The 71,552-nt window shown below is 44.3% G+C and overlaps 3 protein-coding genes across 3 annotated transcripts; 1 reads left to right on the top strand and 2 right to left on the bottom strand.

Annotated features, from left to right (window-relative positions):
• Positions 1-41,767: 41,767 nt before the first annotated feature.
• LOC126984123 (uncharacterized) lies at positions 41,768-46,432 on the top strand. Its single transcript, XM_050837508.1, has 5 exons — positions 41,768-41,849; positions 41,958-42,121; positions 42,371-42,553; positions 43,093-43,207; positions 46,360-46,432. The coding sequence occupies exons 1-5, from the start codon at positions 41,830-41,832 to the stop codon at positions 46,430-46,432; spliced, it is 555 nt and encodes a 184-aa protein (XP_050693465.1). The 5' UTR covers positions 41,768-41,829.
• Positions 46,433-48,785: 2,353 nt separating this feature from the next.
• On the bottom strand, positions 48,786-57,634 carry LOC126984247 (uncharacterized). Its single transcript, XM_050837822.1, has 6 exons — positions 57,183-57,634; positions 53,740-53,972; positions 51,438-51,573; positions 50,812-50,954; positions 49,307-49,496; positions 48,786-48,908 (listed from the first exon to the last, which is right to left on the bottom strand). Exons 1-6 carry the CDS (start codon positions 57,250-57,252, stop codon positions 48,832-48,834), a joined length of 849 nt encoding a protein of 282 aa, XP_050693779.1. The 5' UTR covers positions 57,253-57,634; the 3' UTR covers positions 48,786-48,831.
• Positions 57,635-61,487: 3,853 nt separating this feature from the next.
• On the bottom strand, positions 61,488-65,128 carry LOC126984246 (arrestin homolog). The gene is made up of 3 exons (XM_050837821.1): positions 64,800-65,128; positions 63,051-63,403; positions 61,488-62,607 (listed from the first exon to the last, which is right to left on the bottom strand). Exons 1-3 carry the CDS (start codon positions 64,840-64,842, stop codon positions 61,852-61,854), a joined length of 1,152 nt encoding a protein of 383 aa, XP_050693778.1. The 5' UTR covers positions 64,843-65,128; the 3' UTR covers positions 61,488-61,851.
• Between the last annotated feature and the right edge of the window lie 6,424 nt (positions 65,129-71,552).

The following is a 71,552-nucleotide window of genomic DNA, read 5'->3' as shown; positions in this document are numbered from 1 at the left end:
GCCCCACACCCCCACCCCTTGTGAAGCTTGCTGTTACACCCCCCAAGCATCTCAGACATTATTCTTCCTCTTCTTCCTTTCCTCACTCCTCCACCCTTCCTTACCGCACGTCACCAACTCTACGACCCCTTCCACCCCCTTATCTAATGTCGCTTACCAGTAACCACTCTCCATCCATTACAACCTCATCTTCTCCCTTCCTCCTCCTTTCCTAGTTATTCCCTACCCAATTACCTCCACCTTGCCCATCCTCTCCTTCTTTTTCTCTCACTTTCTACCAGGGTTGGAAAAAATCATGAATTTTTCTAATAAAAAAAATCGATTTATTAAATTGATTTTTCTGATTTAATTTTTTTTCTCGCATTAATCCTTTTTTGTTTCCACTGATTATTTGTTTGTCTTCTGAGGCCATCTTCTTGTATTAAACTTGGCCAATGTTAAATGAAACCATAGTTTAATGTATAATACCCAAGATGAGTTTTTACATAAAAATCATAAGTTACCAACTTGTCTATTTACATGATGCTAAATTTGGATCATATTAATAAGAAATTAGACATAATCATGTTACTTCGCATTAAAAAAGAATTAAGCTCATTAAACTTCATAATTACATTTATTGCTATTATCACCTAACTCCATCATCCATTCCTCCTTATCCACCCTTAACATCCCCTCGTCCCTTCATCCATCTATCTATTCTTCCTCCCCCCTCATCACCCTTACCACCTTCCCCTCACCTGTAACTCCTCACCCCTTTTCACCCTCCCCTCACTCGCCCATCCATCACCCACTCTTTACACCTCCATGCAATCTTCCTCTCCCTCCTCCTAGTCCGAATGTAAAAGTCCCTCCACCTCTTTTTCCCATCACCCCTAACCATCCCTTTGTTCCTCTTCCCCTTCCCCTCCACCCTCCCCCTCTCATTCATCTTCCCCTTCCCTCACTCTTTTGTACACCTCCCATTCCCCTTAACCCGTGAATAGAACCCCATCACCCCTAACCAGTCCTGTGTTCCCCTCCCTCTTCCACCCCACCCCCCTCTCCTTCGCCTTCCCCCTTCCTTTAATCTTTTGTACCTATAATGTTCCTCCTCCTCCTCCTCCTCCTTCTTTACCAGTGAATAAAAGTCCCTCCTCCCTCCCCTGCCCCTTTCATTCTTCAACACCTTCCCCCCACTCCTTTGTACCGCCTGTGTTCCCCCCATTCCCCTTTACTAGTGAATAATAGCCTCCCCCTTCTCCTCCCCTCTTCCATGAACCCGCCTGGCTCCCGCCCTAATCCCCCGGCCGCCACCAATCCCGCCGTAATTATATCAAGGCTCGTTATCGTAATTAACAGAAAATAACAAAAAGATACACGGCTATACACAAGTTTCCTTTGACACTTGTTTTTTCTAGGTAAAGATTATGATACTTTTTTTTTCCCGTGCATCAAACAAGAACATTAAAGCAGGAGGAGACGGAAAACACTGCTCGATAAAACTAGGGCGTGCATGTTTTTATCCTTCCTTCACATCTTTTTTCTTTTTCTTTTTTAGTTTGCGGAGGTTTATGATATATTTTTTTCGGGGGTTAATGAAGATGGAATATAATAAAGATAGTTAGAGTAATTAAAACACCTTTGCGCGCCGCCGGAAAGTAAAAAAAGGAAAACGTGAACATTCATCTGCTTCTGCCAATAATCCGTTTTTTCAGGGGCCTATAGCTGGTGGTCGGCCCAAGCTCGTCATGGCGTAGGCAACTTTTTATAGTGGCGCCATTTATGCTTGGCTCATGCTGCCCCCCGGAACTCATTTTTTGATCCACTTGGACGGTTTCTTCTAGAGTCCGGGTTGATGGGTGGTCTTCAGGACAGCATGTGGGTAGTCTTAGGCCACTCGGCGGTGACTGAAAAATCCCAGGTGGTAGCGTGGGGATTCGAATCGACGTTGTCCATGGCGTGATGAATGCTGGCCCACCGCGCTAACCACTCAGCCACCGGGGTGTTGGTATAACTACATCTCGTTTTGCGGAGGCTTATGATATATATTTTTTTTTTCGGTGGTTAATGAAGATAGAATATAATAAAGATAATCAGAGGAGTTAAAACATCTTTGCGTGCCGCCGGAGAGTTAAAAAGGAAAACTTAAACATTCATCTGCTTCTGCCAATAATCGCGGTACTACATACATCTCGTTTTGCGGAAAGTTATGATATATATTTTTTTTCGGTGGTTAATCAAGCTAGAATACAATACAGATAGTCAGAGGAATTAAAACACCTTTGCGAGCCGCCGGAGAGTAAAACGAGAAAACACGACCATTTATTTGCTTCCGTCAATCCCGCAATTCTGTGTTACATCTCGTTTGCCAAATTAGTCAAAGTCCCGCCGACCGAGCGCCTGTTTTATTCAGTTACGCGGCCAGTTTTTGATGATTCTATTTCGGTATTTTATTTCGCCATCATTTTATTTCGTCATCATTTTATTTCCCCATCAATTTTATGCACATACACGCATCACACATTTTCCGTACCATTCTTTCCCTCTATTTTTACGCTACGATGAAAAGACTGAAAGCGCATACATATATAAAAATCTCGTTCAGTGGAGCTCCGATTGGCGTCATGAGGAAATAGATAAATCATTTTCATCGAGATTATTATTAATGGATATATCGTATTGTGAGCCCGTCTGTTGAAATGTCGATGTGGATGTGTGTGTGCGGCTGTCTGTCTGTCTCTACCTGTCCGTCCTCCTCTGTTTCTTTCCCTGAGTATGTCAATCACCTGTCTGGCTGTCTATCCCTTGCTCGGTCTCAATTTTTACTTTCTAGATGTCACTCTCGCGTTCTCTCTCTTCCTCTCGCTCTCTCGCGTTCTCTCTCTTTCGTGTTCTCTTTCACATTCTCTCTCTCTCTCTCTCTCTCTCTCTCTCTCTCTCTCTCTCTCTCTCTCTCTCTCTCTCTCTCTCTCTCTCTCTCTCTCTCTCTCTCTCTCTCTCTCTCTCTCTCTCTCTCTCTCTCTCTCTCTCTCTCTCTCCTTTTTCTTTCTTTTTTCTTTCTTTCACACACACACACACACACACACACACACACACACCATCCTCTCCTCCAGCAGCTCTTCAGCCCAATATATCCTCCACTCCAACCCATTCCTCCCTCCCTCTTCCCTCCCTTCCATCCCATCACCCTCCCCTCCCCAACCCCAGCGCTCTGCCCCCCACCCCCCCCCTACACACGGCCCATAATTAGGACGGATCGCTATGAGGTTCGTCCGTCAGGCCAGTGAACGCGGGTGCTGGGGAGGATGACAAGCTGAGGGACCTGACGTGAAAACCTGAGCGATTACGTCCAGGTGCGGCAAACAGGTGTGTGAGATATGTATTAACCGGGGATGGGTGGGAGGGAGATGGGGAGAGGGAGAAAGGAAGAGATAGAGATGGTCAGATAGATAGAGAGACATAATAGATGGAGATACAGACATACACATAGATAGAGAGAGAGAGAGATTTATTGACCACAAATGTACATAAAACCAAAACATCATACATAAATCGGAAGTTATTTAAGAATGTTAATTTCGTTAATATAACATTTCCAATTTGTAGTCCACATTCAGCACTTAAGTAAAATCTTTATGTAGTCACTAAAATATACAGAACTCTGGTGTCGTTACTGGCATAAAAATAGTTATAAAAAAAATTGAAACTTTACAAATTTAGATAATTATATGAAACTACTTATATCAAGAAATTTTAAAAATACACTACGATAAAAGAAAACCTGAAAAGAAAAACACGGACACGAATACAGAGACAGATAGATAAAGTAAATATAAAGACAAATACACATCTAGATAGACAGACAGACAGAAAAAGACAGACAGGAAGAGAGAGAGACATACGGGAATATACAGATACAAACAGATACAGACGAATAGATAGACAGACAGACGGACACACAAACAGGCAAACACAATTAGGGAACCCAACAGCGAAAATTAAACTAAAAAAAAGAAGAAGAAAAAAAGAAAAATATATATTAAAAAAATCCTTCCCTCTCTCTCCTCCACCTTACATATTCACGCCCCAAGAAAGAACAACAACCCAGGCGCCAGACAACAAGGAGGCCACGCTCGCCCTCCTCTAAGCTACATAATTCCAGGACCAAAACAGACGTAGAACAAATATTCTATAGTGACGCGGGAGACGCCGAGAGGGACAATAGCAACCTACCTAATTAACACCCGCCTCAAATTAATTACGGCCTTAGAGGAGGAGGAGGAGGAGGAGGAGGAGGAGGACGAGGAGGGTAGAAGGTAGGTAGTCAGGTATCCATGTAAAGTGATGTGGTGGGAGGGAGATGGGGGGAGAGAGAGAGAGAGAGAGAGAGAGAGAGAGAGAGAGAGAGAGAGAGAGAGAGAGATTAATTAAACGGCGTAATTCAGCGAACAAGCCAAGTCAAGAATAATACAAGAGAAAGAGGGAGAGAACGCCCAGAAAATTTACAAACAGTGAGAAAAAACACAACTGGATGGAAACAAACCCGAAATTGACCTCTCTTTTGGCAGCTCATTATTTTTTGTCTTTGTGGGAACAGCGACTAGCGGGCTTTTTTTTTTTTTTTTACACCTTTTTTTGTTGCCCTTGAGGTGTTTCTTTAGCTGTAGAAAACAAAAAGTGCAAGCATTGAACACAGACATTATTGGCCATTCTGCGCCGATAGTCAACACGAGAGCAAAATAGTCTATTGATGAGCCTAAGTGACACATAGACATGACACACAGCCGGAGAGAAATAGACAGATAGATAAAATAAAGATAGACAAATTCACATATAGATAAAGACACACAGAAAAAGACAGGTAGATGTATAGCCAGGAAAAGACACATATAGAGAGGAAAAGACACATATAGACAGGAAAAGGCACATATAGCCAGGAAAAGACACATATAGACAGGAAAAGACACATATAGACAGGAAAAGACACATATAGCCAGGAAAAGACACATATAGACAGGAAAAGACACATATAGACAGGAAAAGACACATATAGACAGGAAAAGGCACATATAGCCAGGAAAAGACACATATAGACAGGAAAAGACACATATAGACAGGAAAAGACACATAGACAGGAAAAGACACATATAGACAGGAAAAGACACATATAGACAGGAAAAGACACATAGACAGGAAAAGACACATATAGACAGGAAAAGACACATATAGACAGGAAAAGACACATATAGACAGGAAAAGGCACATAGACAGGAAAAGACACATATAGACAGGAAAAGACACATATAGACAGGAAAAGACACATAGACAGGAAAAGACACATATAGACAGGAAAAGACACATATAGACAGGAAAAGGCACATATAGACAGGAAAAGACACATATAGACAGGAAAAGACACATATAGACAGGAAAAGGCACATATAGACAGGAAAAGACACATATAGACAGGAAAAGACACATATAGACAGGAAAAGGCACATATAGACAGGAAAAGACACATATAGACAGGAAAAGGCACATATAGACAGGAAAAGACACATATAGACAGGAAAAGACACATATAGACAGGAAAAGGCACATATAGACAGGAAAAGACACATATAGACAGGAAAAGACACATATAGACAGGAAAAGGCACATATAGACAGGAAAAGACACATATAGACAGGAAAAGACACATATAGACAGGAAAAGGCACATATAGACAGGAAAAGACACATATAGACAGGAAAAGGCACATATAGACAGGAAAAGGCACATATAGACAGGAAAAGACACATATAGACAGGAAAAGACACATATAGACAGGAAAAGGCACATATAGACAGGCAAAGACACATATAGACAGGAAAAGACACATATAGCCAGGAAAAGACACATATAGACAGGAAAAGACACATATAGACAGGAAAAGACACATATAGACAGGAAAAGACACATATAGCCAGGAAAAGACACATATAGACAGGAAAAGACACATATAGCCAGGAAAACACATATAGACAGGAAAAGACACATATAGCCAGGAAAACACATATAGACAGGAAAAGACACATAGACAGGAAAACACATATAGACAGGAAAAGACACATAGACAGGAAAAGAGACAGATATAACCACAGGAAAAGACAGACATATATAGACAGGAAAAGATAGACATATGTAGACGGGAAAAGACACAAACAGGAAGACAGACAAACAGACACAAACAGAGATACAGACAAGTAGATAGACAGTAAGATGGACACAAACAGACACTGATGAGCCTAAAAGTAAAGAAAACGGACGACTTCTAGAACTGGTAATGATGATAATGATGATAATGATAATGATGATGATGATGATAATAAAAAATAATGATAGATCACATCCGAAATTTAAACGAACATGATCTCTCTCTCCCTCTCGTCTCTCTCCCTCTCCCTCTCCCTCTCTCTCTCTCTCTCTCTCTCTCTCTCCACATACAAACAAACACACAAACAAACACTTACGGAGGGGGGGAGGGGGGGAGAATCAGACAGGTGAATATTGTCGAGGGCACCAATTACCTGATGGCCCCCTCTACCCCCCTTCCCCTCCCCCCAAGTGTCACCTGGGGGAAGGGGGGAACCACTGGGGAGCGCCTGGTTAATTAGCGGCGGAGACAGGTAATTTGCAGGTACATAATTTACAGGCAAAAGCCGAAATGTTTAATAAAAGCAACACGGACCGTAATAGAAATTGAAGAGAAAAAAAAAAGACTGCTATTGCATTTTACGGCATAGGGGGTGTAGGGAATGCGTCCAGGGACTCCCACGCAGTACCGAAGATTATTAAATTGATAAAAAATAAACACAATAGTAATATATCTGTTCGTGTTTATAAGAGTGTTTGGTCCAGTGTAATTAACGGAGTGTGACTATAGATGATGATTTTTATCTCCCATTTTTGTGTCATTGATTGGAAAGAAGAGAGCGATGGGAAACAATTGGGAAGGAAACGACGGGTGAGATAAATATGGGAGGGAGAAAAGGTGAGGAACAGAACTGCAAGACGAAAGAATAAACTACTTAGAAGATAGAAGGAAAGGGCAAAAAAAGGAAAGACGATGAAGCAGATAAATAAGGGAGGGAGAAAAGGTGAGGAACAGAACTGCAAGACGAAAGAATAAACTACTTAGAAGATAGAAGGAGAGGGCAAAAAAAGGAAAGACGACGGGTGAGATAAATAAGGGAGGGAGAAAAGGTGAGGAACAGAACTGCAAGACGAAAGAATAAACTGCTTAGAAGATAGAAGGAAAGGTCAAAAAAAGGAAAGACGATGAAGCAGATAAATAAGGGAGGGAGAAAAGGTGAGGAACAGAGCTGCAAGACGAAAGAATAAACTACTTAGAAGATAGAAGGAAAGGTCAAAAAAAGGAAAGACGATGAAGCAAGGGAAAGAAGGAACCCCAAGATGTACCGAAGATATTAAATTGATATAAAAAAAAACGAACAATGGGAGGTATTTGTGATTGTTTATAAGAGTTTTTTTGTCCAGTGTAATTAACGAGGTGTGGCTACGGGAGGTGATTTTAGGTGATTTTACTTCCGTTTCTGTGTGTTGTTCATTGCAAAGAAGAGAAAGGTGAAGGGGGGGAAAAGGAAACGATGAAAGATATAAATGAGGAAATGAGAAAAAGTTAAGACAGAACTGAGACGAATGAAAAAATACTTAGAAGATGGAAGGAAAGGGCAAAAAGAGAGAAATTAAGACGGTGAAGAAAGCGAGAGAACCGAGATAAATACGTAAATAACAGACGAGATAAACAGCTAATGATCGCTATTTCGGTGAAGATAATGAGGTGGAGGCGAGGAAGGACGGAGAAGCAAGATAAAAAGGGTTAGCAAAGAGACACATAATTCACACAAAATTTAATAACGAGCGAATTCAAGGCAAAATAAAATGGTGAAAGAAGAATGATGAAACTAAGAAGCACTTTAATGGTTACCGCATCCAGCATGAAGAACAACAACCTTATCATACTTAACACACCTCTCAATAAGAAGAAGAACAAGAACAAGAAGAACAAGAACAAGAACAACAACAATAATAATAATAATAATAATAATAATAATAATAATAATAATAATAATAATAATAATAATAATAATAATAATAATAATAATAATAATAATAATAATATACATACATTCATACTGAAGATAGTACTATTTTTTTTTTTTTTTTTTTTTTTTACAACAAAGGAAGCTGTTCAAGGGCAAAAATAAATGACAACAAAAAAGGCCGCCAATCATCGCTCCTGTAAATGCAAGTACAGACGAGCGGGCAAAAGAGAGGTCAATTTTGGGTGGAGGTGTCGTGAGGTGTCTTGATACTCCACGCTTGAAGGAGGTCAAGTCGTAGGCAGGAGGAAATACAACCATGGTGCTGCTCCAGCCGCCACCGCTACCAGAACTAATAATAATAATGATGATAATAAAAATAATAATACCGTAGTTCAAATCCACATTTTTAAACGAGCAAGTTCGTCATTATACACGAATAAATGTTTCTTCCCGACTCCAAATCACGCCTGAAAACACACCGCCATAATTAAGACTCAAAGAAACACTCGCCTCTTTATTACCTCGCTCTCCTGCTGTCTTGCCTTTTACTTTATTGTTTTCGTGTCGGCCTATTTCGTGGCCTACAATAGTGGCGCCATCTTGCTTGACTCAGGACAGCATGTGGGTAGTCTTTGGCCACTCGGCGGTGACTGAAAAATCCCAGCAGTGGCGGCGGGCAGGACTCGAACCCCCGTCCTCCTGTAGGCGGCACCGGTCCACTAACCACTCAGCCACTACCTCTGGATATTGCCAGCTTTACCCTTCACCTTCCTTTCATTTCTTTTCACTTAAACTCTCTTCCCTGATTGCTTTTCCTCGTTTGCTACGCGTTCTTCCTTCATGCATTTTTGTAAGTCCGTTTTTTTCTCCCTTTTCCATTCAATTCTTCTTTCCGATCTCTTATGTTCTCTCAAACATTTTTCTTACCTTTATGACGTCACTAATTCCCTAATCACTTTGCAAATTTTGAGCTGCTTCTTTAATCTTCGCTTCCTTACGTGTTACATTCTATCCGGCCGTAAATATTTCCCTGATTCTCTTTTCTTACTCACATTCACCCTGTATTTAGTCTGACCTTCCGACCGTTTCTGACTCGTTTCCAGATAAGAGAGTAATTTGTGAGCCGTTTACTTAACTTTTTACTTATTTCCTTACGTGCTGTTTTCTCTCCACGAATACACTATTAACAAACTTGACTTTCTCCTTCTACTAACTTGCATAATTTCTTTGTCTTTAACCAAGTCTTACAACCTTATTTCCTGTCTTTATAGCAAGCTGTGAGCCGTTTCTTCTGTCTAGATTTCCGTATATTTTGTTTTCCTTACCAAGATTAATTTATAAACCGAATTTTATTTTCTTCTATCTTCAACCCATTCTTCTGTCGTCCGTCAAACTTCAAACACTTTCGATCAGACTCCTTTCCTATTCTGCTATATTGTAACCTTCCTCGTCTTCCGTCTAACCTCATTTTCTATTCTATTAAATCTGAAAACTTTCCTTCTCCCTTCCGTCAAACCTCAAACATTTTCAATCAGTCTCCTTTCCTATTCTGCTATATTGTAACCTTCCTCGTCTTCCGTCTAGCCTCATTTTCTATTCTATTAAATCTGAAAACTTTCCTTCTCCCTTCCGTCCACCTTCAAACACACTTTCCATTAACGTATTCTCTATTCTACTAAAACTTAACCTTCCTTTTCCCTGCACACTTTTGAAGAACCTCTCTGATTAACCTACTTTTCCATTCTACTAAATATCAACCTTCCTCCTCCCTTCCTTATAACCTTACACATTCTAACCTCATTTTCTATTCTAATCTGCATCAACCTTCCTTCCATCTAACCTCAAACACTTCCCATTAATCTCATATTCTATTCTACAAAATCCTAAATTTCTTTCTTCTTTTCGTCTAACTTCTGACACACATATTCGCTTAACTTTATTTTCTATTCTAACTTTCATCATTTTCTGCCTTCCGTACATCTTAAAACACTCAATTAACTTCATTTACTATTAAACTAAAAATTAACCTTCCTTCTGCACTCCGTCAAACCTCACAAACACATTCCCCTCAACCTTATTTTCTATTCTAACTTTCACCATTTCTTCTCCCTTCAATTCATCTTAAAACACTCGATTAACTTCATTTACTATTAAACTAAAAATTAAACTTCCTTCTGCCTTCCGTCAAACCTCACAAGCACATTCCGTTCAACCTCATTTTTCAACTTCCACCATTCCTTCTCCTTTTCGTATGACGCCAAGCACTTTCGATTTAACTACTGCACTAATACCTTTCAACCTTCCTTCCTTTTGCCTTCCGTCTAACCTCACACAAGCTCTCGATTAGGCCTCACGCAGCACCGCCCGAGTCCCTCCTCCTCTGACCTCTGTTGCAGCGGGAGCCAGGTGGGTCAGGTGGGCGGGCGGGCCAATTACCTGAGCGTAAATTGCAGGGAGGAACCTCTTATGATTTCACTTCTCCTGCATATTTTTGTTTACACGTAGAATTCACGCTTTGCAGACCGACTAACAAGATGCGGGAGTCTTTGAGTGTCACTGTGTCCGTCATAATTACTGTACTGCAGGTGTGTGTGTGTGTGTGTGTGTGTGTGTGTGTGTGTGTGTGTGTGTGTGTGTGTGTGTGTGTGTGTGTGTGTGTGTGTGTGTGTGTGTGTGTGTGTGTAAAACGTGACACTGAAAATAATGATACCGGGACAAAAAAAAAACATAGACAAACTTGCAAAAGGAAGAAAAAAAGCGAAAAGAAAACAGGAAAATAAAAAAATACAGCGAATAAATATGAAATAAAACACACATGAATGGCAATAAAAGAAAGCGATAGATAGATACAGATAGATGGATAGATAGAAAGAAATAAAAAAAATCACACATGTTCGTTTTCTCCTTCTCTCAATCTTCCAAGCGATTAATCTTCTCTCCCTCCATCCACTCCATTCTACCTCCTCCAATTTCGCCGTCAACTTCCCTTCTTCCTCATCACCTCCACCCTTCCTCCTTTCACACATTCAACCTTGCCTTTCACTCTTATTCTAGGGTATCTCTCTCTCTCTCTCTCTCTCTCTCTCTCTCTCTCTCTCTCTCTCTCTCTCTCTCTCTCTCTCTCTCTCTCTCTTGCTTTGCTTTGCTTTCTTTCCTTCCCTCCTCCTCCTCCTCCTCCTCCACCTCCTCCTCCTCCTCCTCCTCCTCCTCCTATTTTATCACTTCCTCCTCCTCTCCCGTTGTCACCCTATCTCCGTTTCCCCTAGTTCCCTTTCATATATTCCTCCTCCTCCTCCTCCTCCTCCTCCTCCTCCTCCTCCTCCTCTACGGCTTGATTTCCCGTGATAGTGACACACCACTGATCATATGCCAGGTCTAGTAGTTCGTCTGACTATTCAAGTGTCTGTCTGTCTGAACGTAGGTATGTTTATCTGTGTGTGTGTGTGTGTGTGTGTGTGTGTGTGTGTGTGTGTGTGTGTGTGTGTGTGTTTGCTTGAGTGAGTGAGTGACTGGTTGGCAATTTATCAAACCCTTCTCCCCTCTCTCTCTCTCTCTTTCCCAGTGTTTGTCTGACTTTCCGTCTCTCTGTCTTTCCATTCGCCAATTTATTTCTCTCTCTGCATTTCTGTCTGTCTATCTGTCTGTCTGTCTGCCTGTCTGTCTGTCTGTCTGTCTGCCCGTCTGTCTGTCTTTCTAATTACATATGTACTTCAATTTGTCTTTTTATCTGTATTTACTTATGCAGATTAGCAACATATATCAAAATGCGTCTGTCAGTATATCTATCTTGATCTATCTATTTACCTTCTCTCCCTCTCTCTCCCCCTTTCCCTCTCCCTTTCCACCCCCCCCCCCCCGTGCCCCCGTCCGCCGGCGTTCTCTAGGGGGCCGAGTTCATCTCTCCTCGTGATGGAAGCCAATTCCACCACTCCCTGCAGTCTGACCCGCGAGGAAACCAACCCTTGCACCCTCACCCTGTTACTCCCTCACCCTTTTAGCTCAACACTCCCTTAACCGTTTCGCTCATCACTCCCTTACTCCCTTGCCTATTTACTCCCTCACTCCCTTATTTCCTCACTCCTTTATTCCGCTTCAACTCCTTACTCCCTTCGTTCCTTACTCAGATATTCCTTTATTTCCTCTCTCCTTTAAAAAAAAAAGGTGACCTAACCTACCCTAACCTAACCTAACCTAACCTAGCCTAACCTAACCTAACCTAGCCCCCTCACCCCCTAAACTCCTCAGTCTCTTGTCTTCTCTCCCCCTTACTCCCTTACGTCCTTACTCCCTCGCACAACAATTTCCTCACTCCGTTTTCCTTACTCCTTTCGTTCCAAACTCCCTCACTTCCCCATTCTCTTATTTATTCACTCACTCATTCCCTTATTTCCAAACTCCCTTACTTTCTCAATCCCTTGCCTCCTTTCACCTTTTTTTATCATCTTTTACTCCCTCTTTTCCTAGTTTACTCTCTCTCTCTCTCTCTCTCTCTCTCTCTCTCTCTCTCTCTCTCTCTCTCTCTCTCTCTCTCTCTCTCTCTCTCTCTCTCTCTCTCTCTCTCTCTCTCTCTCTCTCTCTATCCCTTGCCTCCTTTCACCCTTTTCCATCTTTTACTCCCTCTTTTCCTAGTTTACTCTCTCTCTCTCTCCAGATCAAAGAACGTAACACATTTTAGAGATTTAATTATAACCCTTTGCATATGTTTCCCCTCGTCATGACACATCCTCCCTTTTAAAACAACTCCCTGGGTGAAATATCGGGTGACACTTTAAAAAAAATGTTTGTTCCTTAACTTGAAAAAAATACTCCTGCACATCGTTGAAAAAAAATACACAAGCAGAGAAACAAAAATAAAACTGATACATGGCAACATTCGGATATAACTACATACACAAACACACACACACACACACACACACACACACACACACACACACACACACAAAAAAAAAAAAAAAGATATGTGCAACAGTCAACTCAGACATCTAAACACACACACACACACACACACACACACACACACACACACACACACACACACACACACACATACACACACACTAACTCACAACAAAAAGCCTTATGGGTGAAGAAGGGAAAAGAAGGTAAGGGAAGATAAAGGGAAGAGAAGGGTAAGGGAAGAGAAGGGTAAGGGAAGGGAAGGGAAGGTAGGAGGAAACAGAGAAAGGAAAGAGAAAGGGAAGGGAAGGACGTGGAAGGAAGGTGTGGAGGGGGGGGGGGGGGGGGGTGACAGGGCGGACGTGCGGGCTGGCTGCTAATGGAGGGAGATTGGTCGATTACAAGCGGCTGTTAAGAGAGATTTCCAGCCATCGCTCAATCGCTGCCTTGCATAATCCCCCCCAACCCCCCCTCACCCCCCGGGAAGACCCACTGGCAGGAGGCGCCCCACGACCTGACCCAATCACCCTGACCCACTTCCTATTAAGGTCAATCCCCCGGTGTGCTTTCTTTCTTTTTTTTTTTCCTCATGTGGGTGAGTTTCCTTTTTTTTCTCATTTTCGTTGGGTGGAATTTTTGCTTTCTTTTCGCTATTTTTTTTTTTATATTCTCGTATTTGATTTTTTTTATTATATCTATTTTGCTTAACTAGTTTTTTTTCATGTATTTTTTTTCACCTCCTTCAATATTTCTACTTACTTATATTTTACGTTTTTCATATATTTGTTTTCACTTCCTTCATGCATACAACATTTCCCTCTCTTGAATATGCAGAGGAAGTTATTCTTTTTAATAGAGATGTGTACATGACTGTGTGTGTGTGTGTGTGTGTGTGTGTGTGTGTGTGTGTGTGTGTGTGTGTGTGTGTGTGTGTGTGTGTGTGTGTGTGTTGCTTTTGTTGTTGTTGTTCTCAGTGGTCGCAGCAACACAAACGCTTGTCTCATTTTCGCTCAACACTAAAAAAAAATCGCTTTGAGATGAAATTCCACGTCATGTGCAAAGGGACAGCTGGTGTGTGTGTGTGTGTGTGTGTGTGTGTGTGTGTGTGTGTGTGTGTTAGAGAGACACGAGACAAGCTAGACAGACAAACAACACCTCCACCAACAACACTCACTACCATCACCAACACCACAACACAACCACCAACACTATCACTACCATCACCACCACCACCATCACTACCACTACACTAACAACACCACCATCACCACCAACACAACCACCACACCACAACAACCACAAACACCATCACTACCAACACCACCATCACCACCAACACCACACCATCACCAACACAACCACCACCACCACCACACTAACAACACCAACACACAAACAGGACCAGCAGAGGCAACACCCACCAGATCAAAGTTTGCCTCCGTAAGCTAAGCGGCTCATGAGCTTTGACCAACTCCTTGTCTTGTGTTTGCCTGCCTGGAGCTCGCCGTGTTCCCTCCTCGAGCACCCACGTAAGTAATACTGGTGGAGGTGTAATGCATGTCTCCTATATATGTGTCTAGTAATTGTGTGTATTCGAGTTTAGTATCGAAGTAACGTGTGTGTGTGTGTGTGTGTGTGTGTGTGAAATTTTCGTCGTCTAATACTTGAAGAAATTTTAGTAATAGTAGTAGTAGTAGTAGTGGTAGTAGTAGTAGTAGTAGTAGTAGTAGCAGTAGTAGTAGTAGTAGTAGAAGTAATAGTAGTAGTAGTAGTAGTAGTAGTAGTAGTAGTAAAGGTAGTGACAGACGTTGTAGCAGTAAAAAAAAAGTGACAGCAATAATTATAATCAGCAACATCAACATCAACATCACACACACACACACACACACACACACACACACACACACATACATACACCTACAAAGTTACATTAGCGATCTGAGAAAAAATCGTAATGAGACAAACGTTAAAAAAGTGGACCAAATCACACTTTCTTTCGCTCAAACTCACACACACAAAAAAGAGAAGAAATAAAACCAGAACAATAAAAAAGAAAAAAGAGAGGCGGCGATGACGTAAATACATGATGACTTAAACAAACATGGCGGCGGGAAACCAAAAAAAAAAAAGAAAAAAAAAAGTAAACAATCAAACACGCAATCAAGTTAAAAAAAAGCATATGATGATGATGGGGGTAATATTGATAGTGATGAAGTGATGAAGAGATATTTAGTGGTGGTGGTGGTGATGGTTGTGGTGGTGCTGGTGGAGGTGCAAGAGGAAGGAATGGTAATGAAAGTGGTGGTGGTGGTATAGCTATGATGAAGTAGTAGTAGTGGTGAGGTTAGTGGTGAGTGAGAGAGGGGGTAGAGGGATGCTGGTACTGATAATGATGAATATGGTGATGGTGGTGGTGGTGGTGATGGTGGAGGAAATAGTGGTGAGGTTAGTGGTGAGTGAGAGGGTAGGAATGCTGGTAATGATGGTGATGGTGATGATGGTGGAGGAAGTGATGGTGATGATGGTGGAGGAAATAGTGGTGAGGTTAGTGGTGAGTGAGAGGGTAGGAATGCTGGTAATGATGGTGATGGTGATGATGGTGGAGGAAGTAGTGGTGAGGTTAGTGGTGAGTGAGAGAGGATAGGGATGCAGGTAGATGATGATGGTGATGATTATGGTGGCGGTGGTGGTGATGATGATGATTATGGTGGTGATGGTGGTGATGGTGGTGATACATCTTGACACGAGCAAAACACGACACAAACACGACAGATACAGGACGAAAACTTTGATCTCTCCTCTCCCTCTCCCTCCTTCCCTCCCTCTCGGCACAAGTCTCAGGCAGGAGAGAAACAACCCAGCAACTTGTCCTCGAGGCACTAAACAACAAAATTACAAGCAGGAGAGAGAGAGAGAGAGAGAGAGAGAGAGAGAGAGAGAGAGAGAGAGTAAATAGATAGATCAAGATAGATATACTGATAGACGCATTTTGATATATGTTGCTAATCTGCATAAGTAAATAAAGATAAAGAGACAAACTGAAGTACATATGTAATTAGAAAGACACACACACACACACACACACACACACACACACACACACACACACACACAAACGATATGATGAAGTTGCTAACCCCGTACACACACACATACACACACACACACACACACACACACACACACACACACGAAACACGCAACACGGTCCTTTCCCTAAGCTCTAACAATTATTACATCAGCCGGTGCAGGCGTAGAGCAGTGAGTGTACATTCTAAGTTAATTAAGAGTCTGTCACCTTGGCACATCTCAGGCACACAGAGAAATGCGAAGCGTATTCCTCCAGTTCAACTATTTCATTTGTGTTCGTACGTGCACATCCATTTCTTAATAGTGGGGGGCGGAGGATAGGGAGCGGAGGGGACTTCTCTAGTACTCATGCATCCCTGTAAAGCCAATCATTCGAAAGCCCTTAAGTTTTTTTCTATTATTGTTTCCTTTTTTTTGTGCCCTTGAGCTGTCTCCTTTGTTGTAAAAAATAAAAATAAATAAAAAGTCCGTATTCTCACACGCTTTCGTCTCTCACAACAAATACTTCCAAATGCCACAAAGGAAATTAGTCGGATTATCGTGAGTATTTTCCACGTTCATGGTGTAGAAGCCTTGTCAAACTACCACTAGGCTCATGACACTACGCATGGAAATACCCACAACCTCTGGGAAAGCCTTATTAACAAAGATTTTCAAAGACCACAGATATGATTAGTCGGGTTCTCGTGAGTCTTTTTACGTTCATGGTGTACAAACCTTGTCAAACTACCACTAGGCTCATGACACTACGCATGGAAATACCCACAACCTCTGCAAAATCCTTATTAACAAATATTTTCAAAGACCACAGATATAATTAGTCGGGTTCTCGTGAGTGTATTTTCACATTCAGGGAGCAGAAGACTTCTCAGACTACCACAAGGCTCATGACACTACCCATGGAAATACCCACAACCTCTGCGAAATCCTTATTAACAAAGATTTTCAAAGACCACAGATATGATTAATCGGGTTAGCATGATTTTCACGTTCAGACTTGTCAAACTACCACTGGGCTCATGACACTACCAATGAAAATACCCACAACCTCTAGGAAAGCCTTGTCAAATGAGGGTGTAAAAGCCCCCAAATGTTAGAGAATATAAGCGTAGTAGTTAACGCGAGCTTCGTCACAGATAGACAGTTATTATAATTATCAAACAGACTGAGAGGAAAACATTCATAGAGCTAAAAATAAAGGAAACAGTAACAAAACATAAAAAAACACCATTCTCTCTCTCTCTCTCTCTCTCTCTCTCTCTCTCTCTCTCTCTCTCTCTCTCTCTCTCTCTCTCTCTCTCTCTCTCAATGGGCAGAAATTTCCTCTATCAAAACTTTAGCGATTTGGCAGCGAAGAAAATCACAAAAGCGTCTAATTAGCCTTGACCACTATTACCACTTTCCTCCTCCTCCTCCTCCTCCTCTTACTTTTCCTAATTATCATCACACCAACATTCCTTAGTACTTTATCCTTTCCTCCTCCCTTTCCCCAACTCTTTCAGTCGCTGTTGTTGTTGTTGCTGCTGCTGTTTCCCACCTCCTTTACCTAACAATGCCTCAATCCTATACACTCCTCAGTTCCTCCTCACCTCGCCCCCTTTTCCTAGCTCTGTTACCTTTGCTGCTGTTACCGATGCGACACACAACACTGCTTCGTTCCCTTTTGTCCTATCCAAGAGAGGAAACATAACGTAACCTCTTCAACCTTTCCAGTTCGAGAAAGCTAACCTAACCTAACCTCTATCATTTCCAGTTCAAGAAAGCTAACACCCTGACCTCCCCGTGTCCACTTCAATCTAACTTAACTAACCGTTCCACCCTTCCAGTTCAAGAAAGATAAGCTAACCATTTCCGAATCAAGAAAGCTACCCTAACCTAACCTAACCTCTATCATTTCCAGTTCAAGAAAGCTAACATCCTGACCTCGCCACGTCCACTTCAAACTAACTTAACCTAACCGTTCCACCCTTCCAGTTCAAGAAAGATAAGCTAACCATTTCCAGTTCAAGAAAGCTAACTAACCTAACCTAACCTAACCTCTATCATTTCCAGTTCAAGAAAGCTAACACCCTGACCTCGCCGTGTCCACTTCAATCTAACTTAACTAACCGTTCCATCCTTCCAGTTCAAGAAAGATAAGCTAACAATTTCCGGATCAAGAAAGCTACCCTAACCTAACCTAACCTCTATCATTTCCAGTTCAAGAAAGCTAACACCCTGACCTCCCCGTGTCCACTTCAATCTAACTTAACTAACCGTTCCACCCTTCCAGTTCAAGAAAGATAAGCTAACCATTTCCAGTTCAAGAAAGCTACCCTAACCTAACCTAACCTCTTTATCATTTCCATTTAAAGAAAGCTAACACCCTGACCTCGCCGTGTCCACTTCAAACTAACTTAACCTAACCGTTCCACCCTTCCAGTTCAAGAAAGATAAGCTAACCATTTCCAGTTCAAGAAAGCTAACTAACCTAACCTAACCTCTTCGTCATTTCCATTTAAAGAAAGCAAACACCCTGACCTCGCCGTGTCCACTTCAAACTTACTTAACCTAACCGCTCCACCCGTTCCAGCTGAAGATGGCCCCCCTAACCCACTGACGGGAACAAGCAGCAGAAGGCATCACGCCGCGCCTCCAGAAACAGGTTACAGCGGTTGCCTGCTGTTCGTCATCGTCCCCGTCGCCGCCTCTTGTCTAATGAAGCGACGGTCTCCTCACCTCCTGAATATTCATGTAATTAATCCAGGAGACCAAGTGGCAGGTCTCCGAGGGCTGCACGAGGAGGAGGAGGAGGAGGAGGAGGAATGGATGGGTTGTGATTGTATCCTTGGTGTTGATGATTGTGATGACAGTGTTGGCGGTGGTGCTGAAGTTGGTTTGTGTGTGTGTGTGTGTGTGTGTGTGTGTGTGTGTGTGTGTGTGTGTGTGTGTGTGTGTGTGTGTGTGTGTGTGTGTGTGTGTGAAATCCTTGTTATTAATGAAGAAAATTATAACATGAAAATCCTCCTCCTCCTCCTCTTTCTCCTCCTCCTATTCCTCCTCCCCCTCCTCCTCCTCCTCCTCCTCCTCCCCACCGTCTCTTCCGCAGATTACAAGCGTCACCAAAGCACCTCCACATTATGATCACCTTTTCCTTTTTCTTATTCTTTCTTCCCATAATTTTTCCCTCTCACTCCTTTCCTCTCTCACTCTTTATCTTCCCCTCGTGAGCACGGAGCCCACGGAGGCGGAAAGGGTGATGTGAGGGGTGAGAGAGGCGGGAAAAGGGAGAGGAAGAAGGGAGGAAGAGGGAAGGAAGAGGGGAATGGCCTAATGGTCAATAATCGAGAGGGAGGAAAGGGAGAGAGAGAAAGGAGAAGTACAAGGAGCCTAAGAGGTGGTGTGTGTGTGTGTGTGTGTGTGTGTGTGTGTGTGTGTGTGTGTGTGTGTGTGTGTGTGTGTGTGTGTGTGTGTGTGTGTGTGTGTTCATTGCCTACGCCCTACAAACCCAAAAAATTCCCATCTTCCTTCTTCTTTCCAGCCCTCCTCCTCCTCCTCCGCTCCGAAACTTGCCATATGACGAGCGTTTAGAGCGTTTAGATATGTTTTCCCTAAAAAAGCGAAGGATAAGAGGGGACTTAACTGAAGTGTTCAAAATCCTAAATGGATTCGACAACATTAACCCAGATAGTCTATTTCAGAGAGACACCAACACAATAACACGCAGCAATGGTATGAAGTTAAAGGGAAACCGATGTAACACATTGGTGCGCAAAAGTTTTTTCAATAATAGAGTCGTCGATCACTGGAATAGACTCCCACCGTCAGTAGTTAGCGCACAGAGTATCAATAGCTTCAAGTCTTCATTGGATAAGTACTTCAGGGATATAAGATTATACTGACCCTTCTTCGCATGTTTTCAGACAGATTGCAGCAAGATGTCAACCTAAATTCATATTATTCTCCCCCACAACCTAGATTGCAAGTAGCGTAAGTTAACAATAGAGTAAAGCAACAGTTAATGTCCGCATGACAGGTGGAGTGAGGTGTGGGTGCAGTAAGGTGACAGGTTACTGGTGCCGTGCCTAGTACCGCCGGTAAAACGAGGATCAAGCCTCCCCTGTGCCCCTGAAACTACACCTCACCCATCTTGGGTATTAGGGGGGATCCTGAGGCTGCCCTGTGCAGGCCACTCGTCCTCTTCCATTCTCCTTGTGTTTCTGTGTTCTTATGTTCTTATGTAATGAAGTCATTTTCCCCCACAGCTTAGGTTACCAGTAGTGTAAGTTAAGGGTAGTAATTTCCTCTTATTTCTCTCTTTACTGTAAAATTTCCATGTCCCTTTCTTCCTTAAAGGTACATGGTGTTCTCTTCTAACTATTTCCTGCCGGCACGTTGCCGGAGGGAGAGGTGGGTGGGGAGGAGCCTTCATCTTTTCTGTCCTGTCCTGCCACACGTAGATTACTAGTAGTAGCGGTAGTAAACAGACACCCTCGTCATAGATCGATAGGTCTTCTGGTGTCTGTTCTTCCTATGTATTCCTATGTATTCCTCCTCCTCCTCGAACCAATTCTAGTTGAAGTCCTACGCCACCCATGACAAGCTAGCTGACCAAAAAGGGAGGAGGAGGAGGAGGAAAGGGAAGAGGTGCGGCGAAGGAGGTGGCAGAGGTGATGTTGATTGTTGTTGTCATTGTTGTTGGTGTTGGCGGTGATGATGATGATGTAAAATGAAGAGGAGGAGGAGGAGGAGGAACGAGATAGAAAAATAAGAGTTGAAGACTTGGTATGAAATCGGATCGAAGAAAAGACAGACAGCCAGTGAGGGGAACGGATGTGTGTGTGTGTGTGTGTGTGTGTGTGTGTGTGTCCCTGGGCATCCTCACCTCCTAACACACTCACATCTCTCTCTCTCTCTCTCTCAGCAGGGCGTCGCACATGGAGGTCACAGGACAGTCGGGGCAGGGGCGGGTGTTTGTCAGTTAGGGAGGACCACACTCCTCAAGGAAGCAGACTTTTGGCTCTTTAAGCTTAATTGAAAAAGTTGCAATCCACCGACGTGTTGAGCGATGCAAAGTGTGAAGGAAGTGGAAAATATGGACGAAAAACAAGACGAAAATGAAGACAAGCGAAGTTGGATTCCAGCGTTGATTAGTGTGCACCATATCGAATTAATCTACCTTCATTCTGTTATTCATCCTAAGCAAGCTGATAAAAAAAGGTGGTATATCTCTTACTGTTCCTGAGAATTATTGCAATACTGATAATGACAACAAAAATTATAATACATCAAAAAGAAAGTGAAAATTACTTACTTCAATAGAACTTTTCAACAATCCATTAAAAATTCATAATCCAGAAAAAGTCCGCTTGGAAAGTCTGAGGCTGATAAACTTGAGCCCGGTGGTATCAGCGGGGATCATGTTTCTTAATGGTCCCTCCAAGCGAGAAAAATGAGAAAAAATCACCCCTCACACAAACCATTTCATAATATAAATCAAAGTATTTGTGATCAGATTATGTATCATCTATTTTGAGGGGGTTTATATCATGGCACAAATTTGGCCCGTAGCTGCTACACTGTAAAGCCACAAATTTGGCTCGTCGCTGCTACACGGTAAAGCCACAAATTTGCCCCGTCGCTGCTACACGGTAAAACCACAAATTTGGCCCGTCGCTGCTACACGGTAAAACCACAAATTTGGCCCGTCGCTGCTACACGGTAAAGCCACAAATTTGGCCCGTCGCTGCTACACGGTAAAGCCACAAATTTGGCCCGTCGCTGCTACACGGTAAAACCACAAATTTGGCCCGTCGCTGCTACACGGTAAAGCCACAAATTTGGCCCGTCGCTGCTACCGGGTGAAGCAAGATTTGTACAGTGCCGGCCGACGAGTGGCGGGACTAACAACGCTCCTGCCCCTGGTGTCCGTGACTACCCCGCCGATGCTCCGCCAGGAAGCCCTTGGATCGCCTAGTTTGGACGTCTTTTGTACCCGATTGAACAACGTACACTGGGTCTGGCTTGGCAACTTTTTAGACACCATCAGCGGCAGCCCCAAGGTTATCCAGAGAAGAGGAGGAGGAGGAGATGGAGGAGGAGAAAAAGGAGGTGGGGTGGAAAAGGAGGAGGACGAATAACGTGGAAATCTCAAACTCCATATTCCCAGGTCGCCCTGATAAAGCTTTTGAAAGAATACGTCAAAGTGAGGTGAAAACGGAACCATCAAAGTTCTCTCTCTCTCTCTCTCTCTCTCTCTCTCTCTCTCTCTCTCTCTCTCTCTCTCTCTCTCTCTCTCTCTCTCTCTCTCTCTGAAGGAAAGGAATAAGTGTGTGTGTGGGAGAGAATGAAAGAGCTTGAGGAAAAGGATGAACAACAAGGAGTGAAAGAAAACAACAGACATATTGTATGGTAATGTCAAAGCTTCAGAGAGAGAGAGAGAGAGAGAGAGAGAGAGAGAGAGAGAGAGAGAGAGAGAGAGAGAGAGAGAGAGAGAGAGAGAGAGAGAGAGAGAGAGAGAGAGAGAGAGAGAGAGAGAGAGAGAGAGAGAGAGAGAGAGAGAGAGTATACATTATCGAGTTCGTGATTCGTCGAGAGAAAAAGAATGAATGAGCGAGCGAGCGAGAGAGAGAGAGAGAGAGAGAGAGAGAGAGAGAGAGAGAGAGAGAGAGAGAGAGAGAGAGAGAGAGAGAGAGAGAGAGAGAGAGAGAGAGAGAGAGAGAGAGAGAGAGAGAGAGAGAGAGAGAGAGAGAGACCGATCCCCCACCTTCCCTTAAAACATTCAGTACCTCTACTAGGAACGGGACAAAAAGAGGAGTGGAAGGTGCGCCAGCGTTTAATTTCCAGGTGAAACAAAGGTAAATTTAGGTGACATTTTTACTCAATTTGGGAGGGCGAGGAAAAACGGTGAGATTAAGTTTCCCTCCCTCTCTCTCTCTCTCTCTCCCTCTCCTTCTCTCTCCCCCTCTCTCTTTTCCTCCGTCTACCTCTCTCCCCCTATCGTTTCTTAGGGGAATGAAGAGGGAGTAAGGTTCTTCAAGTCTCCGCTGTTTATCTTCCATCACTTATTTGAGGTACCAAAGAGTCTAGATTTGCATGTCAAAGAGAGCGAGAGAGAGAGAGAGAGAGAGAGAGAGAGAGAGAGAGAGAGAGAGAGAGAGAGAGAGAGAGAGAGAGAATAATAAAACTCTTCACGTATTTGCGGAGAGCGGATTGGCATGGAAGGTGAAAAGCGTGATGATGGAATTGATTTCGACTCGTTCTTTAACCTTCATATCGCTCCTGCATGTGCTAAGATTACAACTCAACCTTTCCCCTGTCACCTCCCTTGCCCTCAAACCAACTTTCCTTCCCTTTCCTTTTACCTTCAGACCCAGCAACCCTTCACCTCTTCCTCGAAATTGGAAAAGGAGGAGGCATGTTTGAGAGGGAGACAAAAAGGGGCAAGGAAGGGGAGGAGACTAGAATACAAGAATAAAGGAGGGAAGGATGGAATGGGTTATTGTATACAAGGATGGAGAGGAGGAGGAACAAGGAAAGAAAGAGGGAAAGGAAGAAGATACACGTCAATCCCTCTATCTCCCCTCAAACCTTTTTTAACTCTCCTTCCCCTCACTTTCACTAACCCAGCACCCTTCACCTTTTCCTCGACTCGCTTCTAACCCTCAATTCGTATCTCAACCTCCATATCGTTCCTTGATGTACTAAGCTTACACATCAATCCTTTTCCCTTTCACCTCCCCTCAAACTTTTTAACTTTTCTTCCCCTCACTTCCAGACCCCCAGCACCCTTCACCTCTATCTCGACTCGCTTCTTCCCCTCGATTCGTACCTCAACCACCATATCAAACCTTTCCCTTTTCACCTCCCCTCAAACTTTTTAACTTTCCTTCCCCTCACTTCCACACCCCCAGCACCTTTCCCCCCTCACCTCATCCGCAGCTTCCCCTCACTCACACCCAAACCTTCCATCTCGTTATTTCTCATCTTATCTTCCCTCTTTTCATCCTTTTTCTTTCTCATTCTTCATCCTTCATCCCCTCAACTCACCCAGCCTCCCCTCACTCACACTCACGGCTCCCCTTATTCGTCGCTTCCCATTCTCCTGTCACCCCTCAACCGCTCTTCCACCGGTCCCCTCAATCCTTACCCTCATCCGTCTCTTGCCTCTACTCACCCAAACCTTCCCTCACTCGCCACTTCCCATCTTGCTGCCACCCCTCAGACACCCATCCACCAGTTCCCTCAGTCCTTCCCCTCACCCGCCTCTCCACGCCTCCCCTCTGCCGTACAGTCTTCCCCTAACTCCAGTGGGAATCAAAGTGAGTTTGATGTGCAAACAGAAACTAAACTTTTCATCGGCGACTTCCTGAACGCCTGGAAACGAGGAACGCTGGAGGAAGAGGTGAGGGAGGAGGAGAACGAGGACGAGGACGAAGACGAGGACGAGGAGAAAGGAACAAAAAGGGATGAAAAGAAGGAAAATGAGGAAAACAGAGATGAAGACAAAATGGACAAAGATGAGGATGAGGACGAGGAAGAAGGACGAAGAGAGAGGGATGAAAATGAAGGTAAGGAAGAGAAAGACGAAGCATACGAATAGGAAAAAGGAGGAAAACAAAAACGACAACAAGATGGACAAAAATGAAAATGTCGACCAGGAATAAGAGAAAGAATGTGAGGAAAAGAAGAAAGAGAAGACGAGGCAAAGGGAGAGGAGGGACAAAAACAAGTTGAACAAATATAAAAACAAAGGCGAGAAAGAAAAGGAAAATTAGGAAAAAGAAGACAAAGCAGGAGAAGGAAAGAGGAGGAAAAGAAAGACGAAGAGAATGAGGAAAACAAAGGCAAGGACAAGAAGAAAGAGAACAAGAAGGAAATGATGGCAAGAAAGAAAACAAAAGTGAAAATAAGAATAAGTAGTAAGGTGATAAAAATGAAACCTAAACCACGGAGAATGAAGAATGAATGAATGAATGAAGAATAAAGAAAGAAGAGTAGGAAAAGTGAGACGGGAAATAAATTAAAAAATGAAATGTTTAAAAAAGTAACCAAAAACATCCATGAAAATTAAGCAACTGAAGAGAAAATTAAAGAAAGAAAAAACTATATCGATTACAGCAATGAAGAAATTAATAAAACAAAAAAAAATAGATGAACCTTCAAATATAAAAATGCTAATGATAAAAAACTTCAAACGAGAATTTAATTAGTTATTTGAGAGAGAGAGAGAGAGAGAGAGAGAGAGAAAAAAAAAATGTGGAAAATCAGGGCATTAATAGCGGGAAAAAAGTTTAGATAGAGAACAAAAAGGAGGGAAGGCTGAGGAGGGGAGAAGGGGAGGAAAAAAGGGGAAAAATGAGAAAGGAATATGCGATGAAGATGGCGGGGAAAAAGTGGGAGAAGAGAAAAAGAACGAAACTGAGATGGGGTGACAGAATAAAGAGGAAGGGAAGACAAAATAATAAAAGATGAAAATTTATAAAAACGCATACGAGGGGATACGAATAAGAAATAAGGGAAGGGTCATAATAATAAAAAAGAAGAAACAGAAGAATTAAAGTGGAGATCCAGACAAGAAGATAAAAAAAAAAACAAGAATGGGGACGAATAAGAAATAAAGGAAGAGTGATCATAATAGAAAAAAAGAAACAAGAATTAAAGTGGAAATCTAAACGAGAAAAGATTAAAAAAAATCAGGAAAGGGAATGAATAAGAAATAAAGGAAGAGTGATCATAACAGAAAAAAGAGAAACAGAAGAATTAAAGTGGAAATCTAAACGAGAAAAGATGAAAAAAAATCAGGAAAGGGGCCGAATAAGAAATAAAGGAAGGGTGATCATAACAGAAAAAGGGACGGAGGAGGAGGGCGGACAGCGTGATTCAAGGTCAACAACATTTCCTCAAGAAGTTGGCTGCGTGTAAACACTCATCAAGGAAGAGTGATCATAACGAATAAAAGAATTGTAGGTGTGTGTGTGAAAATGAAAATGTAAGTGTGTATATAAATTTAAACAACATTATCATAACAGATTTGTCAAAAGAGAAACAGAAGAATTAAAGTGGAAATCTAAACGAGAAAAGAAAAAAAAAACAGGAAAGGGAATGAGAATGAAGAAAAAAAAAGGGGGGTTAAAGGGATAAGGCGGAGTAGGGGACGGAGGAGGAGGGGCGTGGACAGCGTGATTCAAGGTCAACAACATTTCCTCAAGAAGTTGGCTGCGTGTAAACACTCATCAGGCCCCGACGTGTGCGGCTCCGAATAAAAGAATTGTAGGTGTGTGTGTGTGTGTATGTGTGTGTATATAAATTTAAACAACATTATTTTTTCCGGAGATTTGTTTCATAATATTACTCTCATTTCTCTATAGCATTTTTGTGTAGTTGCTTTACTTCATATTTTTAACATTTCCATCTTCAAATCTTATAAGTCTCCTCTATAAATTTAAACATTATTTTTTCCGGAGATTTGTTTCATAATATTACTCTCATTTCTCTATACCATTTTTGTGTAGCTGCTTTACTTCATATTTTTAAACATTTCCATCTTCAAATCTTATAAGTCTCCCCTATAAATTTAAACATTATTTTTTCCGGAGATTTGTTTCATAATATTACATTCGCTTCTCTATAACATTTTTGTAAAGCTGCTTTATTTCATATTTTTAAACATTTCCATCTTCAAATCTTATAAGTCTCCCCTATAAATTTAAACATTATTTTTTCCGGAGATTTGTTTCATAATATTACATTCGCTTCTCTATAACATTTTTGTGAAGCTGCTTTATTTCATATTTTTAAACATTTCCAGCTTCAAATCTTTCTCGTATAACAGTCTCCCCATTACGCCCACGAGCTCGTCTTCATGTGGTGATACACTTGCATGTTTTCCCTTTCTTCCCCGCTCCCTCAGCCTCGCCCCAGACCTGCATCCATTGTGAAGCCTTGGCCAAGCTGCTTCTGACGTCATACTTGCGACAGTCCCCACAACGCGCCGACCGACCGTGCCCGCAAGAACCAAACACGTGAAAACAACAAACGGTATAACGCAGAGCCGAGCAGTGAACTTACCCAGCCAAGGAGGTCCTCACGCCCCTGCTACATGGTGGGAATGACCTCTCATCACTTACCTGGAAAGAAAGGAGAAAAGAAAACTTGAGAAACTTGGATGTACACGACTCTGGTTCAAGGGAAAATGCGTGTTAAGCTGCAAATTAAGTTCCTGCATCTAAGTTTATAAAATGAGGGATACTTTATTTGTTTTCCTGAGAGAGAGAGAGAGAGAGAGAGAGAGAGAGAGAGAGAGAGAGAGAGAGAGAGAGAGAGAGAGAGAGAGAGAGAGAGAGAGAGAGAGAGAGAGAGAGAGAGAGAGAGAGAGAGAGAGAGAGAGAGAGAGATTAAACAGAATGAAAATGGAACGAAAACTAATCCTGGCACGCCCAAGACCAGTGATTTTCTACCGTCCATTAAATTATTCCTTAAAAGACCGCAACATCATAGAGCACGAAATGAGGAGGAGGAGGAGGAGGAGGAGCACAAAGGAACACAAAGGATGAACAAACAACAGCAAACATGATGGTCCTTACGAGGCTGTTTGTGACAAGCTACACTAACTATCTAATCAAAGGTGGAAGATGAAGGACAGCAAGAAGAGGAGGAGGAGGAGGAGGAGGAGGAGAAAGAGTAAGAGGAGGAAAATAACCCAAAAAGAAAGTGATTGAAGGAAAAGCAGGAGTAGGAGGAATTATACGAAAACAAGAAAGAGGAGAAATAAGAGAAATTGGATAAGGAGGAGGAGACATGTTAGAGGAGAAGGACAAGAAGGAATAAGAGAGAGGAATACAAGAAGAGAGGAAAGATGAAACCGGTCAAGGTAGATGAAGATGGAGAAAGAAGGAGGAAGAAGAAAATGAAAAAGAAGTGAAAGACAAGGAAGAAGAGGAGAAGGCGTTAAGAAATATACAAAAATGGAGAGAGGAGAGAGTAAAGAAGAAGGAAGAGAGGAGAAAGGTGTAGGTTAAGGTAGACAAAGATGGAGAAAACAGGAAGAAGAAAATGAAAAAGCAGTGAAAGACAAGGAAGAAGAGGAGAAGGCGTTGGGAAATATACAAAGATGGAGAGAGAGAGGAGAGAGTAAAGAAGAAAAAGAGAAGGAGAAGGAGAAGGGTGCTAAGATATATGAAACAAAGGAAGCGAAAGAAAAAAGAGAGAGGAAGAAGAGAAGGAGGAGAAGGGGGTTAAGAAAGAAGATACATACGAAAGGAAAACGAAGATGGAAAGGAGGTGAAGAGGAGACAGAATCAAGAAGAAAAAGAAACAGAAGAGATAGAAGAGAAAAAGAGAAGAAAGGAGGAGGAGGAGAAGAGCGTTAAGAAATATGATACAGACGAAGAAATACAAGAACGGGGAAGTGGGGAGGAGACAGAAACAAGAAGAAGAGAAAAAAAAGAGAAAGAGGAAAAGGCAGAAGAGATGGAGGAGGAGGAGGTCATTAAAAAACATAATTCAGTCGAAGGAAAACAAGGTGAGGAGGAGACGAGAGAAAGAAGAAAGGAGAGAAGGAGGAGGTGGAGAAGGAGAAGGAGACAAAGAAACTGTCGAAGGAAAACAAGGTGAGGAGGAGACGAGAGAAAGGAGACAGGAGAGAAGGAGGAGGTGGAGGAGGAGGAGAAGGAGAAAAATAAAGTCGAAGGAAAACAAAGGTAAGGAGATGAGGAAACAGAAACAAGAATAAAGAAAGGAGAAAGAGGAAGAGAAAAAGACAAGTGCGTAAATAATTATAACACAGACGAAGGAATACAAGACTGAGGAGGACATAGGAAGGAGGCAAGGAAGCAAGGAGACAGAAGAGTTCCAGGAAGCGTGGAGGAAGAGAATCAGGCGACACACCTCCCTTTTGGAATGGTAATTATGTCAAATCCTCGGAGCTGTAATTACCTGCATTCACCGACGCCTCCAACAGCCCGTCACGCAGCGCCGGGGCAGGAAAATGTTATAATTGAGTCCTATTGAGAGGCACTACTCCTTCCCTCCCTCCTCCTACCCTTCCTTCCCCCTCCACTACCACCACCCCACCCTTCCCTCCCTCCCGAACACCCTCACCTTATATTTAATTCTTCCTCTTGCTGTTTATGTTATCTATTTCCTATCTATTATTATATCTCCTCCTCCTCCTCCTGATTATCGTTTCCTATCTCTTCCTCCTCCTCATCTTCATCCTTTACCTCTTTCTACGTCTATTCCTTCTCCTCTTCCTCCTCCTTCATCCACTAATGCGTCCTCCATCGCCTCTATGCCCCCGCCTTTCTGAGTCTCAAGGTGGTGGTGGTGGTGGTGGTGACACGGTACAATTACAGAATTAATGGCATGTCTCACCTACGAATATGAAGGTTTCCCGTTTATCCTTAGCGCCAGTGTGTTATTACGTAGTTATTATTTATCTATTTCTTTCGTTCGATGTGATAATAATTGTTTCTTTTATTTTACGGTAGAGGACACAGCTCAAGGACAATAAACAAAGAAAGAAAACGCAAATTCGCTGTTCCTACAAAGAAAAAAAGAATTGGTGGTCACAGACGTATTCTCCAGACAGTGAACGCGAAGTCTTGGGTACGAGAACAGTATTGTGAAAACCAGGCAAATGGAAACCCTCATTCGCTGACTTATTCCTCTCCTTTATTAGGGAAATGAGAGACCCCGGATATTAATGGACGTGCAGGTCATATTCAGAGGTAGGAAACATAATACCGATAACATCCGCGATCCGTGGGCGTCCCCTTGGCCTCGGGGTCGGCTTCTGGGTAGCGTGCCACGTGCGCGTAAAGCCGGAGTTGGCGCTGACGAACCATGCAGGTAGTATATGTAGAATCAGTCTCACGGAGTAGTCGTCGGCTCGACACAAAGTCATTCCAGCGATATCCCATGATTCTGCGTAGACATTAATTACCAAAGGCATCAATCGGCCTCTCCAAGTCCCCGTTTAGTGTCCATGTCTCACAGCCATAGAGTAAGACAGGGAGCACAAGCGACTTGAAGATCCGGGTCTTTGTCCTTCTACACAGGTATCGACAACGCCATATACTTGTGCCAAGCAAGTCCATAACACCGTGGGCCAAGCCAATCCGCCGTAAGACTTCCTGGCCAGACTCACCGTTGTTCTGAACTACGCTACCAAAGTATGTGAAATTTTCCGAGATCTCAATGTCCTCACCACACGCATGCACAGACTGTACTGTTTCATCTAGCAAGCCTTCAAACACCTGTACCTTGGTCTTGGCCCAGGAGACCTCAAGTCCCAAGGGCTTCGCCTCCTCGTGAAGTGCCTCGAGAGCCCTCACCAAAATGAACAAGGGCTGCATTCATACACCTGTTACCCTTCAACACACATTTTCTTTGGAGGAAGCGTTCGGCAGCAGCGAGTATTTCAGGGGAGACACCTCTCCTTTACAACACCTCAAGCAAACTTTATAATAATCACAAATCATTGCCAACTCTTGTGATCAAACTACTAATATCGCCACAGTCTCAAGGGATAATGCGTCGGAGATGAGTTCCGAGGCCACGCGCAGCTATTGTGTACGCTCCCATTAAAAAAAAAGTTATTTAATTTAATTTGTATACCGTCCTTAACATTACTAGGCTATATATCCATGTGAAAATTCTCTCTCTCTCTCTCTCTCTCTCTCTCTCTCTCTCCAAAGGCTTCCGTCTAGGGTACAAAGATCACGTCCATCTCGATGCTTATATCCTACTGGACTTGGCATATTCGTAACCGTGATTTCTTGCCTAGCATCGTCAAAACATCCCACGTAAGCCTCAGTATCTCCAGTATCATCCTCTCCTCTATCCTCTTAGAGCTCTCTGTATGGCCTCCGCGGCTAGACTGTCCCGCAGGATTATAAATGTCCTGAACCGTGGCAGCAGGAAAGGCAACATGTTCGTCTCTGATACATTTAGCGGTGAAAAAAAAAAGCGTATTGTCCCAAGACGCAGATTTTTTTTCCTTCACACCAGTCCCAACATATCCTTTTTTTCGTGTTATTAAAATATCTTACATGCTTCCCCACTAAAGACCTTCACTAACACAAACACTAACGACAAGAAAAAAAATTGTCTGTAGCCAACACATGAAATACCAAAATAGTACACTCAATGCCCCTCTGATGAGTAAGGAAATAAAAAGATAGCAAGAGATGAGTTGGAATGAAAAGGAAAAAAAATAAGAAAAAGAGAACCGGATCACAGAAAGTCGGTGTCGCTTGGTGAAGGCTGCAAATGAAGGGACGTAATTCAATCAGGCGGGAAGCATTTATAATAAGCGTGAAGAAGGCGGGAGGGCCGACACGCGACGAATACGCGACGCTGGGATTGACAGGCGGGAGGGAGGGAGAGGAGAGAGGAGGGATGGAGGAGGAAGGAAGGGAAAGAGACGGTCAGTGGAGCACCAATTATTAAACTTTCACAAACAAGTTAGGAAGAGGGAGGAAATGGCTGAAAACAAACTGAGTGAGGCTGGCAGATGACTGGAGAGAGAGAGAGAGAGAGAGAGAGAGAGAGAGACTGGGCTGTGTGCCAGAGCAGAGGGGAGGAAAGGACCCGCGGAACCAAACGCCCAAACGGACTATTTGAAATGGTTATAGTGGTGTGATATGCTTGCGAAATCTCGAAGTTGGTTTGTGTCCATTTAGTATGTAGAAAAATATATTAGTATTTACGAAACAGTTCTACCTCGTCAATAAGTGTACGGTAATAAAACAAAAAAACACAGGAGGGTAGCCAGGGCGTGACGTCAGAGACACTGCGCAGCCCGGGATGCGCGAAGTCCAATAGCCTCTCTCTCTCTCTCTCTCTCTCTCTCTCTCTCTCTCTCTCTCACACAAATAAATGACAAAGAACATACACACCTCGTGGTTTGCAGCAGTCCGTGTTATGCAGAGGCGGGTGTTGGTCCCTGCTTTGGTGTTGAAACGAGCACGAGACAACGAAACACCATTTAAGTCACTGGTATACCTCCACAATTAATCTTGGTCCTTTACATTGGAGTTTAGAGTCAGCGCAACACTTACACTAATTCGCAGTAACAGAAACTCAAGGATGAATGACAGACACCTTCACGTCACCAGCCAACAGACACACATCCTGTCAACTTGAGGGGTGCCCGCGCAATGGGCAGAGAGGGTTACCAACTTGAAACAGCATTACCAGACTCTCCTACTCAGCACTTGTATTTTTCGGTTTCTGACCCACAGCTACTGCAAAATAGTATCCACCATGGTGACCAGGATCAAAAGGAGATCCTTAATTTTGATCCTGTCGGTGACAACCATAATAACAACTTGAAGGCGCCTGAGTCGGTACTGTTGGTATGTCGGAGCAGCGAGATATGACATGTAAACATTGCATCAGCTGAATACTTTTGCCAGACTTCGGGGGAGCTAGCGGGCATTATATTTTGTTCAAGAGGTGGGGAAGCGAGCGAAACGAGCACGCGGAGGTAGTGGAATGTTTTTGAAAAATAAGCCCTATTAGGGGGCTGTAGGCCCCCCTAGCCCCCAGAAAATACGGCCCTGTCTGTGGAGGATAAATGTGAAAAATAAACGTAAAAAATAAATAGCTGAGTTCAATGGGCGAGATTCCATTAACAGGTCAGTTGGGGTTGAGGAAATTTCAGATTATGGTAGAAATTCGATAGCTTCCCACTTTAATAATTTACTAACCTTAAGTTATCTATAATAATGAGTGGAAAGTCATGAATTTGTGATTTTTCATGAAAATACATTTTCTCTGCCTATTAGTAATAATTTCCAATGACAGCGGGAGGAAGAAGAGGAAGAGGGTTTTGATGGGAGAAGAGAAAGAGAGAGAGGCTTGTAAAGGAATTTGCAACTTAACAATGCTCCTTCCAATGGGAATATAATAATTATCTATAAATTACTATTGCAATAAAATTATATTTCAGGGATTACATGATTTAACATAATACTGTAAATATACAAAGGCCCTCCAAGACATTATTCTTCACCGTCCCCGTATCATCATCATCATCATCATCATCATCATCATCATCAACAACAACCAGGGTTGGAAAAATCATGACTTTTTTTTAAAAATCGATTTATTTGATTTAAATCGAAATTTTGTCCAATTCATTTTTTTTTTTTTTGCATTAATCCTTGTTTATTTCCACTGATTATTTGTTTCAGTCTAATGATGCCATTTTCTTGTATTAAACTTGGCTAATGTTAAATGAAACCATAGTTTAATATACATTACGCACGATGGTTTTTCACATAAAAATCATAAGTAGCCATAAAAACCACAAGTTGCCAACATGTCAATTTATATGTAGCCAAATTTGGATCATATTAATAAGAAATTAGACTTAATCATGTTACTTTGCATTAAATAGAATTAAGGTCATTAAACCTCATAATTACATTTATTGTTCTTATCAACAAAAAGACCTTACTTTCTTTTTTTATGCTTTTGAATATTTTTCTTGTAAGAGACGGCAATGATTCACTGGTACCTGACTTGCTACAGGACCACTACAGGACCACTACAGGACAAGCAGACTTGATACTTTTCCTCTGCAACTGGTACATCATCATTATCAGACTTTATACCAATTCATTTTTTCTTGTAGATACAACTGGTCATTCCTTTCCTGGTTTGTATTGTAATCACAAAATTACGGCAAATACCGCCTGACATGAGCCACTTGGAGTGTACCGAGCATTGCGAGAAGAGTCTTTGATGCAAACCTATTTGCCGGCCTTGTTTTCATGAGATTTATGCAAGAAAATCCTCTTTAACTGTTGCACTCGAGGGAGGAGAGAGAGAGAGAGAGAGAGAGAGAGAGAGAGAGAGAGAGAGAGAGATTTAAAAGGCAAACCCGTAATACAGAGAAATTCACAAACTATTCTATAACGAGAGAGGGATTTTACACCATCGATTCCAGAGCGGCCAAAGCGACCGACCAAAATTTTACCTATCAGACTAGACTAAACTACTCCTACGGAAGGAGGAATTTATAAATATTCTTCAGTAGTAGTAGTAATAGTTGTAGTAGTAATAGTTGTAGTAGTAGTAGTAGTAGTAGTTGACTTTTTTTACAGTAAAGGAAACAGCTCAAAGGCAATAAACAAAGAAATAAAAAAAATAAAAAACGTTACGCACTACTACTTAATAGGCAAACAGAAAAAGTGAATAGATGTTAAAAGTAAAAAAAAAAAAAAAATAAAAAAATAAACTGTAGTAGAAATAATATAAAACAAAAACAAAATCTGTATGAAGAAGAAGAAGAAGAAGAAGAAGAAGAAGAAGAAGAAGAAGAAAAAGAAGAAAGAAGAAGAAGGAGAAGAATAGTAGTAATAATAATAATAATAATAATAATAATAATAATAATAATACGTACACCTTTAGATCAAGTCAAAAATGTCCTAAAATGATCCCCACCCCACACCCGGCCAGGTCGAGCAACACACACACACATACACACACACGCGCGCGCGCAATATATATAGTTTAATATATTCCCCGGCGTGCTTAAAAAGTCTACAACGAGATACCATTAATTCAAGTTTCATGGGCTTCCGAAACTCATCACCACAAATTACCCCCGGAATCCATGGGCTCAGAACCGCTATAACAATTACCGTAAAACTTCCTCTCTGACACTCTCCCTCCATGCCCCCTTCCCTCCCCTTGCTTCCCCTTCCCTTATCCTCTCTCTCCCTGCCCGTCCGCCCACCCGTCACCTTCCCTCGCCGACCATCACTCATCCAAACGTCACCATTTAACAACTCCACCGATGGAACGGGGAATAAAAAGAGACAAAAAAGAGGGAGAGTTGGTGTGAGTTGTGTTGCGAGGGAAGACGACGGAGGCGTTTTGTTTTATTTAAGAAGCGCTGGTGAGGGAATCAGAAAATTAAACGGAGGGAGAGAAGAGATAAGGGAAAGAGAAGATAAGAGAAAGCGGAAAGAAGGTGAAAAATTAGTCTCACAAAAGGAAACAATAAAAAAACACCTGTACAATAGGGAGAGGTGTTGGAAGTTATGACGATTGTGTTTTGTTTCCATAAGCGTTGTCAGGAGGAGAAGACAGAGGAGGAAGGAAAGAGGTAAGAGAAAGAGGGAAGAAAACAAGTGAAAATAGCCAAGAAAGGGAACATAATAAAAAAGTGTAAGATAAGGAAAGGTGTGGATAGTTATGACAATTGAATTTTGTTCTCATAAGCATCGGTAGGAGGAGGGGCAGACAAAGGAGGAAGGAAAGAGGTAAGAGAAAGAGGGAGGAGAACTAGTAAAAATGGCCCACAAAAGGAACATAATAAAAAAAAAATAAGATAAGGAGAGATGTGAAAAGTTATGACAATTGTATTTTGTTCTCATAAGCATCGGCAGGAGGAGGGGCAGACAGGGGAGGAAGGAAAGAGGTAAGAGGAGGAGGGAAGGAGGGAGGGAGAGGAGAGAGAAAAAGGCCAAGCGAAGCATAGCATTCTAAAATTGAAATTAATCTGCACCGTAAGTGGCAAACTTGGTAGCCACACCTGGGCTCCCGGACAAGTTGTTCGCCCCAGAGGCAGCAGCAGCAGCCTAAATTAAGCCGCGCGTTCGAATCCCTCAACTTGGCTCTGGACTTGGCTTACTTTCCCCGGTGATGAGGCTGCACGCGCACAGGTGGCATCTCCGGGGATAATAAGCTGGCGGGGAAGCAGGTAACCCCGTCCACTCATCAAGGACAGGTAGACAGTAATGTGTAGTTTGCAGCTCGTAAATAGCATGCAGGCTACGCAGGAGGGATAAAGAATGTCCTATTGCTGCCCCCTTGCCCTGAACACCCCGAGAGATAGTGGACATTTAACTAGGCCCTCTCCACCCTTCCCGCGGCTCTCCTCAGCTTCCCTTTCCCGTCTCCATCCGTCCTTAGCATCCCTCTCTCCTCTCCACCCTTCCCGCACCTCTCTTCAGCTTCTCTCTCCTTCCCCCTCCCCTCTCCACCCTTCCCGCGGCTCTCCTCAGCTTACCTTTCCCCTCTCCATCCGTCCTCAGCATCCCCCTCCCCTCCCGTACCTCTTCAGTTTCCCTCCCCTTTCCCTTCCCCTCTCCTCCTTTCTCTATCATCCAAGGAGAGGAGTGAGCGGCTCGTAATTCCTGTGTTTCCTTGCTACCTTTTCCCTCCTCTCGCCGTCATCTCTCTCTCCCTCACACTTGAAACTGCACCTGAGAGAGAGAGAGAGAGAGAGAGAGAGAGAGAGAGAGAGAGAGAGAGAGAGAGATTATACTAGAAGAGACCAACATTCATTCCTGTCGTGTACGCGTATTAGGACGGTGCGTTTTCCGTTTCTCAGAGCATCATGCAAAGTTTTCGGGTTCAAGCATAAATAAGAAAGAAATGAAAAAGAATTTGTCGTTTGCCGTAAAGGAGAATTAAACTGCTGAAGACTGGAACACCTGAGGCCATTTTGTAGCTACTTGAGAGTCATGATGTTATTGTTTACTTCATTGCTTGTTTGTTTGTTTGTTTGTTTGTTTATTTATTGTTTGTGAGTTTAGAGGTGGGAGAAAAAGACTTAGAAGCTATTAATGTGTCACTCCAAAGACTATTTTTTTAGGTCATGCAAACACACACACACACACACACACACACACACACACACACACACACACACACACATACCAGTCTATCCACCCCAACAAACCCCACATACCACATATCACCCCACATACCCATTACACCTATCCACCTATCCCCCGCCCATACACCCATCATCCACCATCTACCATATCCACCCATCCACCCTTCTATCCTCCTCAACTCACATAACCACCCACCCGTCTCCTCACTACCCTATCCACCCACTTCTATACCCATCCACTCGCACCCCGCCTCAAAGAACAACCCATGCCCGCCCATACCAAACCCATCCCCACAGCTGTTGAACCACCTATCCACCTGTTATCGAGTGAAGAGCCTGTCTACACGTTCCTTCGCCAGCCAAGGGACGCAGCAGGAAGGGCGGAGGAGGAGAGACAGAAGGAGAGGAGGATTAACATATTGGAAACGGATACTCGGATTACCAAGTGCCCCTGACCTTCTATGACCTATTCTTTTTCCTCTTCTCTCACCTTTCTCCTCGATTTTGTTTTGTTCCTTTTTGGTCGCCTTTCCCTCTTCTCTCCTTCACGCCCTCTTCCTTAACCGTTTCCTCCCCTTTCGTCTATCCATACCCCATCGGCCAGTTTTACGTGGAAATACTATAGCGGCAATAACAGCCATTGGTAACGATCAAAACCTCTTGGGCTCTCACTACGATTGTTTCCCAAGGCCACAGAGAAGATTAGCCGGCTTTTCAAGGGTGATTTTTCCGTACGAGATGTAGGAGTCGTGTAAAACTATACCAAGGAACACTAAGCAGGCCATGAAAATCCCAGCTACTTCTACGAGAGGCTTTTCAAACAGTCATCCTGAGGTGCCGACACGCTTGTTAACAATACGAGGTTATGTTCCTTCCTCTATCCACCTCTTCCCTCTTATCGACACACACACACACACACACACACACACACACACACACACACTTGTTGCCGCTTGGGAATGCACTAAGACGCAGCATTTCCAGACCAGGACTTCCCAATGCTGGCTTTCACCTTGGCCCCTCATAACAACAACAACAACAACAACAACAACAACAAATGCCAATGATAGTGATAGCATGGAGTTCAATCCTTAGCAGCTACGGAGATTTATTTTCAATTTTATTTTGTGTAGCGTCATTACGACTATCAATAACACCCGTAACAACAGTAGTAGCAGTAGTAGCAGTAGTAGTAGTCGTAGTAGTAGTAGTAGTAGTAGTAGTAGTAGTAGTAGTAGTAGTAGTAGTAGTAGTAGTAGTAGCAGTAGTAGTAGTAGTATATAGTAGTAGTTGTAGTAGTATATAGTAGTAGTAGTAGTAGTAGTAGTAGTAGTAGTAGCAGTAGTAGTTTAAATAAGACTAAATATTATGATGAAAAAAGAATGATGACAATAATGATAATAATAATAATGATGATGATAGAAGTAAAAATTAACACTAAATATTCATGGTAAATCTTAATATATAAATTATAGCCCTTCATTACTCCTCCTTTACCTCCCTTAAGTAGCAGTTGTAGTAGTAGTAGTAGTAGCAGTAGGCGCAAAATTAGTGATTATTTGTATTATTTGATTTGATGTGGTTTTTATTTCCTTTGTGGGTAATTTTAAGTTGTTATCGGCGGTGCCATTAATCTTGGTGAGGCGGTGCTGGTGCGTGACTCCATCCATCTTTGGCGGGCAATAAGCCGCTCCACTCAGCAGGCACCCGCTTCACCACCCCCTACGACCCCTCTTACCACCACTAGCTGCCCCTCCTCCCCCCTCCTTCCTCCACCTGCTACCCCCCTACCACCCCCTTTTCTTTTACAACAGAGGAGACAGCTCAAGGGCACAAAAAAGGAAACAAAATAAAAAAAAAGCCCGCAACTTGCTGCTCCTAAAAAAAAAAAGAATCAAAAGAGGTAGCCAAAAGAGAGATCAATTTCGGGAGGAGAGGTGTCCTGATACCCTTGCTACCCCCCTACTTGCTGACTCACCTCACCCACCTACCTCTGCAGCCAACACCTTGCCTTCCCTCTCAGTATCACTATTAAGCTATCCACACTCGTCTTTTCCCCGCCACCTGCTATCCTTCCTACTCCCCCTGGCTACCCCCCTACTTGCTGACTCACCTCACCCACCTACCTCTGCAGCCAACACCTTCCCTTCCATACTCACTAACACAACTAGGTTATCCACAGTCATCCTTTACCCGCCACCTCCCACCTGGAACTAACCATTACCGCAACCACTATACGGAACATCTACTGTCACCCCCTACCATCACCAACGCCACTACCAATTCCGCCTTTACAATAACCATCACTGCCACCCCAATCATTGCCACTACTATCACGACCACCAGCCTCCTGCCTCCACCGCTCATCTCCACCCCAACGAAAATAACAATCAGCGGTGAGAGATGTGGAAAGAGAGAGAGAGAGAGAGAGAGAGAGAGAGAGAGAGAGAGAGAGAGAGAGAGAGAGAGAGAGAGAGAGAAGGGGAAAAATAAAATATATCCGTGATGAAAAAGTAAAAGGGAAAGGAGGAAAGGAAAAAAAAGGCAGAGAAGGGCCAAAAAAAAATAAAGTGAAAGGGAAGGAGAGAAATAAAAGCTGTCCGAGCGACGCGTCATCAAACTTTAGACTGACCTAATTAACTGATCAGAAGCAGGTGGTGTTGTGTACCTGAGCAGGGGAGGAGGAGGCGAAGAAAATGATGATGATGATGATGATGATGGTATCCTACAGCAGCAGTTAAGTAATTATTAGTTTCATATTCTTACGCACAATGTCAATCTTCCTCCCGAAATTGACCTCTCTTTTGGCCACTTCTCTCAACTCTTTTTATAGGACCAGTGATTTGAGGGCTTTTTTTCATTACTGTTTTCTTTTTTTTTTCTTGAGCTGTTTACTTAACCTGGTAGCTGCAGGGATCATGTTTCTTAAAGGCCCCTCTAAGACAGAAAAATGAGAAAAAAATCATCACACGCAAACCATTTCATAATATATATCAACGCATTTGTGATCAGTTTATGCATCATCTAGTTTGGGGGGTTTATATCATGACAAAAATGTGGCCCGTCGCTGGTACACGGTAAAGCCACAAATTTGGCCCGTCGCTGCTACCGGGTTAAGGAAAAAATAAATCAATGGGGACATACTCCGAAGGGGGGGAGGGGGGGGGGGGGCGTCTCGTGAACCAATGCCAACAGTCCTAAACAGAAATTTGATACGAACTGACTCACATCATTTTTTCCTTCACCTGACTAAGACAAAACACCGCCCCAGCCACACCTTTCGTACCCGGAATAATACAATACTGCTGTACTCTACCTGTGTGTTCGTTCCCGGGAGAGCTAATCAAGTCTCTCGCTCTCAGGTCTTAATATAAACATTCCAGCGCGGAGGTCCTCGTTCACCTGTGCCAAGACTCCCAGGAACCTGAACTCACCTGAATATGTAATTAGATACCTTTTGTCCCATGTAGGTGTTATTTCGAGGGTCATAAGATGGTAAGATTTAGACCCAAGTGGCTGAGAACAAAAACTTAGACGCCTGATTTCTTAAACTTCGCATCAGCCTTTATCAAGTATACTGTGGATGATCTGTCCTTTTTGTCCCGTTTCTCAAGGCGTGGTTGGTTGGTTTGTTGATTTTTTTTTATTACTTGAGGCGTTTTTAAGGTAGTAAGGGTATCAGGACACCTCTCTTCCCGAAACTGATATCTCTTTTTGGTCACTCTACTCTATTTAGGAACAGTAAGTAGCGGGCTTTTTTTATAATTATTGTTTCTTTCTTTTAAGCCCTTGCACTGTCTCCTCTGCTGTAAAAAAGATAAAAATAAATAAATAAAGTTTGTCAAGGGGCGAGTGGACTAAATAAGTACACGATGAATATTAATAGAAAAGTGAATGGTTAAACTCAAGAAAGGTAATTAATAGTAAAGATGGCTCATAAATAGGGTCCTTAGGTGGGTGATTAAAGTCAATATTCTTAAACGTAGCGGGGTCCTATTATTATTATTATTATTATTATTATTATTATTATTATTATTATTACTATTATTATTATTATTATTTCCCAAGGCTATAGCGAAGATTTACCGGGTTTTTATTGCTATTTTTCCCGTTCAGGATGTAGATACCGTGTTAGACTACCACCTACATCACAAAGCAGCTCATGAAAACCCCAACAAATTCTAGGAGACGCTTTTCGAACAAGCTTACAGAGGCGCCGATACGTTTTCAATACGGTTCTAAGGCTGGTAGTACAAGACACTTTCGCTTCTCACATCAACTATTTCTAAAGGTCAAAGAGGCGATCAATCGGGGTCTAATGAGTGTTTCTTTAGGTTCACGGTACAGAAGAAGGGTCAAACTACCACCAAGGTCATAAAACTACTCATGGAAATGTCCAAAACTCATACGAAAGCCTTGACAAATGTGTGTACTTGGGTGAGGAAATGTTTGGTAATACGGTTTTAAGAATCTGGTGGTTAGTTTTTTATACAAGATCATTTGTTTTGGGGGGCAAGTGGATGCAGTAAGCACATCATAAATAGTTAGGTAAAGGAGTGTCAGGGTCCCAGGTGAGCCAGGCAGGTGGGCAGGACACTAATGAGACCTTCGCGTGATTCTTCAAAAACTTCTGCTCCTCTTCGTGTTTTCTCTCGCGTCTCTTATCTCCTCTTCTCTCTTCCTTGCCTTACTCCTCTTCCTTTTCCGTTGCCTCACTCCTCTCCCCTCTTCCTTGCCTCACTCCTCTCCCGTCTTCCTTACCTCTGCTACCTGAAACATCTATCCTTCCTCTCTCTTCCCTCCAATCATCTCCGTTCTTCCCTTTATTATCTAACCTTCAAAACCTCCCCGTCTTCTCCCTCAGTCCCCGTTCCACCTTGTCCCTCTCTTACCCTTTCCTTTCTTTTCCCTTCTTCTTTCCTTAATCTTCATACTCTTATCCTCCTTCCTTTCTCCCTTAGTTCTCTCTCTTCTTCCGTCCCCTTTCCCTCCCCTTTCCTCCTTCCCGTCCTCCCCTCGGTCATGGCACCTCGCTTAGAGCTGCCCCTCACCTGCCCTCACCTGTCTGTCAGTCACTACTAAGCCGCGGTGGTGTTGGCGTCTAACCAGTGATCTTTCTCCTTAACGTTCATGTATAAGGTATTTCGTTGGTAAGATATCGCGGTTTTGTATTGCTGCGTGGGTTGTTATAATGATCAGAGCAATTGTGACCCCTAGTTATCTCTTTATTAAGACGAGCCATTGTTACTTTTATTCAGGGGCGTGTGTTGGTATCCTGCCATGGGTGGAGGGCGTCTAGTGGAGCGGCATGGGTGTGAGGACAAACAACCCACGCCACATGTCACTTCCAGCCCACGCCCCAGCCCACACCCACGCCAGTTCTCACCCCTCACCCTCCTCCTCGCCATGGCCGCCGCGTGGGGTGGGTAAATTAATAAGTAAATAAATGAATATATAAAAATAAGAATGAATAAACAAACAAAAAAATAAAGAAAAATAAAATAATTTGAAATCAACCAATCAATCACTCTCTATCTATCTACCATTTATCTATCTATCTGTGTATCTATCTATATATTTATCTACCTGTCCGTGGTATACCTGCTCACCTGTCATTCTCCTCCACCGTAACCCCTAATCTCTCCTCCCTCCCCCTCCCTCGTGGCCCCAGTGGGTGTGGAGGGGCTGGACTGCTTCAAGTGTGGCTCCGTCAACGGCTCGGATCCCTGGTGCGGCGACCCCTTCCACCACAACCACAGCGCCGCCTACCTCGCCTCGCCCTGCCTCGCCGGCTGGAAGAACCGACAGGGCGTCTTCCCCGCCTCCCACTGCGTCAAACTCTCGGGATACTTCTGTGAGCTGACGTGTGGGGTGGATGGGGGAGAGGGGGGTTGGTGTGTGTGTGTGTGTGTGTGTGTGTGTGTGTGTGTGTGTGTGTGTGTGTTTATCTATTTTTTTGTGTTCTCCATCTTTGACTCTACTTTTTTTCTTTGATCCCACCTAAAAAAGCCTTCCCCATTACCCCCTTCACCCTCCCTTCCCCCACCGTAACTTTTTCCCCTTTCTACCCTCCTTCAATACGTTCTTCTTACCCCCAACCATCATACTCCCTCCCCAATAAAAGTCTCCACAACTACCATTTCCACAGTTTTCCCTTAACATTCCCTTCAACTAAATAGAAAAAGCATCCCTCCAGCACCCTTTTCCAATAACCCTTTCTTATCAGAGCCATAGAATAGGAGACTTTGGCCCACCTCATTACAGGCGCCGTATCGTATCAGCATCAATCTGAGTTCGCGAGGTTCTTCTGGCGCCTGTGATGAAGCTGGCCAGACTCTTCTATTCTATGGCTCTCTTTCTTATCCCGTCACTTTCCTCCCCCTGGCCCTACAGACGAGACATCGGAGACCATGTATGTGAGGGGCTGCACCACTGACTCGGGGACACTCACGGTGGACACGGAGCTGGGCAGACAAAGCCACTGTGGGGTGTTCCGCTACGACGGCAGGTGAGGAGGGGAGAGGTGAAGCGAGGGGGTGAGGAAGGGACAGGTGAAGTGAAGGTGAGAGGAAAGGGCTGTTGGTAAGTGAAGAAATGAGGGAGGAATGAAGGGATGTAGGAATGGTCGGTGGGTGTGACTGAAAAATGGGAGGAAGTGAAAATATCCTTTGAACATCCTAGAAAAAATCATTATATAGAAGACGAATGGAAAGATGAAGGATAAAAGAATGAAGGGAAGTGAAGAAAGGAGGAAGGGATGAACAGATAAAGGAACAGATGGTGGGTGTGAATGGAGAACAGGAGGAAGTGAACAAAAAAATCGTTTGAAGATCCTAGAAACTAAAACATCTCACAGAAAATGAAAATAAAGGTAAGATATTAATGGGCTGGATAAAATAATGCAAGGAGGAGGAGAAAGAAGGAAGGGATGGACGGATTTAGGAATAGCTGGTTGGCGTGAATGAAAAATGAGAGAAAAAAGTCGCATCAATATCCAAGAAACTAAAACATCTTACAGAAAACGAAAATAAAGGTAAGATATTATTAGGCTGGATAAAAGAGTGCAGGCGAGAGGAGAAAGGAGGAAGGGATGGACGAATTTAGGAATAGCTGGTTGGTGTGAATGAAAAATGAGTGAAAAAAAGTCGCATCAATACGCAAGAAACTAAAACATCTTAAAGAAAACAAATGTAAGATAAGATACTAACACACAGCATCCACGAATTATAACCTTCTTACCCCTTTCCATTTTTCCACCTCCCTCACTTTCCTTACCTATCCCTACCTGAACTTTCACATTCCCTTTCACTTTTCCCTCCCTCTCCTCCCTCCCTCACAGGCTGGTGGTCGGCTGCGTGGAGGCGTGTAATGAATTCGATGGGTGCAACGCCTCCTCTCGCCTCTCTACCTCTCCTTACCTCCACCTCCTCCTCCTGCTCCTCCTCCTGCTGCATCTCTCCCTTCTCCTCCTGACGGTGCGAGATGACGGTGGCGCGGGTCTGTGAAGAGGGGAAAGTTCAACCCAAAGAATATATGAATGCAAAAAGTAAAAGTTGAGAAAAAAGTAACGACAGACTTTAAATAATGCCGAAAGACAAGGTAGATTCGTAGTTATAATGTTGAAAATTTAATGTAGGTTTCAATACGTGTTTCATTTAGCTATTTGTGTTTGTCAAGATCGTAGAGAAACAATTTAAATGTATGAAATATCTGAGTTCATTTTTTTTTTATATATATATTAATGTCTCTTAAATACAGTGATATGATATGCCAAACTTTTTTTTCGTATAATGGAGCGCTATATTTTTGTTCTTTTCATTATTATTTCTTTCTCTTGTTCTGGTTCTTGTCCTCGGCTTTTGGGGCTTTTTGTGAACGCTGATCAGCATTCCCGACGGCCCAGCGGCGAGGGGAAGGTGTTGCAGGAAGCGCTGACTCGGAGCACCTGGCCGCTAAATTACCGCTATCACTGTGTAGTCGATCCGCCGCTGCTTCCCTCTGCCGCCCGTCCCTGCCGCGATGAAAGGAGGAGGAGGAGGGCGATCTCTTGGCCTTACCAGACTCACTCACTCACTCACTCACTCACACACACTCACACTCTCTCTCTCTCTCTCTCTCTCTCTCTCTCTCTCTCTCTCTCTCTCTCTCTCTCTCTCTCTCTCTCTCTCTCTCTCTCTCTCTCTCTCGATACTTTTTTTTTCGTTCATGTTTGGTTGGAATGATGGTGAGGATGGTGGTAGTGGTGATAGTACGAGTTAGTAATGGTAGTGGTAGTAGTAGTGGTGGTGGTGGTGGTAGGATAGTGATGACAGCAGTGATCGTGGTGGTGGTGGTGGAGTTGATCATTTATTGCATATCAGTCTAAGAGGGCAGCTATAAGTAGATCTCGCTGCCTTTACATCGCTCCCTCCATAAGCATGTAGATGAGTCGCGGCCGACCATACTCTGCTTCCCTTCCTTGGCTTATGAGAGTCTGAGAATATGTGTGCACCGTAGCGTAAGGAGGCGACGAATTGATGATATATATTCGACTAACGATGATTTTTTTTGTTTGTTTTTGTTTTTTTGTTAGAAAGTCGTATGCTATTATTATCAGAAATTTCTCTTAACCCGGTAGCTGCAGGGATCATGTTTCTTAAAGGCCCCTCTAAGCGAGAAAAATGAGAAAAAAACATCACTCACACAAACCATTTCATAATATATATCAACGCATTTGTGATCAGTTTATGCATCATCTATTTTAGGGGGTTTATATCATGGCAAAAATTTGGCCCGTCGCTGCTACCGGGTTAACTTACCTGTGCACCATCCAACACTTATTCTGACTGCAGGAGAACCTACTAAAATTTGTTTCATATGTCAAAAAGTGATAGATAAGTAATTGTTGATAATACCTCCAAGTAAAAACAAATACAAGGCAGTTTATTAATTGCAAACCTCGGCCACTTTTTTGGATTATTTTTAGGAGCAGCGAGTAGCGGGCTTTTTTTTTTTATTATTGTTTCCTTTTTGTGTGTGCCCTTGAGCTGTCTCCTTTTCTGTAAAAAAGGTGGTTTAGCATTTCATATATACTTACAGGGACTAATGTTAATGAGACTATTGAAATACAAGTCCTGGAAGGGTAAAGTAAATAAGACGAGAGATAGGATAGTTATGCTCCACCCAGTCAGGCGCTCTCGTTGTCAGTCAGTCAGTCAGTCAGTCAGTCAGTCAGTCAGTCAGTCAGTCAGTTAGTCAGTTTCTCCAGTCTTAGCATCAGTCTCCAATATCATATCCAGAACAGCATTTTCATACGAGAGAAAGGGAGAGGAGGAAAGGGAGGGAGAGAGAGGGAGGGAAGGAAGGAGAATGAGGGAAGCAGGATGAGGGAGGGAAAGGGAGGGATGGAGGGGGAGTGGAGGAAGTTCTCTCTATATTGCTTACATTATCACACAGCAGACTCGACCTTGGTTCACGCTTTGCCGCCTCGGTGAAGACGCCACACACACACCGGACACCCACACCCACACCCACCTACAGACACATCCACTCAACACATGACACGCGCAAACCCACCCACCACATCCATAACCACCAACGTGACACCCACCACCCACACCCAACCACGTGCCACCCGCCTGCAGACACATCCACCAGACAATCACACCTACCCGCTTGCAGACACATCCACCCGCCTGCAGACACATCCACCTGCGTACCACTTCTCTCACCCAAATTACATCCACCTCACTAAGCTTTATATCCACACACACCCGTCACATGTTCATCCACGAGCTTTTATTTCCATCCACTACATCCACTGCATCCACCCACGGGCATTTATTGCAATCCGGATCACTCCCACCACCCATACAGGATCATCGCAGCCTCTATATTGATCCTGCTCCCACCCAATTGCATGTTACTGTATACATAGTTACGCATACGCTATCTATACACCCAGAGGAATTTACTCTCGTCTATGTCCATGCATCCCCCTTTTTTTTTCGTTCATAATGCACATAATACAGCAATGATCAAGTCTGCCATTAAAGCTGAAGACGAAACTTTTATTTTTTGCAGTAAATGAAGCACCTCAAGGGCAGAAATAAAATAATGAGAAAAAACACGCTGAATGCTGCTCCTGTAAAAAAGAGTTTAGGAGAGTGGGCGAAAGAGAGGTCAATTTCGAAGCATCTGCAGCATACCAAACATGAGATTCTCCCCACGAGAAATATTCTGGTTCAAAAAGTCTCCGATTGATTAGACTTCTTCATTCCTTCATTTCACTTTTTTCCATTCACGAAGCTTCACAAATATAAATGATCCTCGTTCCATAAAGTCAACTATTTACACTATTCTTTCACTATTTGTTCTATTTATATTGCTCTATTTATATCTCCACTATTTATATTTACAGTACTGATACAGCGCTTAACAGCCTCTCAAATCAAGTGTGTCAGGTCTTTTAAACGAACACAAAGGAACGTACAAAATCCCTTTAAAACATTCGCAACTTGCAGAGACGAATAAATGCCAGAAAGAAACAAACAGGTGAATGAAAATACCAATGTCATACAGAAGTTGATATATTTACACAGATGAGGATAACACACACACACACACACACACACACACACACACACACACCTTGGAGGACATGCTAGTACAGAGAAACACATGCGGACCAAACAGCGGCACACCAATAGAAGGTCGCTATAGATTGAGACAAAAGTTGTATTCTCTCCACCGCTAAACAGCTTAAGGGGCAGGTGAGGTACAGAAGGTTACAGCAATGCCTCAGAAGCTTCATCAGTCATACGGCCTTCGACAGCAGCGTGAGTGAAAACCGTGTGTCAACCTGTACCATACAAGTCGGAAATTTCCCTTACCGGACTAGGCAGTATAAGGTAGCCTATTTACGAGCCCTGCCAGGATACAAGAATGCCACTCTATATTACAAGTGGCAACCGGTGGACGATGAAAGAGACCCTAAAGAGAAATGAGTAACAGTATCGTAGTTCCACTCAACCACTTAAGAATATTCGAGTAAGGGAATCAGACGCACATTTGGAAGATGATGAGGTACACAGCTTTAGAAGATTTAGAAGATTTAGAAGTTGAGAATATTCGAGTAAGGGGATCAGGCCTACATGTGAAGATGATGAGGTACACAGCATAAGGAGAGAGCTTTAGAAGATTTAGGAGATTTAGAAGTTCAGAATATTCGAGTAAGGGGATCACGCCTACATGTGAAGATGATGAGCTACACAGCATAAGGAGAGAGCTTTAGAAGATTTAGGAGATTTAGAAGTTCAGAATATTCATGTGATGATGATGAGGTACACAGCATAAGGAGAGAGCTTTAGAAGATTTATAAGATTTAGAAGTTGAGAATATTCGAGTAAGGGGATCAGGCCTCCATGTGATGATGATGAGCTACACAGCATAAGGAGAGAGCTTTAGAAGATTTAGAAGATTTAGAAGTTGAGAATATTCGAGTAAGGGGATCAGGCCTACATGTGAAGATGATGAGGTACACAGCATAAGGAGAGAGCTTTAGAAGATTTATAAGATTTAGAAGTTCAGAAGATTCGAGTAAGGGGATCAGGCCTACATGTGAAGATGATGAGGTACACAGCATAAGGAGAGAGCTTTAGAAGATTTAGGAGATTTAGAAGTTCAGAATATTCGAGTAAGGGGATCAGGCCTACATGTGAAGATGATGAGGTACACAGCATAAGGAGAGAGCTAAAATGAGTGTTATTTGAGTACAGACCTGGACAAAGTTGCCAGATTGTCTTACTCAGCCTCTTATATTTACCGACTTCCGACCCAAAACTGTCTCGTGGACCCCAATAAGGAGATTCACTTAAAATTATCGTTAAAATAGTTAATTCCTGCTGTTTCTTGGCAAGAGTTAGGCGTCAGAAACCGGTAAATACTATTCTCTGAGTACGGCAATCTGGCAACGGTGACAGACCATGAAAATAAGTCGTTGGAAACCAGAGGAATAAGAATAACAAAAAGTTGGAAGCTCCTGTTATGTAGTTATCGAAGGTACTGTGTTGGGATGTACAAAACCGTAGAGTTATATGAGTCTGAGCTAAATGTTTCAACGACTCTATAGATATGCCACGAAAATGTCGTATATTAGTGTGTTTTTAGAAGGGTCATAACAGCGACCGCCACCACCACAGCACACGGCCACCCTCTCCACCTCGACGCATCTGGAAGGACAGGGCAGGGAACACGAGTTAGAGATTGAAGATATTGTGAAAAGAATCTATGTCACACCAGAGTAGAATTGTGTAATAACTGCATTATAGGGATGCCTCTGTTAAGGAAATATATCAGGACACCTCTCCTCCCGAAATTGACCTCTCCTTTTGGCCACTCCTTTGACTTCTATTCAGGAGCAATAAGTAGCGGGCTATTTTTTTTTTTTTCTTTACGCCCTTTGCTGTAAAAAAAAAAGTGGAGACTATGAATGGAAAAAATCTACGTACATGTTAAGAGACAAATGAAGACTGATTATATAATTATTTACACAGCCGTACTACTCTTGCAGTTTGCCCCCCCCCCCCCACCCACCCCACCCCACACACACACACACACACACACACACCTGCACCACTGGCCGCCCCCGCCTGGACCCGCGCGCCCCGGCCAAACAGCGTGACATTTGCAGCCCGGAGGTGCGTGCTGCCGAGGGTGGCGACGCAGGACACGGTCACCACCCCGCCGCGAAGCAGGCCGCGGCTCAGGGGAAGGTGCAGGCCGAGGCTCTTCCCGTCAGCGTGTTCCAGGAGGTGACGCTGGGGGAGGGGGGGAGGGAGGAGGATGGACAGGGCGTGAGAGGTAAGAGAAGCAGAAGGAGAATGAGGATTATGGACAGAGAGGAGGCAAGGGGAGGGAGAAGGATGGTTTGAGAGTGAGAGAAAATGAGGCAGAAGAAAAACGAGGAAGGGGAATATTGACAGCGTGGAGGCAAGAGGAGTGGGAGGAAAGGGACGCAGAGGGAGAATGAGAGAGAGGATTATGGACAGAGAGGAGGCAAGAGGAGGAGAAGGACGGTTAGAGTGAGAGAAAAAGGGGGAAGAAGAAGAACAAGGAAGAGGAATATGGAGAGCGTGGAGGCAAGAGGAGGAGGAGGATGGGCAGAGTGGGAGGAAAGGGAGGCAGAAAAAGAAAAAAAGGAGAGGCAAAGTGTGAGGGGAAGAAGAGGTGAGGGGAAAGGGCGGGGGTAAAAGGAAAAAAAAAAAAAGACGGAAAGGAATATGGAGAGAATGGAGGCAAGGTGCAGGAGGAGGAGGAGGGGAAGGAGGATGGACGGAGAGTGAGATGGAAACCAGTATTATATCAATATTCATTTACGAGCTTTGCAACAGAGCGTAAATGCAGACTTGTGTAGCTAAAACGCTTTGGGCAGAAGGGGTGCAGGGCAGGGCAGGGGAGGAAGGCCAAGGAGAAGAGTATGGAGTGAGTAAGAGGAAAATTATTGTGACTTAATATCTAGTGACATCTATCTTTGCACCTGCAGATAGCAAACTAATACTTGGTGTAGGTAAGCCCTTTATATTTGGCATTACTCATTATTTATTAAGGAACTATTACGAAACATGAAGACCTTTAGTAACGGATTCAAGAAAATTACACGATTCCAATCATAATATATCACAAGTCTACGCAGTTTAGAAGAATATAAAGTGAAAAGTTAAGTTATGAAAGGCGACCCACCATTAAAATATATATAATTACATGTTATGGCAGCTTTAGTCTAGCAGGCTCTTCCGAACATACATTTATATTTTCTTGTATGTATAGGAGCAGCGTTTAGCGGACTTTATTTTATTTTATTAATTTATCTCTCTCTCTATCTCTCTATCTATCTATCTATCTATTTATTTATTTATTTTATTTTATTTTATTTTATTTATTTATTTATTTATTTATTTTATTTTTATTTTTTTTTATTTTTTTTTGCCAATGAGCTGCTTCCTTTAGTGTAAAATTTCACGTATACATTTAAGCTTCGAAACTTTATCGTAAGAGAAGGGGAACACGATCAAGTCTACCCAGTATATCATCAACGGTGGGCAGAGGTCAAATTAGTACACCTGAGCGGCCTACCTGGTCAGCTGCACGGCCGTTGATGGTCCAGGTGAGGGCGGGGGTGTACTGGGTGTTGCCGGAGGAGCAGTTGAGGAACACCTCGTCCCCGGGGGTGTAGTGCTGCTTCAACCCCTCCACCCGGGGCTCCCTCAGGGCCTCCGCTTGGGGAAGGAGACGGTAATGGCGTGAGAGAACATAAGAACATAAGAACGTAAGGAGTTTGCAAGAGGATGGAGGATGAGATGGAGTGAGGATGAAGGAGTGGCAGTGAATTGTAAATGAGGGAAGGGTGGAGGCGAGGGCGAGATGGAGTGAGGTGGAAAGTGTTAGCTTGCTGGTATACTTTTACTAATAATCAAGAATACAGTTTACATATATGCCATACAGAATAGACAGATTACCTCCCTGTTTGCCTACTTCTCCCTCCCTCCTTGTCTATCTCTCCCTTCTTTCTTTCCCTGTCTGCCTACAAATCCCTCCCTTCTTCCCTCCCTCCCTGTCTATCTCTCCCTTCTTCCCTCCCTATCTGCCTACAACTCCTTCCCTTCTTCCCTCCCTCCCTGTCTATCTCTCCCTTCTCCCCTCCCTATCTGCCTACATCTCCCTCCTTCCCTCCCTCCCTCCCCGCCGCGAAGTCCACTCACAGAAGACGGTGAGGTGGCCCTGCCTCGCCTCCCGGTGGAACGTCGGGTGCTCGCCGATCACCTCGCACGCGTAGAGCCCCGAGGAGCGCCGCGTCACGCCCGTCAGCACCACCTCGCGCTCCGACGACTGCCAGCACTGCCACGCCGCGGGGGGAGGGGGGGGGGAGGGAGAGAAGGAAGGTAAGCATGTGGGAAAGGGAAAGGAGGAAGGGAGTGGGGAGAATGGGGAGAAGGAAGGAAGGAAAGTGGAAGAGGGGGGAAAGAAGGAAGGAAGGAAGGAAAGAAGAAAGACACGAGGAAAACAAAGGAAGGAAGGAAGGAAGGAAAGAAGGAAGACAGACACGAGGAAAACGAAGGAAGGAAGGAAGGAAAGAAGGAAAGAAGACAGACACGAGGAAAACAAGAGAATGGAGTGTGAGAAGGGAAAAGTGGAGGAGGAGGAGGAGGAGGAGGAGGAGGAGTGGAGGAGTGCCATCAGGAGGGAACATGAGAGGAGGAGGGTGGAAGAAAGGTGCCAGAGGAAGGTTTAAAGCGTAAGGGAGGGATGGGAGGAGGGAAGGGGAGAAGGGAGAGGGAGGGAGCAGATAGTAGGAGCGTGGAAGTAGAGGACGAAAGAAGGAGGTGCCAGCAGTAGGGGAGGGAAGGGAGGAAGGGAGGAGGAGGGAAGGGTAGGAGAGAAGAAGGAGGAGGAGGAAGGGTAGGAAAGGAGGAGAAAGGAGGGTAGGAGAGAAGGAGGAGGAGGAGGGAGGGAAAAAAAGGAGGAAGGAGGGTTGGAGAGAAGCAGGAGGAAGGGTAGGAAATGAGGAGGAGGAGGAGGGAGGGAAAGAAAAGAGGAGGAAGAAGGAGGAGGAGGAGGGTAAGAAAGAGGAGGGAGAGGGGGAAGAAGGAACAGCTTAATCTTTCCACGAGGCAGTGAAATGAAATACAAGGAAATTTACAACACCACTTTGAAGCAAATCGAAAAAAAGGAGAAAAAAAACACGAGGTAAACACTTATGGAAAGAATTAAAGTGAAACAATGTAATTAAGCTCGTGATGGGCGTGAATGTTTTGTTGACGGCCGGTAATTAACACCAGGCTGCCAGCGTTGCCAGATTATCGTATTCACCACATCGTCTTTATTACTTTTAAGCCTCAAACTCTCGTACCTACACAAATAACGTTAAAAAATTGAAGTTAGCTTTAAAACATCTATTTATTGATGTTTGTTTGTTTGTTTTTGCATTCGTTATTGGTCAGAAACTACGAAAATGCGATGAGTACGATAATTTAGCAACGCTGCACCCGGCCCCACACGGTCCCCCCTTTGAGGCATTAACAACAGGTGCTCGCGATGCTCACCTGTTGTACGGATGCAGGTTAACACTAAACAGGTAAATTCAAGACACCTCTCCACCCGAAACTGACCTCCCTTCTAGCCTCTATTCTTTTCTTTTGACGGAGCAGGGACAGGAGGAAAGGAGGAGGAGTATAGGAAGGAAGGAAAGCGTGTGGAAAAGATGGAGAGAGGATGGAAAGGTAGGGAAGGATGCCGAGAAGGAGGAAGGGATAGGTAGAGGGAGAAGGAAGGAGAGCATGTGGAAAGGGACGGGAGGAAAGGAGGAAAAGGAGTAGGAAGGAAGGAAAACGTGTGGAAAAGGGAAAGAGGTCGAGCTGATGGAGAGAGGATGGGAAGGTAGGGAAGGAGGCGGGAAAAGAGGAAGGGATGGGAAGAGGAAGAAGGAAGGAGAGCATAGGAAGGGACGGGAGGAATAAAGGAAAGCGTGTAGGAAGGAAAAGAAGGTCAAGAGAGAAAAAGAATGGAGAGATAAGAAAGTAGGGGAAAAGAAGGAAGGGATAGGTAGAGGGAGAAGGAAGGAGAGAACGTGGGAAGGGACGGGAGGAAAGGAGGAAAAGGAGTAGGAAGGAAGGAAAGCGTGTAGGAAGGAAAACAGGGAAGGGAGGACGGAGAACAAGGATGAAGAGGTAAAGAAGGAGGCGAGAAACTAGGCAGAAAAGGAGGGAGAAGAAAGGTAAGCATGGATGGGACGGGAGGAAGGAAGGAAAGCGTTTAGGAAGGAAAATAAGGAAGGGAGGATGAAGAGGTAAGGAAGGAGGCGAGAAAGTAAGCGGAAAAGGAAGAGGGAGAAGAAAGGAAAGCATGGACACACACACACACACACACACACACACACACACACACACACACTAACAAACAAACACACACACACACACTTGTTTAACCAGTCCTAACCGTCCCATAACCCTGCCATGGCCACCCCTCCTTCATCGCCTAATCTCAACACACTTCACTTCAACTCACGTCCACGGCGACTCCCTCCACCTGTCGGACGTTAGCGCTGGGGCAGTGGTGGTCGTCGGGGCGCGAGAGGCCGGGCTGGTGGCGGTAAAACTCGAGGCCGTCCTTGTACCACTTGAGGGTGTAGAGCGAGGAGCCAGACGCGTCCTCGTAGTCGCAGTGGAGACGCAGCATGTCCCCCTCCAAGGCTACGGACGGGACCCTCACCTCCTTGATCCGTACCTTCACGTCGCCCCCTGCGGTAAGGTGTGGTAAGGAGGATGTTGTATGTACCTACCCCTCTCCCTCGCTCCCTCCCTCTGTCTCCCTCTGTACGGCATGCAGGATAGTGAGGTAAGGCATACACGGTCGGTATTATAAGACACTTTCGCTCCTCACATCAGCTATTTCTAAAGGCCATAGAGGGGGTCAGTCGGGTTCTAATGAGTGTTTCTTTAGGTTCATGGTACAGAAGAAGGGTTAAACTACCACCAGAGTCATAAAACTACTACTGGAAATGCCCACAACTACCATGAAAGCCTTGTCAAATACGTGTTCTTGGGCAGCGAAATGTCTTATAATACGGCCCTGTGTTGGCTAATGAGGAGCTTTAGTCTTGTTATTGTGCTGCTCACGAGAGAAGCGAATCGGAGAGGCAGAGAAACATACACTAAGGTTTTCATGCTATGTTGTGTGCGTCAGAAGTAACATCTAACAACTGCGACATTTAACTGCTGGGACAAGAATCACACACTCAAAACACACACACACACACACACACACACACACACACACACACACACACACACACACACACACACACTATAAAGGGGACGAAATGGAAAACAAAAACAAATTATAAACAAGAGAGAAACGTGAACAAGACAAGAAAGAAGAAACTGGTATATAGGATAAGCATAATTTATACACGCTAAATAAATAGATAAAAATATATACAGCCCTGAAGTGGAAAAAAAAACTTATAATCCACACAGAGATTTCGCACTTTTCGCCTTTCATATCCCTCGTAATGGAGCTTCGTCATTCCCTTGATCCGCCGGCGTCTAGTTATGATCCGAGTCACAGCTTCGCCCGGAGATCGCGAGGACAAAGTTAAGGAAGTTGGCGAGAAAGTTAGCAAACGAATCTCGAGGCATCTTCCAGCTTTAATTAATCAGCATGCGACGCGCGCGACACCCTGACCGTGAGAGGGAGACGTGACGCTAAAGGAGAAAGTAAAAGTAAAGGTCGTGAGGAAAAAGAGTTAGTGTGTTTTAAGATAATATAGTCGCGAGGAAAAAGACAGCGGCTAAAAGTTCCTTAGGCGCCGGAGTTAAGAAATCTGCATTCATTTCCGACACGGCCATGCAGGAGCAGACTATTAAGACGAAATTAATAAGAAAAAAGAATAACAAAAATAAATAATCAATCTTCAAAGCTGAAAAAAGGTTAGATTGAAAAAATATGCTATAGAGTCCAATAACCTGCATTCATTTCCGACACGGCCATGCAGAACCAGACTATTAAAACGAAATTAATAAGGAAAAAACGGATTACAGAAATAAATAATCAATCTTCGAAGCTGAAAAAAAGGTTAGATTGAAAAAGATATTCTATAGAGTCCAATAATCTGCATATACTTCCATGGCAGGGTGACAGTCAATATAAGATTTCAAAATAAAGTTGTCATTTTAAACAGCTGCTTCCTGATGCTGAAAGAACTATAAGGAACATGATCTCCGCTTTTGTTATCAGGGAAAGATGGAGGACGAGTTAACGGAAGAATGAGGAATAAGGGAAAAATGATATGAGGGAAAAATGGAGGAGGGGGAAAGAGAAGTGGAGAGAAGATGAGAGAAGAGGGGGAAAGAGAGGTGGAGAGAAGATGAGAGAGGAGGGGGAAAGAGAGATGGAGAGAAGATGAGAGAGGGGGAAAGAGAGATGGAGATACTATGAGATGAGGGGGAAAGATAGATGGAGAGAAGATGAGAGAGGAGGGGGAAAGAGAGGTGGAGAGAAGATGAGAGGAGGGGGAAAGAGAGATGGAGAGAAGATGAGAGAGGAGGGGGAAAGAGAGGTGGAGAGAAGATGAGAGAGGAGGGGGAAAGAGAGGTGGAGAGAAGATGAGAGAGGGGGAAAGAGAGATGGAGAGAAGATGAGAGATGGGGAAAGAGAGATGGATAGAAGATGATAGATGAGGGGAAAGAGGTGGAGAGAAGATGAGAGAGGAGGGGAAAGAGAGGTGGAGAGAGAAGATGAGAGAGGGGGAAAGAGAGATGGAGAGAAGATGAGAGAGGGGGAAAGAGAGATGGAGAGAAGATGAGAGAGGAGGGGGAAAGAGAGGTGGAGAGAAAATGAGAGAGGGGGAAAGAGAGGTGGAGAGAAGATGAGAGAGGAGGGGGAAAGAGAGATGGAGAGAAGATGAGAGAGGAGGGGGAAAGAGAGATGAAGAGAAGATGAGAGAGAAAAGGGAGGCGATACAGTAACAGGGAGAAATATAAATAATGATAAGATGGTCTAAATAAAAAAATAATAAGGGGGAAGTGCATCTACTAACATCAAGAGCAAAAAACTATCTATTTTATTTAGTTAATCAGGAATATTTTCAGAACTTTTAACTTTACGTGGACCAGAGAGAGCGAGTGTGTGAAGTGGGAAAAAAAAGTAAAAAAAAATATTTCCTATCACGGGAAGACTTTCATTTGGCGGCACGAGGCGGAAAGTTAATCAAGTGTCCCTTTGGATGGAGGAAAGCGCGGGGTTAAAGTGCAATCAGAGCGGCGAGAGGGAGAGTTCCGGGAAGCCAGTGGAGTGCTTGAGAGGAATTAAATTTATGTTCCTATCTTACGACGCGCGACAACCGATAGCAATGAGGGCACGCGATTGGACCTTAGGCGGAGGGTTGAGGGGAGGGGAGGGCTGTGGCGAGTTGGGATACAGATGATACATGAGGCGGGGTGGGTGGGAGGGTGGGGGAAGAGAGAGAGAGAGAGAGAGAGAGAGAGAGAGAGAGAGAGAGAGAGAGAGAGAGAGAGAGAGAGAGAGAGAGAGAGAGAGAGAGAGAGAGAACACACACACACACACACACACACACACACACACACACACACACACACACACACACACACACACATAAACAAACAAACAAACACAAACAAAAAGAAAACAGACAAAGAAAGACAAAAGTTGAGAAAACGTACAAGCGGAAAACAAAGAATAGACAAGACAATACACACACGCACGCACGCACGCACACGCAAGCTAAAAAAAAAAAAAGCAAAATGATAAAACGAAAAGATAAGAAAACAGAGACAAAGAAGTGAAAAGAGAAACAAGCAGGGAAAAAAAACAGAAAAAAACAGGAACGCAGCCACAATAGAACAGGAGCATAACCACATCAGGAGACAGACAGAGATAGACAGACAGACAGACAGACATGCATCACCACACAGCACACACAGCCTCACCTGACACACTGAGCAGCACCGTCAGCACCAACAGGAGTCTGACCACATCCCTCACGCAGCTCCCTTCCATGACTCCTCCTCCTCCTCCTCCTCCTCCTCCTCCTTCTCCTCCGCTCCTCACCCCTCGCTCCAATACCAGTCCTTCCTCTCCGCCCGTCTTTTAGGAGTCGTTATTTCTCTCCCTGTTATTACCGTTTCCCCTCCCAGTTTGTGTGTAATTATTTTCCTGAACTTTATCTTTATCTTTTATTTGTGTCCTTTTGTTTTATCAAGCTTATATTTACTACTCTTCCTTGGTTTATAGTGTGTAATATCTGCCCCTCTTCCCCTTTCTTTCTTTCCTCTTCTCTTGTTTTCTATCTTTATCTCTGTCCTTGTTTCACCAGTTTATATTAATTAATCTTCCTCTTGTGTGTTTTTTCGTGTAATATCTGCTTCTCTTCCTTCTTCCTTTTTTCGTGTAATATCTGCTTCTCTTCCTTCTTCCTTTTGTCCCTTTGTTAGTTTGTGTTTTCCCGTTCGCTTCTCACTTTTCCTGCCAATCCACGGAGGCAAAAGTTTAGGTGGTCATCCTCCCTTGGTCAGCGGTACTCCAGCGACCGTTCGTCCACCAATTAGCACGAGGCACAGGTCAGCAGCCGCGTCGTGATTTGGCGGAGGGAGAGCGAGAGAGCGAGAGGGAGACAGGAGGAAAGGAGAGGAAAAGGGCCGAGGAGGGAGGAGGAAGGAGGAAGGAAAGGCCGCGAATTGGTCTCTGAATTGCAGTGATTAAATAACAGTAAATTGCTGCTCCTCTTCGTGTCCTGCGAGGAAAGGCGGCGGCGGCGGGTTAAGTAAACGTCTGATTCATCCTCGGCTATTTACGGTCTACAAATAACTGGTTCAAATAAATGTTCTCCTTGCAATAACCGGTTTAAATAAATGTCCCGTCTACTTCATAATTTTCGGTCAACAAATAAGAACATAAGAACATAAGAACATAGGGAAACTGCAAGAGGCCGGGTGGCCTACACAGGGCAGCTCCAGAATCCCCCCCACTACTTACGATGTGTGAGGTGTAGTTTCAGGGGTTACAGGTAGAGGCTTGATCCTCGTTTACCTTCGGTACGGGCGTACGCTCCAGTACCGTCTCCTTACTGCACCCACACCTCACTGCCACCTGTCATCCTCGTCCATGTAGCTATCCAGTCTACTCTTAAAACAAGCTATCGTCCCTGCACTAACTATGTGATTGCTGAGTCTATTCCATTCCCCCACCACCCTATTACTAAACCAATGCTTGCCTATATCTCTCCTAAATCTATACTTTTCCAATTTAAATCCATTACTGCGTGTTCTATCCTGCTGGCTAATTCTCAGTACTTTATTATATCGCCTTTGTTGTAACCCTTGACCCATTTGAATACTTCTATCAGATCTCCCCGCACTCTTCGTCTTTCTAGTGAATGTAAGTAAATAACTGGTTCAAATAAATGTTCGATCAACCTCATGATTTTTTCCTTGCAATAACCGGTTTAAATAAATGTCCCTAGTACTTCATAATTTTCGGTCCACAAATAACTGGTTCAAATAAATGTTCGATGTACCTCATGATTCACTTACCTATCACTATTATTACTTTCTTTCACCTCTCACACCTTTATCGTCACTACCTTCACTATCATCTCTCGTCCTGGTTTAAATAAATGATGTACTTTACAATTTTCGCCTTGCAAAGACTGCTTTAAACATATGAGCCATCTACTTCATTTTTTTTTCTTTGCAATAACAGGTTAAAATATGAACTTTATCTACTTTGTTGTTTTCTCTTTGCAATAACTGGCTTAAATAAGAGTCGCATCTACCTAATAATTTTCTCTTTGCAATAACTGGTTTACATGAGAACTCCATCTACTGCATAATTTTCTCTTTGCAATTACTGGTTTACATGAGGACTCCATCTACTGCATAATTTTCTCTTTGCATCAACTGGTTTAAATAAGAACTCGATCAACTTCATAATCTCCAAAATTGCGCACATAATGAATGGATCGTAATAGTGACTTAAAAATAGGCCGTGCTTCTCACTCTAATAATTCCTTCCATTAAACGTTTTTTTGTCTTTCTTGTTGTGGCGATAATTGGGTAATGGCTTCATTTTCCGCCCTCGCCAATTTGAAAAAGAAAAAGACGTTTAATTTTTGCAGCTCCTCCGTTCTTGTTAGTTGACTGTGTGTGTGTGTGTGTGTGTGTGTGTGTGTGTGTGTGTGTGTGTGTGTGTGCGTGAGCGCGCACTGTTTTGTTATTTTCTTTTTCGTTCCGTCCGTCCACGCCGCGGGGCTGGGTGGTGGTGGTGGGGGGGGGGGGGGAGTGAGGGGGCGAGGGGGGCACGCGTGAATGGTCGGCACTAAAGTAAATGTGTACATGAATTTGCTGCTGAATGAAGAGAGAAAGATAGATAGATAGACAGAGACAGACAGACAGACAGACAAGGACAGAAAGCTAATAAGTCAGAACGAAACAAAAGCAAATCACGTAAACAATAATTATTCATGAAAGAAAAAACGGATAATTGGCGACGACCATTCTGAGAAGACAATCAAAAGAAGAAAGGAAGACGAAAGAAGAAGAGGAGGAGAAGGAAGAGGAGGAGGAGGAAGAGGAGGAGGAGGAGGAGGAGGAAGATGAAAGAGAAGCCATAAACAGAGACATAAAGAAATTCATTCAACTATTATTCCATTCATTGCCCACGACCACCACCACCACCACTACCACCACACGTGTAAAAAACTCTACCACCACCACCACCACCACCACCGCACCACAACCACTACCACCGCACTTGTACCACCACCACAACCACCACCACTGTATCAACTACCGTCACCACCACCACCACCGGCGCCGCCACACGTGTAGCTCTCCACCCGCCGCTGCGTCGGTTCGGTTCTGTCCGCCACAACCTCAGGCGAACCACTGCATCGCCGCCCTCCTCCGGCCCGGCCTTCTGCTCTCGCCCTCGCCGCCCCCCGCCTGCCACCCCCACCCCCCTTTATCGTCACTACCTTCATTATCATCTCCCGCAACCCCCCATTCATCATCATCATCATAACCATCTTCTTATCTCTTATCTTTTACTTACCTATCACTATTATCCTTTATCTTCACTATTTTCACTATCAACTCTCGCCCTTAACAACCCTCATTCATCATCATCATTATAACTATCTTCTTATCTCTTATCTTTTACTTACCTATCACTATTGTTAATCTCTTTCACCTCTCATCCCTCTATCGTTACTATCTTCACTATCATCTCTCGTCCTTAACATCTCCACTTCATCATCAAAATAACCGTTTCTTAACCCTTGCCTTTTATTTGCCTATCACTATCGTCACTATTCTATTCCCTGTTTGTTTCACCTACTTCCACTGGCTATTGTTGTCATATCCCTTCCCGTCCTTGTTTTGTTTTTTTCTAATAGAGTTTTGTATACTTAGCACTCGATGGTGCGGAGGTCACTGCTCATACGTGACCAATTGTAACAATTATTTTCCAACCTGTACCTCGCCGCCACCTTCACCGGAGACTGACACACAACGACAGTCTCGCCGCTCGCCTCGTCACTTTCTACATAAAGGCTAAATATATAAAAAATATTAAGGAAGCTAAAGGAAGCTGAAGTCTTAAATACCCCCCCCCCCCCGACAAGCGACAATGGCGGTAGGGATGGATGCAAGTAGCTGAGCCTTGTTGGTGTTGCGTGAGTTGCGACAAGATGCTTGTAGCTGAGATTGCGCCAGCTGGCGCCTTGTGGCGATGAGAGTGGTGAGATGCTTATGGCTGCAGTTGCTGCGGACGGTGCGTGCGTGGCCGCGGGTGGCAGGTGCGTTAATAGAGGAAGCAGCTCAAAGGCAAAGACCAAAAAAAAAGTCCTCTAGGCGCCGCTCCAGTAAAGAAAATTGAACAAGAAGCCGAAAAGAGAGGGTCAGTTTCAGATGGAGGAGTCATGACTCTCCCCAACACCACCACCACCACCACCACTTTCTTCATCTTCCATTAGCATCAACACCGTCACCCGGCCGCCCTTCAGACCACATCCATTACCGTAGTTCCCTTCCCTGGCGCTAAATTATTTGTAAACGGCTTAAACCACTTCTGCCACAACCATTATTATTCCTTATCATGCTCCCTGTTTTCTACTCATCATTTTAACTCATCACTATCACCTCTTTCCTCAGCCCTCACAAATACAGTAATGTAAAAATAGAATGTAAAAAGGTACTGCTTGGCTAATCGGTTTCATGGGGAAGATAAACACAATACATTTTTTTTCTTTTTATCGCTTGGATGACGGTGCAGCGCGGGGAAGGTACACAAAGTAAACAAAGGTAGTCCGCTGACCTCGCACGTGTCCTAGGCGAATACATGATACGAAAGACGATGCGTATGTATGATGGGGGGGGGGGGGGGGTAGCCGCAGCGTGCATTGATATTCTTGATGTCTAGCGACGCTTCTGACCCGCCCCGCCGCCAGTAAGCATTGCACTGCTACGCCCCCAGGGTCACAACGCCCGCTGAAAAAACAGGCCCTGTGGGTGGCACGGGTGCATGTGAGTCTGGCGCCCAGAGGCCCCCGTGGTCGAGGCGTGAGGCTAGCCTCGGTGGGAGGGTCCTCGCGGTGGCACGTCAATCCTCCAGGTCGTCGACGAGGGACTTCCCGCGACGTAAGGCGCTGTACTCCTCGATGACAAGGTTGTAGTCGACGGCCGACTGCGTCCTCTGCAGGCACGCCTTGGTGCCGGGATGGTCCGTGTGCATCAGCTTGAAGGGCAGCTCGGCGCTCAGCTCGCCGCCAATGGAGCCGCAGTTGAGCGTCACCCGGAGGGAGTAGGACACGATGATACCCAGCACATCGTTGAGCGCCGCGGCGGTGGACATGATGGTGGAGGAGGCCAGGTTGGCATCCTGGTCCTGGGCGTGACCCTCGAGGGCCACCCCGTGGGCCCGTAGGGGCTGGAGCGTGAGGACGATGGTCTTGGAGTAGAGGGACTTGGGCGTGACGGGGCAGCCCTCGTAGGTGTCTATGGAGGACACCACGGCGCTGAAGTGCGTGTCACTCACGGTGACCTCCACGTGCTGCATCACCTGCACCGTCAGGTGCTTCATCGTCTTTTTGGAGGCGTTGTTGATGAATACCTGGGCCTCGAGGGGGTGGCCGTGGTAACACAGGTCACGCTCCAGCTGCAGCTCCATCGTGATGCTGCCGGAGGGAAGCGTGAATGTCCTGGTCACCGAGATGAGCGGCGAGGGGGCGAGGGTCTTGGCCGGGGCGAACTGCACCTTACGCACAGGGAAGAAGACGGCGTTGCGCCTCTGCGGGGCCTCCTCGGGGTGGTCAGCCACGTACAGCGCCAACTCGTACGTCACGCCCAGCCTCCTGCTCTGAAGGGGGAGGGAGGCAGACAAAAAGTCTTAGTCAGTCAGTGCCTGGTCCAGGTACGCGGCTGATACTTGAAGTTGTTGAATAAGCGGATTGTAAAAATGGTCTTTTGACGTTATGCAAGGCAGCAGCATTGTACAGCTACTCTCAGAGGATTCACCTCATACATCTCATGAATTATGCAGCTCTGCTGACTGTATTCCCGCTCGGCTCAGCCGTTGGGTCATGCCCTAAGGAAGCACCTAAAGTACAGTAACATACTTCTTTTTTATCTGACAGCCGTAGTCGAGCTAAGGAAGCCTTGTAAAAGGTTTGTTTACGCATAAGCGTATATATTCTATCAACGGCGTTTCATCACAGCAACGTGAACAGCAAACAAGCGTGAGGCTGACTACAGGAGCAGAGCGTGGAAATTGAGGGGTGGGGGGGGCGAGGCGCCACTTACTGAGCTGTCCCGTTCCGGATCGAGGGTGACGGAGACGGGGGCGTTGGGCGGCAGGTGGACACAAAAGGGCCGGGCATCAGCACCCAGCTTGGTCATGACACACTCCACCACGTCCGAAACTTCCTGCTTCCCCGCCGCCGTCACTTCGCTCTTCTCCAGCTCGACCTCCTTGGTGAAGTGCAGGCCCATCACCTCGTCCTCCTCGCGGCCGTAGCGGTAGGTGACCACCACGCGGGCGAACAGCTTCCGTCCGCCCAGGTAGTTCTTGTCCACCACCACCACGCCGTCCACGGGCGAGGTGTGGCTGATGTGGTCCACGAAGTCCCGCCGCGTGAGGTAGGCGGTGACTTTGCCTGCGGAAAGCCCGTTTGGAGGTGGTCTTAAAGAGTTTCTGGATTTGTGGCTTCAGCGGTGGATTAGATGCTGCCACAAAGCCCCCAGCAACCACTGTGTCACTCCTGGCAACATAACCTAAAACTAACTCTACTCATTCTTTCTGAGCGCCAGTAACATACCAACCTGTTACCGGTATTACCATCGCCAACTTTTACTAATACTAATACTATTAACAATACCAATAATAATGATAATGAACATGGTGATAACTCCTTTGGTACTATATCTTTACAATTCGTATTTCAGTCCTTCAGTGGTTATTTAGTCTCTAGCAACAGCGATCCGAGTAGGGGCTGCGGATCCGGGTGGGTGGGGGTGACAAGCTCCCAGCGATGGTGGGCGTTGACGTGACGGGAGTTTGTGGAGGCGTGCGGCGTTGATGGGTGGTGATAAAGATAATGGGCTGGTTTGCGAGGATGTGGATAAGGGGGGGAAGTGGCGGGTAGTGGAGGGTTGTAGGAGGCGGTGGTGGAAGTGCGAGGAAGTGACTAGTACATGGTGGGTGAATGTTGTGGGAGGTGGTGCATGGGTGGAAATTAGTGCGAATGGGTAGCGTGTGGTGGGTGGGCGGAATGCTGCAGGTGTTGGGTTAAAGTGAGTGAAAATGGTTAACAGACGGTGCGTGGAAGTGGGTGGGGGTCGGAGAGAGGTTACGTAGGTTGGTATCATAAGACACTATCGCTTCTCACATTAACAATTTATAAAGGTCAAAGAGGGGGTCAGTCGAGTTCTAATGAGTGTTTCCTTAGGTTCATGGTGCAGAAGAAGGGTCAAACTAACACCAGGGTCATAAAACTACTCCTGGAAATGCCCACAACTCCTACGAAAGCCTTGTCAAATGTGTGTTCTTGGGCGGTGAAATGTCTTATAATGCGACCCTACCTAGAAACCTGCAACCTGCTGCTACAGAGCCGCTCGAGGCTCTTTCAGTACACGTGTGTGGCTCCCAGTTCTTCATAAATTATTGTTTGCCTCTTCAAAGCCAGGGCCTCACACACCGTAACACTACCCAACGCAGCTTTGGAGTATTGTTTCTATAACTCTGAAACTATAACTCTGAAAGTTCTTGAGGGATCAAAAGGGAAAATCCACATTTTTTATTTTATTTGCTGTTTAAAAGGATTTTCTTATACATGAAATAGATTCCTGTTTAATGAGTCAAATCTTTGTGTTGCGGCACATCGAGAATATTATTTTTTTCCATGAAACAAAAAATAAATGGGTCCTCTAGCCTTACGGGTTTCCGACCCCTAGTCTAGGTGACAGGGCCATGGAAGGGAGAATGACGACAGTGATGGGTAGCTGTGGCGGGTGCTGGGTGGCAGTGTAGGGAGGGGGCAGGCACACACTCACCATTGGGGGCGGTTTTCTTGAACACCCTCACCGAGTTAACCATGTGGGCGGGTTGGCGGATTGACTGACGGGCGAGCGGACGGGCGAGCGGACGGGCTGGCGTGCGGGCGTCAGGTCAGAGTGCGCGACAGACTCCTGGGCCGGCAATGGCTGCACCCACACTGTTGGTGACGCCACCCTCGCCACCCGGCCACAAGCTCCTCCGCCACAGTACCGCCACCAATCCTGTTAGCGAAGCCTTGCCGTGCGAGGATTGGCAAATATCAGAGGGGTCACTCACGCACTCACTTCTGCATTGCTTCCTCGCTCACTTTAGTCTTTTTTTAGTTCTGCGGTTTCCTTATACTCGCTCGCTTCCTACCTCACTTCGCTATCTACTCGTTCACTCACTCACTTCACTGTCTTCCTTGAGTGTCGTTGTTTCCTTACACTCGCTCAATTCCTACCTCACTTCGCTGTCTACTCACTCACTCACTTCATGTCTTTCTTGAGTGTTGTTGCTTCCTTATACTCGCTCATTTCCTACCTCACTTCGCTGTCTACTCAATCGCTCACTCTCTTCATGTCTTTCTTGAGTGTTGTTGTTTCCTTACACTCGCTCAATTCCTACCTCACTTCGCTGTCTACTCACTCACTCACTTCATGTCTTTCTTGAGTGTTGTTGCTTCCTTATACTCGCTCGCTTCCTACCTCGCTTCGCTGTCTACTCGCTCACTCTCTTCATGTCTTCCTTGAGTGTTGTTGCTTCCTTACACTCGCTCGCTTCCTACCTCACTTCGCTGTCCACTCCCTCAGTCACCAATTCTCCTGCCCGCTTCATATGTTTTCCTTTACTCTTAACCTGTATACTTTTTTTCTTAATCTGCTTTCGAGTGTCATCATTTCTTTCTTGTCGCTGATTCGTCTTTTTCGTTACTGTCATTCTCACCCACCGCCATAATCATCATCAAATTTTATACCCAACTTTATCTTAATTATTTTTTGCAACACATCATCCGCTCTCCGCCACTCCTATGAACTCTACGTCCTTGATCATCGCGCCGTTGTGTTTTGCTTTACCCACATTATTCCCCGTCAAAGGCTTCACCTCCTCACTTCAGCCCTAAACATACACAATATCAAAGGCCAATGTGATACGAAGCCTGTCCAGACTCTTCGAAAATGGTACTGAGGCATAAAACCTCTAGAAGTACCCACACCCAGCTCTTCACACGGCCCTGTTTGACGCTACCCATTTTGTTTTCACTTTGTCCCTGCCAAAGCTTCACCTCCTCATCAGGTCCTTATCAAACGCAATCGGAAATCAAAGGCCAGTGTGATACGGAGAAAAAGGGAAGAGAGCCATGAATCTCCCTAAATAGCCAGACTCAGATCTTCACACCCCATTGTCCAGCGTTACACATTTTGTCTTAACGCTATTCACTCGGGAGACAATGGGACAAAGGACTGAGACAAATTGGATTAAGAGCTTCGTCTGCCCTCCCAGCATGTGTAAGTATTCGTCCCGTGCCACCAGGAAGGATGAAGCAGCGTGGCGAAATATGTCACACTCTCTCCCCCAGACAATAAGTATGTACAAGGAGAAATGGTGCTGTTTTCATTTCTTTAAGAGGTTACCACAGAAGTCCCTACATATTTCCTTCATGACTGAATGGAAAAGCGTTGCAAAATATATCACACTCCATCCCCCAAACAAGCTGATATAGAAAAAAGAGAAACGGTGTTGTGTTTTCATCTTTAAAGGTTACCACAGAAGCCCCTCCTCAATATTTCCTGCATGATTGAATGGAGAAGTGTGGCAAAATATATCACACTCCATCCCTCAAAACAAGTTGATATAGAAGAAAAAAAGAGAAATGGTATGTGTTGTCATCTTTAGAATTTAGCACAGAAGGCTCTCAATATTTCATGCATGATTTTCACAAAGTAGTCCATGAAACATACTGTAAAATAAGTTAAAAGTCAGGGAGGATTGAGAAAGAGAAAGAAGGATAACAGGGAAGCAGGGAGGTAGGAGGGCGAGCGGGAGAGAAGGAAGGAGAGGAGGCGGAAAGGGAAAGGAGGAATGGTAGATGAAGAAAAGGGAAAGGAAGAATGGAAGATGAAGAAAAGAGGAAGGAGGAATGGGAGATGAAGAAAAATGAGAGAAGAAATGAAAGAAGGCGGGAAAAAAGTTAAAAGTCAGCCCATAAAATGCCTCCCTTTTTCCTTTTAGCTAAATAATGTGTATGCTAGAAAAAAAAAACAGCTATTTCTACTTACTTACCCATATGAAGCTAAATAATGTTAATGCCGGAAAAAAACTGCTCTTTCAACTTACCCATGTGAAGCTAAATCTCTCTCTCTCTCTCTCTCTCTCTCTCTCTCTCTCTCTCTCTCTCTCTCTCTCTCTCTCTCTCTCTCTCTCTCTCTCTCTGACTATTTACCTTTTTCTTTTTTCTTTTATTGCATTTTTATATATACTAGAAAATAAAAACCCGCTCTCTCTATTTACCCACACGAAGGCAGGCGGTCGAAGTGCTGCAACAGAGAATAAAGTCACATACGTAATTTACAAGTCCATAAAGTAATTCCTGAAGCAGTCAAGGTTTTCGTTTTGGCCGGGAATGTAGCAAGACCTCCAGCTAACTAAGGCATGTTCTTCACCTCCCTCGTCACCCTAACATGACGCGGGCAACAAACACAGTGTACAAAATTTCGAGAGTTTCGGATAAGAAGGTCATTGAAGAAAACGGGAAAATGGAAAGGGAGGAGAGAGGAGGAAGTGGGAGGAGGAAGGAAAGGGGGAAAGACGGGGGAAGAGAGAGAGAGGGGTGGAGGGACGAGGGACGAAGAGAGGAGGAAAAGAGTGGATTTAGGAAAATTTTGATGGAAGGAGAGGGAAGCTTCCAATTCATCGTATAACAGGTCAGCAAATGAAGGAAAAAATATCACGCAACTATTCTGACAGTTTTCCTTTTCCACTACGCAATTTACACATGTCATAACGCTATAAAACCCAATCTTATAGCGCCCCTTGACCCTGTGAGAGAGAGAGAGAGAGAGAGAGAGAGAGAGAGAGAGAGAAATTCATCATATAATTGGTCACAAAATGAAGGAAAAAATATCACATATCACAGGAGCAGCGAGTAGCGGGCTTTTTTTTTATTGTTGTTTCCTTTTTTTGTGCCCTTGTGCTGTCTCCTTTGCTGTAAAAAAAATAATAATAATAATAATAATAATAAATAAAAATGAATAAAAATTTGGCCTGTTTTCTTTCCCTCAACGCACTTTTCACATGTCACAACACAATAAACAATCGTATAGCGTCCCTTGACCCCGTGAGTTACTACGCATACAAGCTTGGGCGATATCCTCAGACGTTTCCACCTCCCATATCAAATACTTCCAACGGCCGAAAAGGAGATTAATCGAGTTTTCAAGAAGGAGTTTTTACATTCATGGTACAGAAGAAGGGTCACACTACCACCAGGGTTATTAAACTACCCGTGGAAATGCCCCTAAACGCCTACGAAAGCCTTGTCAAACATATGTACTTGGGCGCCGATTGAGAATACTGGCCAAGTACTATGGAGGGAAAAACGAAGTAACCCCTGAAACACAAATGGGTAACGTTTTCTGCGGTTGATATTCTGGGGTGACTTTAACAATGGGGAAGGGAAGGGGAGGGAGAGAAGAACAGCGAAGCGTTGGTTATGTTGAGTGTATTCACGAAATATTATCATTGTCAGACATAAATAGCACTCTGAGTCGTTATAAATTTTGTTTCACTCGATTCAATTTTCGTTTACAAGAGCAGTACTTCTGGCGGGCTGTTTTTGTTGTTTTTTACCCTAACGCTGCTTCTTTACTGTAAAAAAATAATGCCGTGAGATGCATGTAAGGCCAGCAAATATTAGCGGTGTCAGCAGTGGCGAATCTAGAAAATACTGGGGGGAGGGGGGGCACTAGGCACTCGGCTCGCAACCGAAATTTCTCGGTTGAATAGAGATTTTGGGTTGTATTCCCGGGCAGAGTGAGAGTTAAAATGGGCTCTCTTTACACCACAGCCCCTGCGCGTCCGTAACTGAGTGGTTTCTGCGACCGCCTACCACTCCTCGGGACACCGGTTCGAGTCCGATTAGGTGCCTTCGGCGCACAGCCCACCCAGCTGATGAGGAGGAGGGGGAGGAGAAAGAGGAAGAGGAGAAGGAGGTGAGTGACTTCAGGGGTTAGGGAGATGAAGCCGTAGTAACAAACACGTGTGCTCTTTGGTGACCCAGAAGAGCACATGACTTCCGTGTATACCTAGGATTACCGAGTGTGTGTGTGTGTGTTTGTTTACCTGACGACAATGTGTGTGTGTGAACAACAACAAAAAATAATAATAATAATAAAAAAAATAAAAAAAACAGCAACTCACATTCCATAATCTTACGCCCACGGGTTAGCATCAAATTCAGTATTACATTGTCTGGTTTTGCAAAGTCATCATCACTAATATCAGAATCATCCACATCAACAGCACAAACATCATCATTACCATCACCACCATCATCATCATCTTCCTTCTCATGCTCCTCGTCACGTCCATCATCAACAGCATTAAGGGGCTATTACACTGGGCAAATTTTCCGTGGATCTTCAGTCAAACCACAATTTCAGCTGGCGTGGTTCTCATATTCCCGTGGTTTTCTGACGCGTCCACGATTCTCCAAAGGTACGATAGATTTCAACGGAGGACGACGGTATTACTCACCATCATCATCAGCAGCAATAACAAGAAACAAATGAGAACCACGTTTGACTGAAGATCCACGGAAAATTTGCCCAATGTAATAGTCCCTTTACCTCCCTCGCCGGGTCTCCCTCACTCAGCTCCGCCACCAGTGTTTCCCGTCGTTATGTCTTGTGTGTCATCACCTCACGGCCACGTCGAAACGGTGAAGAAACGGTACTTGAACGCCCGTGTGTTTTCCGTAGAGAAGGAAAGGTGGAGGAGGAGGAAACGGGAATGTGGTATTATCTCGTCACTGTACTCCTGGGATAGCAAATACTAATCAAGACATTTACAGAAATCACGAGTTAAGAATGTGTTGTAAATACGAATGTTAATGTGTGTGTGTGTGTGTGTGTGTGTGTGTGTGTGTGTGTGTGTGTGTGTGTGTGTGTGTGTGTGTTTGCCCTTTCTTGACCTTGACATCTCTCTCTCTCTCTCTCTCTCTCTCTCTCTCTCTCTCTCTCTCTCTCTCTCTCTCTCTCTCTCTCTCTCTCTCTCTCTCTCTCTCTCTCTCTCTCTCTCTCTCTCTCTCTCTCTCTCTCTCTCTCTCTCTCTCTCTCTCTCTCTCTCTCTCTCTCTCTCTCTCTCTCTCTCTCTCTCTCTCTGTGTGTGTGTGTGTGTGTGTGTGTGTGTGTGTGTGTGTGTGTGATACTAAGAGAAACGAAAAAAAAAATCAAAACAATAGTGGTGATAGGAACAATAAACAGCAGAAGAGGAAGGAGGTTAAGGAGGAGGAGGAGGAGGAGGAGGAGGAGGAGGAGGAAGGAAATGGCAGGAAAGAGGTGGAGGATATCGCGTCGCTGATCTTGAGAGAAAGCTCACACAGCCTTCTTTTACACAATTTAATGACCGGCCAGGGAGGAAAAAAATCTTATCTGAGCTGGCAACATGCAGGTAAGGAAAGGTAAGGCTGCGGAAGTGGAGGGAGAGAGAGAGAGGAGAGAGAAAGTGAGAGAAAGTGAGAGGAGAAGAGAGAGGGAGAAGGGGAGAGACTGTAGGGATGGTAGGGGATGAAACTTATGAGGGGGAAGGGAAGAGGGAGAAGGAGGACGAGGAGGAGGATGTTATAAGGAAGCGTCCAGGTGGTATGGGGAGGTTGGGGGTGTGTGAATATTTTTGATGATGGGGATGAAGGGGAGGGGGAAAGTAAGGGAAGAGGGATGGGAAAGGGGAAGGGTTAAAGACTTATGGTGGAAAGTCTGAGTAATCATAAATGGAAGGGAAGGGAAGGGAAGGGGGGGTGAGGAAGGGTAGCTGTCCTGTATATTGATATTGCCCCTTCTCTTCTACGGTCCCTTCACCACCCCCCCCCCCCTCCCATCCCCCTCTTTATCTGCTCGCTCAGTGGGGTTTCTCTCTCCCTCTCCCTCTCCCTCTCTCTCTCTCTCTCTCTCTCTCTCTCTCTCTCTCTCTCTCTCTCTCTCTCTCTCTCTCTGACTTTCTACCCAATTTTCCCTTCTCATCCTTCACTTTCCATCTCAAATTGCTCCTCGCTTCATTCTTTTCATCTCTTGTATCTCCGTTTTTCATCTTCACGCATAAATCCCCGTTTTGAAATTATCTCATATCTCTCTTTTTTCATATTTATAATCGTCCTGTTCTTCTTCCTTTCTCCTGTTCTTCCTTTCCTCGTTTTTTTTATTACTCTTTCGTCTCCTGTTCCACTTCTTCTTCCTCCTTTTCCTCTTTCGCTTCCTTATCTTCCTCTTCCACTCATTCCTCCTTTTCCCTATATTCTTCCTTTTACAAGTTCTTATTCTCCTTATTCCCCCTATCCCTTCTTCTTTTCTTCCTCCTTTTTCTTCTCTTCCTCCTCTTCCCCTAATTCTTCCATTTCCCTATATTCCTTCATTTTACTAGTTTCTATTCTCTTTATTCCCCCTATTCCTCCTTTTTCACCTCCTCCTTTTTCTTCTTCTCCTCCTCCTCCTCCTGCATCCCTAGCACCTCTCCCCCGAGCTATTATCTACTAAACCACACATTCCCCCTCATCC

Source organism: Eriocheir sinensis, chromosome 56 (genome assembly GCF_024679095.1).
Source record: "Eriocheir sinensis breed Jianghai 21 chromosome 56, ASM2467909v1, whole genome shotgun sequence".
Taxonomy (NCBI): Eukaryota; Metazoa; Arthropoda; class Malacostraca; order Decapoda; family Varunidae; genus Eriocheir; species Eriocheir sinensis.
The sequence above is the reverse complement of the archived record's forward strand: the minus strand, read 5'-3'. Positions and strand labels throughout refer to the sequence as shown.

Excerpts from the sequence above, each read along its gene's own strand:
- LOC126984123 (XM_050837508.1), top strand. The coding sequence starts at position 41,830 with ATGTATAAGGTATTTCGTTG. Across the intron at positions 41,850-41,957 it reads ATGTATAAGGTATTTCGTTG|GGGCGTGTGTTGGTATCCTG; the intron begins GTAAGATATCGC and ends ACTTTTATTCAG. Across the intron at positions 42,122-42,370 it reads CGCCATGGCCGCCGCGTGGG|TGGGTGTGGAGGGGCTGGAC; the intron begins GTGGGTAAATTA and ends TCGTGGCCCCAG.
- LOC126984247 (XM_050837822.1), bottom strand. The coding sequence starts at position 57,252 with ATGGAAGGGAGCTGCGTGAGGGATGTGGTCAGACTCCTGTTGGTGCTG. Across the intron at positions 53,973-57,182 it reads GGTGCTGCTCAGTGTGTCAG|GGGGCGACGTGAAGGTACGG; the intron begins GTGAGGCTGTGT and ends ACCTTACCGCAG. Across the intron at positions 48,909-49,306 it reads GGGGGCGGCCAGTGGTGCAG|ATGCGTCGAGGTGGAGAGGG; the intron begins GTGTGTGTGTGT and ends CTGTCCTTCCAG.
- LOC126984246 (XM_050837821.1), bottom strand. The coding sequence starts at position 64,842 with ATGGTTAACTCGGTGAGGGTGTTCAAGAAAACCGCCCCCAATG. Across the intron at positions 63,404-64,799 it reads CAAGAAAACCGCCCCCAATG|GCAAAGTCACCGCCTACCTC; the intron begins GTGAGTGTGTGC and ends GGCTTTCCGCAG. Across the intron at positions 62,608-63,050 it reads ATCCGGAACGGGACAGCTCA|AGCAGGAGGCTGGGCGTGAC; the intron begins GTAAGTGGCGCC and ends CTCCCCCTTCAG.